This window comes from Zea mays, chromosome 6 (genome assembly GCF_902167145.1).
Source record: "Zea mays cultivar B73 chromosome 6, Zm-B73-REFERENCE-NAM-5.0, whole genome shotgun sequence".
Lineage (NCBI taxonomy): Eukaryota > Viridiplantae > Streptophyta > Magnoliopsida > Poales > Poaceae > Zea > Zea mays.
The window spans coordinates 28,794,543-28,866,252 of record NC_050101.1 but is presented as its reverse complement, the minus strand read 5'-3'; the positions used below and the strand labels follow the sequence as shown (position 1 = coordinate 28,866,252).

The following is a 71,710-nucleotide window of genomic DNA, read 5'->3' as shown; positions in this document are numbered from 1 at the left end:
ACTTTTATCCACGACCCAATATCTAAAAATACAAGCAAAAGGAAGAACTTCAATGAGACATTGATGTAGAACCAAGTGTTCGATTTCAATAAAGTAGGCACATATGAACACAAACAGCATGAACTAATACATGACTGCATTTGATATAATGGATAAAAAATTGACATGGACATCATTGTTCTACAATTTTGCAGTCAAAAGTGATGAAATCCCAAACAATTATGTGCCCGTGCAATCAGATTAATCACTAAAACAAATTCAGCCACTATACATTGTATCTAGTCCATCATATTTGTCGGCGTTTCGAGACCGGGGGGTCCCTAAGCCGACGAGTGAGTGTGCCGCGTGCCCCAGCCCAGATGGGTCGAGCGCGTGGGCGAGCGCGAAGGGGGGAAAGGCGAGGTGGCCGGAGACGGGCGTGAGAGAGGTGGAGATCCCGCGGCCTTCGTGTTCGTCCCGCGCCCAGGTCGGGTGCGCTTGCAGTAGGGGGGTTACAAGCGTCCACGCGGGTGAGGGAAGCGAGCGGCCCCAAGAGAGCGCCTGTCCCATCCTCGGTCCCGCGCGGCCAACCTTCTCTAAGAAGGCCCTGGTCCTTCCTTTTATAGTCGTAAGGAGAGGATCCAGGTGTACAATGGGGGGTGTAGCAGAGTGCTACGTGTCTAGCGGAGGGAGAGCTAGCGCCCTAAGTACATGCCAATGTGGCAGCCGGAGAGATCTTGGCACCCTGCTGGTGTGATGTCGTGGCTGTCGGAGGAGCAACGGAGCTTGGAGGAGGGACAGCTGTCGGAGCGGTCGAGTCTTTGCTGACGTCCCCCTGCTCCCGTAAGGGGGCTGAGAGCCGCCGTCGTCACAGGGCACGCGGGGCGCCATCATTGCCTATCTGGCGGAGCTGGCCAGATGGGACACCGGTCTTGTTCTCTGCGGCCCGAGTCGGCTCAGGGTAGGGTGATGATGGCGCTCCCTGTTGACGTGGTGGGCCCGCGCCCGAGGCCGGGCGACGTGGGGGCTCCTCTGAAGCTGGGGTCGAATCTGTCTTCCGTTGCCGAGGCCGAGCCCGAGCCCCTGGTCGAGCGAGGCGGAGGTCGTTCGGCAGAGGCCAGGGCGGAGTCCGAGCCCTGGGGTCGGGCGAAGCGGAGTTCGTCGTCTTCCGGGTCTTAGCCCGAGTCCGAGCCCTGGGGTCGGGCGGAGCGGAGTTCGCCGTCTTCCGGGTCTTGGCCCGAGTCCGAGCCCTGGGGTCGGGCGGAGCGGAGTTCGCCGTCTTCCGGGTCTTAGCCCGAGTCCGAGCCCTGGGGTCGGGCGGAGCAGAGTTCGCCGTCTTCCGGGTCTTAGCCCGAGTCCGAGCCCTGGGGTCGGGCGGAGCGGAGTTCGCCGTCTTCCGGGTCTTAGCCCGAGTTCGAGCCCTGGGGTCGGGCAGAGCGGAGTTCGTCGTCTTCCGGGTCTTTGCCTGAGTCCGAGCGCTGGGGTCGGGCGGAGCGGAGTTCGCCGTCTTCCGGGTCTTAGCCCGAGTCCGAGCCCTGGGGTCGGGCGGAGCGGAGCTTCCTATGGCGCCTTTGGCAAGGCCTGACTGCCTGTCAGACTCACTCTATCGAGTGGCACTGCAGTCGGAGTGGCGCAGGCGGCGCTGTCCTTCTGTCAGACCGGTCAGTGGAGCGGCGGAGTGACGGCGGTCACTTCGGCTCTGCCGGGGGGCACGCGTCAGGATAAAGGTGTCAGGCCACCTTTGCGTTAAATGCTCCTGCAACTCGGTCAGTCGGTGCGGCGATTTAGTCAGGGTTGCTTCTTAGCGAAGCTAAGGCCTCGGGCGAGCCGGAGATGTGTCCGCCGTTAAAGGGGGGCCTCGGGCGAGACGGAAGTCTCTCGAGGTCGGCTGCCCTTGTCCGAGGCTAGGCTCGGGCGAAGCGTGATCGAGTCACTCGTATGGACTGATTCCTGACTTAATCGCACCCATCAGGCCTTTGCAGCTTCATGCTGATGGGGGTTACCAGCTGAGAATTAGGCGTCTTGAGGGTACCCCTAATTATGGTCCCCGACAGTAGCCCCGGAGCCTCGAAGGGAGTGTTAGCACTCGCTTGGAGGCTTTCGTCGCACTTTTTTGCAAGGGGACCAGCCTTTCTCGGTTGCATTTTGTTCCGGTGGGTGCGCGCGAGCGCACCCGCCGGGTGTAGCCCCCGAGGCCTCGGAGGAGTGGTTTCACTCCTTCGAGGTCTTAATGCCTTGCGTAATGCTTCGGCTGGTCTGGTTGTTCCCTCATGCGAACTGGCCGTAGCCCGGGTGTACGGTCGGGGCCCAAGCTCTCGGGCTGGTATGTTGACGCTGTCAACGGTTTGGCCGGAGCCGGGTTTGCGAGAGCAGCCCCCGAGCCTCCGCACAGGGCGAGAGGACGATCAGGGACAGACTCGGCTTTTTTACATATGCCCCTACGTCGCCTTTCCGCAAGGAGGAGGGGGGAGAGCGCCATGTTACCCTCGATGGGCACCGAACATGGTGTCTCCGGTGAGCTGCAAGCGGGTAATCCGAGTGGACGTCCGTGCCCCGTTCGTTGGGGGTCGGCTAGGGGCCCAGAGGCACGCCCAAAAGTACCTGCGGGTGATCTTCCGGACCCGGTCCCCTAGCGACGGGGTCCGAGGGCTCGATGCCTCCCTCCGATGGGATTCTGTTACAAGATCGCTCCCGCTGGTCTCGGAAATGTCCTAGGGTACCTCGGGAGCGCAGCCCGAGCCTCGGTTATGTATCGAACGTACCCCTGGTCATCCCTCGCTCGGCGTCTGAGGCGACTGTGAACCCTTCGGGGGCCAGCCTTCGAACCCCTGATCAGTAATGGGCGCGGAGCCCGAGTAGCCTGAGGCGGCCATGGAGCCCTTCGGGGGGCTGGCCTTCGAACCCCTGACCAGTAGTGGGTGTCGGGCCCACACGATCTGAGGCGACTGTTGAACCCTTCGGAGGGCCAGCCTTCGAACCTCTGATCAGTAGGGGGGGCTCGGAGCCCGGTTCCTTCATAGAGAAGGATCCTTTTCAGGGTATCCCCCTTTCCCGGTCCCTGTTGCAAGGATAGAGAAAGAGGAAAAAGGAAAAGGATACGAAATCGAACGACGTGGCGTACCTTTTTTGGTGCGGTTATTACGGCGAAGGCGAAGCGTCGTCCGCTTCTCCTGCCAGAGGCGCCGCCTGTCCCGCCGCGGAGTTAATGCGAAGGGGTGAGCGGTTGGTGGGGCGGCCGCTGTGCGTGCGCGAGCCGTTCGAGGGACGGCTATTTCGTTTCACACTTTTTGAATCCCGCGTCCGGTCCGGGCGGGGCGCTGGAAACGGTCTCGCCCTGGTCTTTATATACCCGGGAGAGAGCCTGGTGACGGCTCTTCGCTCCGCTTCCTGCCTCTTTCTTTAGGTTTTCGCAACCCGAGAGGCTTTGACCAGAGAAGAGGAAACCGCCCTTCCTTCCCCTTGCGCCGCCATCCCTTCCGTCTTGGTGATGGCTGACCGGGTGACTATCATCTCCCCGCTCGATCCGTGGCCCTTTTCCACGGTGACGGCGAGCGATCTGGAGGAGCTGGTCGGCGAAGGTTTGCTTCGCCCCCTCACCGACGGGCAGCGACCTGAGTGGATTCCTCCCACGGGCGGAGTCGCTCCATCCCCACCGCTGGGGGTACGTCGTGAGCTTCGTCTCCTTGCACGAGCGGGGATTCGGCGTGCCGACTGGCCGCTTTATGCGGGCAATCCTATTCCACTATGGGGTGGAGTTGCACAACCTCACCCCCAATTCCATCTCGCAGGCCGCTATCTTCGTAGCGGTGTGCGAAGGGTATTTGGGGATCGCCCCCCATTGGGATTTGTGGACCCATCTCTTCCTCGCCGAGCCTTTCGCCTTGCCGACGGGGGAGAGGAGGGTCCGTGCAGTGGTGCGGGCCGGCGGCTGCACTCTCTTGCTGAGGCAGTCGCGGGCGTCGCAGTACATTCCTGCCATCCTCGCGTCCTCGAACAAGGGGTGGCAGCGCCGGTGGTTCTACCTCCGGAATGACGGCGAGTTGCTCCCACCGTTCTCCTAGCGAGTAGTCACCACCGCCACCGACGCCTGGCGTCACGGGACCCCGCACGAGAGACAGAAGAATCTCGAACCCCTTCTCGAGGCCCTGAAGGCGTTGCGGGAGGGGGGACTCACCGCTGCGGGAGTGGTTGCCGCCATCCACCGTCGGAGGGTGCTTCCCTTGGCGGAGCGGCGGCTGCCGCTTTGGGAGATGACCCCGGAGGCCGACTGGGAGGGCTCGCGAATGTCCCCTGATCCTCTTCCCTTTGACGCCCTTCAATGGCGGGTGTCGGCTGCGATGGGGAAGCCGGACTCCCACGCCTACTCCCAGCTTCGGATGCGCCCCGACCAGGGGTGCGTAACTCTGGTGAGTGTTCACTTCCTCCTTCTTCATACATCGGGTTGCTCCGGGTTCTTATGGTCGGGTTTCTTTCTCCCCTTTTTCAGGAGGTGGGGTGGCACAAGCCCTCCCTGCCACGGGTCCCGGAGGACGCGGTGGACCGAGCAGCGCGGCGGGTCGCCGCGGAGGAGAAGAAGAAAAAGAAAGACGCGGAGAAGGCCCGGGCCCGCGAGCGGAGGCGGGCTCGGGATGCCTTGGAGAAGCGCCGTCGCCAGCAGGAGAGGGAAGGACTCCCGAGGGAGCCGTCGCCGGAGACGCCCGACGACGACGATGACGACTATGATGAAGAGGAGGATGACATGGCCGCCCGTCTCGGTCTCAGCCCCGGCTTGGGGTGTGGCCAGGAGCCGTCGAGCTAGCCCCCGAGCGGGCCGACACCGTCAGCCCCTGGAGTCGGGGCGTCGGGGTCCCGGCCCGAGGCACGGGGGCGATCCGAGAGGTCACCTGACCCCTCAGCCGGAGGAGCTGAGGTGGCTCCGGAGGGCCAGGTCAGGGCGTCTGCTCCCCAGGGGCCGCCGCTTGTGCCGGCGGCGCATGGGGGTGACCCTCAAGTCATCGCGGCCGTGCCCGGGCAATCTGCTCCCCGGGCGCCCAAAGCAAGGGTGGCGCCGAAGGTGCCGGCGAAGCGGACCTCGGCGGCCGTTTCGGGAGCTGGGACCCAAGAAGGCTCCCCCCAGGCGCGGTGGATCATGGCCCGAAGTGGGTGAGTATCTCGGAATGTCTTCGTCTTGGCTTCCCATTCATATGTCTCGACTGTGATTTTCCCTTTCTCCTTTTTTTTATCCAGCAAGCGAAGCCATGGCCAGACCGACCTGGCACCCCGGAAGGCCCTTAAGACGGCGCCGGACTGCGCGGCCAGCGCCGCTCCGGGTCTTGTCGTTCAGCCGACCCTTTCGCAGGGCGTTCCACCGCAGGGGGCTCGGGCGTCGCCTGTCTCTGGGGAGCAGGCTCCCGAGGCCGGCTCTTCTGCCGAGGCGGCCATCGTGATAGGGGAGGCGGCTGACGCCGACGTGGCCCCGAGCCCGCCTGTCGTGTCGGCCACGCCGGCGCCCGCCGCTACCGAAGTCGCCGCCGTCCCAGTCGGAGAGCGACCGGTTGCTGCCAGCGTCGGGATGGCTGGTGTGACGGCGCCCAGCGTCTCGGAAGAGGCGGGAGTGGACGTGCGATCCATCCAGCCGGGGGGCAGCCTCATCGTTGTGAGGCAGAGCCCCGAGGCCCGGCGCCAGTTACTCCGATTCCGGACCCGCGGGGCCTCGGATCCCATCTTCGTTCTCGACGATGAACATGAGGACCAGTCCTGGGATGAGCTCCGCGAGCGTGCTGAAGCAACGGTGGGGTCGCTCCGGTCGTCGCTGGAGGTTTTCTGCAGGGATGTCCCCAAAATCCTCTAGGTAGCGGTTTCAGGCATACTTTTTTCTTTCCGTGAGCGAGACGTTCGTCGTGACGCCATGTTTCCTTCCTCCAGGATCTGACGGACCGGAGCGCCGCCAAATCGTCATTCATCCGCCGCGAGGTCGATGTCTGGGGCTCGCTGCGATCCCTGAGGACCTCGCTTGCCGAGGCTACTGCGCGCCTTTCTCGGCAGGATGCCAAGGTAGCGGACCTCCAGTTGCTCTGTGCTGACCTGAGAGCCGAGGCGGCAGCAGCGCGCGCGGAGGCGCAACGGCAGCGGTCGGAGTTCGCCCAGGTCGTCGAGGAGCGGGACCAATCTCGGGGCCGAGCTGCCGAGGCCGAAGGCCGGGCTGAGACCCTCGCGGCCGACCTAGCCGCAGCCCAGGTCGCGGCCTCGGAGCAGCGTGCCCGAGCCGGAGGTGCGTCTTGGCCGTCCCTGATTCCTGTTCTTGTCGGTTTCCTCTGCTTGTGCTTGAGGTCGTAACTCTGGTTGTTTGCAGAGCTCGAGTCCGCCCTTGACGAGTCCGCCAAGGCGCTCGTCGAGGCGCTTGCCGGAGCTACCGAGCAGAGGGAGGCTGACCTCGCGGCCATGTCCGAGGCCGTCTCGGATGTTTATCGGCTCCTTGGCTTCGGCGACGTCCCTTCAGGAAGCTCCCCCCAAAGCCGCCTTCAGGCCTTGGGTGATCACGCGCGCGGCAGAGTCCGCGAGGCGCTACACCACGGCGTCAGGCGGGCCTTCGCCGTGCTCGCTTCCCACTACGTTGTGGACCTGGAGCGGGTTAGTGAGGGGTATTGTCTTCCTGACGAGGACGAAGCTGCCTTGGTGGAAATTCAGCGGCTCGACGCGATCGCCGCGGGTCCGAGCGCGGCGCTGGCGACCACCTTCGAGGCAGAGATCCTTCCCCCTGCGCCGTCGCCGGAAGCCGAGATGGACCTTACCGACGGCGGGGACGGAACTGAGGACGCGGCTCCTTCCCAAGGCGGCGCCTAACTCTTGTTAGAACAGCTTCTGTTGAATGTGTGTCTTACCGCGGCCGCTGAGGCCTGAACACTTTGTTTTTCTTGCATGAAGTCGTACTCTTCTTTCTTTCAGTCTGCGTGTCGGGCCCAGCTTGTCAATAATGGGGGGGCTTCCCGAGCTGGGTCATTTTTCGTGGCAGGTGATGAGTGAGGCGTCCCTAGCCCGGAGGCATAGGAGTTCCTCGGCTCAGTCGGCCTTGCCACTTACATGTTCCCACGTTCGCTCCTCGGGACCCTGCTTCTGACATAGCCGGGAGAACGCAAAAGCCCCTTTTTGATTGAAAAATTTTGATGCGGAGGAGTACACCCGATCTCGACGCAGAGGGGTTCCCCCTTTTTAGCCCCTGAGGGAGGGTCGGGCTCCGCCGAGGCGAGGCCGACCCTTCCTTGACGGCCGAGGCGCAGAGGCTGCCTGACGGGTCGGACTCAGGCCCGAATATCCAGCGAGTGCTCGGCGACGTCCCTCGGTATGTCGGGCATGTCCGAGGGACTTCACGCAAAGACGTCGGCGTTTGCGTGGAGAAGGTCGACGAGCACCACTTCCTATTTGGGGTCGAGCCCGGAACCGATCCGGATCTGCTTGGAGGCGTCGCCACTGGGGTCGAGAGGGACGGCCTTAACCGTCTCCGCTGGCTCGAAGTTGCCGGCATGACGCTTCACGTCTGGCACCTCTTTGGAGAGGTTATCCAGGTCGGCGATGAGGGCCTCGGGCTCGGCGAGGGCCTCGGCGTACTCCACGCACTCCACGTCGCATTCAAACGCGTGTTTGTACGTGGGGCCGACGGTGATGACCCCGTTGGGGCCCGGCATCTTGAGCTTCAGGTAGGTGTAGTTGGGGACGGCCATGAACTTCGCGTAGCATGGCCTCCCCAGTACCGCGTGGTAGGTTCCTCGGAACCCGACCACCTCGAACGTCAAGGTCTCCCTTCGGAAGTTGGAGGGCGTTCCGAAGCAGACGAGGAGGTCGAGTCGTCCGAGGGGCTGGACGCGCTTCCCAGGGATGATCCTGTGGAAGGGCGCAGCGCCTGCTCGGACGGAGGACAGATCGACGTGCAGGAGCCTGAGGGTCTCGGCGTAGATGATGTTGAGGCAGCTGCCCCCATCCATCAGGACCTTGGTGAGCCTGACGTTGCCGACGATGGGGTCGACGACGAGCGGGTATTTCCCCGGGCTCGGCACGTGGTCGGGGTGGTCAGCCTGGTCGAAGGTGATGGGCTTGTCGGACCAGTCTAGGTAGACTGGCGCCGCCACCTTCACCGAGCAGACCTCCCGGCGCTCTTGCTTGCGATGCCGAGCCGAGGCATTCGCTGTATGCCCACCGTAGATCATGAAGCAGTCGCGGACCTCGGGGTACTCTCCTGCTCGGTGATCTTCCTTCTTGTCGTCGTCGTGGGCCCTGCCACCCTCTGCGGGTGGCCCGGCCCTGTGGAAGTGGCGCCGAAGCATGACGCACTCCTCGAGGGTGTGCTTGACAGGCCCCTGATGATAGGGGCACGGCTCCTTGAGCATCTTATCGAAGAGGTTAGCACCTCCGGGGGGCTTCCGAGGGTTCTTGTACTCGACGGCAGCGACAAGGTCCGCGTCAGCGGCGTCGCGTTTCAATTGCGACTTCTTCTTGCCCTTCTTCTTGGTGACGCGCGGAGTAGACGCCTCGGGAGCCTCTTCCGATGGGCGGCCCTAGGGCTGCTTGTCCTTTTGGAAGATAGCCTCAACCGCCTCCTGGCCAGAGGCGAACTTGGTGGCGATGTCCATCAGCTCGCTCGCCCTGGTGGGGGTCTTGCGACCCAACTTACTCACCAGGTCGCGGCAGGTGGTGCCGGCAAGGAACGCGCCGATGACATCCGAGTCGGTGATGTTGGGCAGCTCGGTGCGCTGCTTCGAGAATCGCCGGATGTAGTCCCGGAGAGACTCTCCCGGCTGTTGCCAGCAGCTTCGGAGGTCCCAGGAATTCCCGGGGCGCACGTACGTGCCCTGGAAATTGCCAGCGAGGGCTTGGACCAAGTCGTCCCAGTTGGAGATCTGCCCCGGAGGCAGGTGCTCCAACCAGGCGCGAGCGGTGTCGGAGAGGAACAGGGGGAGGTTACGGATGATGAGGTTGTCGTCGTCCGTTCCACCTAGTTGGCAGGCCAGGCGGTAGTCCGCGAGCCACAGTTCCGGTCTCGTTTCCCCCGAGTACTTCGTGATAGTAGTCGGGGGTCGGAACCGGGTCGGGAATGGCGCCCGTCGGATGGCCCGACTGAAGGCCTGCGGACCGGGTGGTTCGGGCGAGGGACTCCGATCCTCCCCGCTGTCATAGCGTCCCCCACGCCTGGGGTGGTAGCCTCGGCGCACCCTATCGTCGAGGTGAGCCCGACGGTCGCGACGATGGTGCTCGTTGCCGAGGTGGCCCGGGGCCGCAGGCGCGGTGTTGCGCGTGCGCCCGGTGTAGACCGAGGCTTCCCGCATGAATCGGGAAGTCGCGGCATGAGGTTTCGAGGGGTATCCCTGCCTTCGGGAGGCAGTGCTCTCGGCCCGTCGGGCCGCAGCGCCTTCCAGGAGATTCTTGAGCTCTCCCTGGATTCGCCGACCCTCGGTGGTTGATGGCTCCGGCATCGCGCGGAGGAGCACCGCTGCGGCTGCCAGGTTCTGACCAACCCCGCTGGATGCGGGCGGCGTCCTGACCCTGACATCGTTGGCGACGCGACGCTGGAGACCTTGGGGCAGGTGATGTATTTCTCCGGCCGGGGGTTGGCCCGCCCATACCTGCCCGACGTCCCGATGGATCGGCTCAAGCGCTCCTGCTCCCTCGTCGAGCCTGGCCTGCGCCCCGCGGACTTGCTCGAGCTGTGGGTCGTGACTCCCCGCCGGAACGGGGACCACAGCTAGCTCCCGCGGGATGTCGGCGCGAGGCACCGGCCTAGGAAGATCACCGTCCTCCGGCATGCCAAGATGGTTGCCTTCGGAGGGATCCCCTAGCTCGACGTGGAAACATTCGCGGCTTGGGCCGCAGTCCTCGTCGTCAAGGCTGCGGCTACCGTCGGAACAGTCGGAGGGGCAGTAGTCACATGCGGTCATGAAGTCCCGCATGGCACTGGGGTTGCCAAATCCGGAGAAATCCCAACAGATGCTGAGATCGTCATCTTCCTCGGACCCAGAGGGCCCGTAGGTTGAGGCGTCCGTCAATCGGTCCCAAGGCGACCGCATACGAAACCCCAGTGGGGTTGCACTCGCCTCAATGAGAGCGCCCGCCAAAGCAAGGTTGCTAGGCGGGTTGAGGCCGAGTCGAAATGACGTAAGATGGGAGTTAGTCAGTACCTTTTGGTCGACGAGGAGCGACGTAGTCACATCGGGGACTGGTCGCACCGTCGTCTCAGGTACGAGGGCGACGTCCTGCAGGCTTTCCGCGAGCGCGCTGGCGTCGTCTTCTTGCTCGGGATCAGCGTGTCGCGGGGGGACGACGCTCGCCTCCGTCTCGAACGCGAGGTCGACGCCCGGCGTGCCTTCCGTCGGGGCGCTAGGGATGTCGATTCGCTCGACAGCCGACGAAGCGCGGCCTCCCGCTTGGCCTTGGTTGCCCCGCCTCCTCCTCCGTTGGCGGGGGAGAGGACGGGGCGAGCTCGAATGTTGTTCTTCCACCGCGCGGGGAAGACGTCGTCGATTCCGCCGCCGGCGGGCGGGTTGTCGGCCGCCATTGTTGTTGTCGCGCGACGGTGGAAGGAGTATCATGTCGTAGCTGCCGTCGAAGGACATGAACTCAAGACTCCCGAAACGGAGCACCGTTCCGGGCCGGAGAGGTTGCTGGAGACTGCCCATCTGGAGCTTGACGGGAAGCTGTTCGTCAGCATGCAGCAGGCCCCTACCTGGCGCGCCAACTGTCGGCGTTTCGAGACCGGGGGGTCCCTAAGCCGACGAGTGAGTGTGCCGCGTGCCCCAGCCCAGATGGGTCGAGCGCGTGGGCGAGCGCGAAGGGGGGAAAGGCGAGGTGGCCGGAGACGGGCGTGAGAGAGGTGGAGATCCCGCGGCCTTTGTGTTCGTCCCGCGCCCAGGTCGGGTGCGCTTGCAGTAGGGGGGTTACAAGCGTCCACGCGGGTGAGGGAAGCGAGTGGCCCCAAGAGAGCGCCTGTCCCGTCCTCGGTCCCGCGCGACCAACCTTCTCTAAGAAGGCCCTGGTCCTTCCTTTTATAGTCGTAAGGAGAGGATCCAGGTGTACAATGGGGGGTGTAGCAGAGTGCTACGTGTCTAGCGGAGGGAGAGCTAGCGCCCTAAGTACATGCCAATGTGGCAGCCGGAGAGATCTTGGCACCCTGCTGGTGTGATGTCGTGGCTGTCGGAGGAGCAACGGAGCTTGGAGGAGGGACAGCTGTCGGAGCGGTCGAGTCTTTGCTGACGTCCCCCTGCTCCCGTAAGGGGGCTGAGAGCCGCCGTCGTCACAGGGCACGCGGGGCGCCATCATTGCCTATCTGGCGGAGCTGGCCAGATGGGACACCGGTCTTGTTCTCTGCGGCCCGAGTCGGCTCGGGGTAGGGTGATGATGGCGCTCCCTGTTGACGTGGCGGGCCCACGCCCGAGGCCGGGCGACGTGGGGGCTCCTTCGAAGCTGGGGTCGAATCTGTCTTCCGTTGCCGAGGCCGAGCCCGAGCCCCTGGTCGGACGAGGCGGAGGTCGTTCGGCAGAGGCCAGGGCGGAGTCCGAGCCCTGGGGTCGGGCGAAGCGGAGTTCGTCGTCTTCCGGGTCTTAGCCCGAGTCCGAGCCCTGGGGTCGGGCGGAGCGGAGTTCGCCGTCTTCCGGGTCTTGGCCCGAGTCCGAGCCCTGGGGTCGGGCGGAGCGGAGTTCGCCGTCTTCCGGGTCTTAGCCCGAGTCCGAGCCCTGGGGTCGGGCGGAGCGGAGTTCGCCGTCTTCCGGGTCTTAGCCCGAGTCCGAGCCCTGGGGTCGGGCGGAGCGGAGTTCGCCGTCTTCCGGGTCTTAGCCCGAGTCCAAGCCCTGGGGTCGGGCGGAGCGGAGTTCGTCGTCTTCCGGGTCTTTGCCCGAGTCCGAGCCCTGGGGTCGGGCGGAGCAGAGTTCGCCGTCTTCCGGGTCTTAGCTCGAGTCCGAGCCCTGGGGTCGGGCGGAGCGGAGCTTCCTATGGCGCCTTTGGCAAGGCCTGACTGCCTGTCAGACTCACTCTGTCGAGTGGCACTGCAGTCGGAGTGGCGCAGGCGGCGCTGTCCTTCTGTCAGACCGGTCAGTGGAGCGGCGGAGTGACGGCGGTCACTTCGGCTCTGCCGGGGGGCGCGCGTCAGGATAAAGGTGTCAGGCCACCTTTGCGTTAAATGCTCCTGCAACTCGGTCAGTCGGTGCGGCGATTTAGTCAGGGTTGCTTCTTAGCGAAGCTAAGGCCTCGGGCGAGCCGGAGATGTGTCCGCCGTTAAAGGGGGGCCTCGGGCGAGACGGAAGTCCCTCGAGGTCGGCTGCCCTTGTCCGAGGCTAGGCTCGGGCGAAGCGTGATCGAGTCACTCGTATGGACTGATTCCTGACTTAATCGCACCCATCAGGCCTTTGCAGCTTCATGCTGATGGGGGTTACCAGCTGAGAATTAGGCGTCTTGAGGGTACCCCTAATTATGGTCCCCGACAATATTAATCACTAAAACCTAAAACAATAGCAACCACTAAACATTGTATCCAGTCCATCAGATTATTCACTAAAACAATAGCAGCCACCAGTTCAGTTTGGATGATTCACTAAAAAATGCCCCCCAGTAAACAATGTATCCAGTTCACAGATTAATCACTAAAACAAATTCAGCCACTAAACATTGTATCTAGTCCACCAGATTAATCACTAAAACCTAAAATAATAGCAACCACTAAACATTGTATCCAGTCCATCGGATTATTCACTAAAACAATAGCAGCCACCAGTTCAGTTTGGATGATTTAAAAAAATGCCCCCCAGACAATTAATCACTAAAACACACATGGTTAATCACTAAAACAATGCCTCCAATTTTCTCATGCTTAAGGAATATGTACAAAACTAAAAACAAGGGTATATGATAACAATACCAGCCACTAAACACACATGGTTAATCAATAAAACAATTCTCTAACAACTCCTATAAAAAGATAGCAGCCACCAGAAATAAACCGCCCACGACATCTCCAATTGTAGTCACTAAAAACTGGCAGCAGTAATTGGTTCACTAAAAAATGACCATAATCAGGAAAACTATAGCAGCCACCAGAACTATACAAGTTTCATTACTAATTGCTTCACTAAAAAATGTCCCCATGTGTAAATTTTCAGGTGGTATGTACAGACCTAAAAACAAGGGTATAGGACTACTTGTTGTGCTAAAACAATAGCTAACACCAGCTTATGTATTCAGTTAATCATCCAAACAATTATGTGATTCATCACTAAAATAATACCCATGGAGCAAATTATATGAGAATAAGATCTCGTCGTTCCTATTGTGAAGAATATACTACTACCTCCAGTTTCAAATTACAATTTCAAATTACAAGTTGTTTAGAACAACCACAAGATAATTGCGAAGAATATACTAATTGCTCTAGTTTCAAATTACAAGTTGTTTAGAGAAAAGGTGTTCCTTAATAGTCTAGTTTTAGAAGATACATCGAACTGGTAAACAGAAATTGTAGAAACCTTTTATGTAAAGTAGTCATTTAAATCAATGAAAATAGTGGCATTGGCAAAAGTTTGCCTTATCATGGTACCAAAGATTAAGTGGTTTTAGCAACGAGTACATTGTGGTATGTTACAGATGACACCAGGCTTGTCAAATAGTAATCTTATGTCCATGCAATGAATATCTTTTTGCTGATACAGTTCAGATGCCAATAGTGATTCAAGGATTAAGATTTTTGTCTAAGAAAATACTCCTTTACAAACTCATATCCCTGTGTTGGTGGGGGATGATTTCTATCATGTGTACTGTGTATGTTTGTGTGATTGAATGTTTCTAATTACCAGTTTTGCTAGTATCACTCAGTACAACAGTGACCACATGATGTCTAAGCATTTTAAATTTCATATTTGCAAATAACCATATTGGTTGCTGCTGAGGGAGTACATAAGTTGCCGGTTATAAATAGCAGCAATGACTTAAAGACAACTCTACAAAAGATGAGCGCCATACCATCAAGCAAAATACTGGTATTTTTGCTCGTTTCTTTTTTTCTCTTGTAATATCAACCATAACCATGTCAATAGAAATGTCTTGTAGAATGTATCCGCTCACAAATAGATAGGAATACCAACCATAACCATGTCAATAGAAAAAATCAGACCATTTCCTCACAACGCATATGTGTAGATAATGGGCGTACCTGGCAGCAGTAGATGTATGGAGAGCACCGGGAATAATCTTGGGTTGTTGTGGCGTGCCGCGCTGAACATTTTATAGGCGCGGATCCAATTTGGGTGCAATCCATGTTCAGCGCGGATCTGATTTGGGCGCCGGCTTGCCTTACATGTTAAGCGCGAGAGCAGCGGAGTAGTGATTCCGCGAGCAGTGATTCCGCTCGATTTGTCGTTGTGGCTTCCATTGATGGCACGACAGGAGGAGGAGATTGCAGACGCAACGGTGCGAGGCAGGAGGAGAGCGCGGACGCAACAGCGCGGGTGAGTAGAATATTGTGGACGGTTGGGTGAGGTGGGAAGCGGCGTCTGTGATTCTTGGCACCAGAGAGGATGCGGCGGCGCGGCTCATGGTGTCTCCGTCCATGGAAGGCGCGCTCGTGGTGTGGACCTTCCAAAGATGGCGCAGGGGTGGACTTCACGGAACCAGAGAGCAGGGAAGGTGAGTCGGATCCGGGCGGATGGAGGAAGCGGCGTCCGTGATTCTTGGCACCAGAGAGGATGCGGCGACGCGGCTCGTGGTGTCTCCGTCCATGGAAGGCGCGCTCGTGGTGTGGACCTTCCAAAGAGTCGGATCCATGGAAGGACGCAACGAGAAAGATGCGGCGCGAGGGGCGGATCGGCGTGGGGAGGAGGGTGGGGATCTCGGGAACCTTCCAAGCTGAGATCGAGGCAGGGCATGGCTTGCGGCTGTGATTGGAGGTGAGGTGGGCGCGTCTGTGGATTGGCAGTACTGGCAGAACCGTGCACCAACAATGTTGTGGACGCCTACACTAAGGTCTTAAGGAGTAGTAGAGATATGTGTGCGATAATTAAACTGTTTAGGCCTACTTTGGAAGCAGGCGGAGCAAAACCCAGGGATAGAAAGCTCTCTGTAATTAACTAAAATGATATTCCCATGGATTACCAACTTTTATGCTTGTTTGGAAGCAAGAGAAATGGAGTGAATTGGATTGGATAAAATCCCTTTTAGAGCCTGTTCGATTGCAAGGGGCCCAACGGGTATACCCGACCTGTTTTCACCCCTACTGTCCAGGTAGGCAGGCACTCCTCCAGCTAGCCGCTGTTGGATCTTTTATGGGCTTGGCCCATTTATTGAATAAACTCTATGGTGTGTAATGGTGGAGAATACCAGTAGTACCACATTGGAAGTCCAAGGGTCTTTTGCCTTGACTTATATGGTGGGATTTATTCCACATAACTTGAGAAGTTAAGAAATGGACAAGGGCGTGCCACACGCGCGCGTGCGCCGCCGCCGCCGGCGGCCGGGCCGGGCGTGGCGTGGCGAGGCAGGCAGGCAGGCAGGCAGGCGAGCGGGCGTGGTGTGGTTGTGTTAATTTTTAGCACTCACTAACCGCGTACGTCAGCCGAGTGACCCTGTCTCTTCGTCTGCCGAGTGACCCTGTCTCTTCGTCAGCCAGCCGAGTGACCCTTCTCCTTCAGCTGGTCGACTCATGACATGACTCGGCGAGTGCTGGCCGACTCATGGCATGACTCGGCGAGAGCTGGCCGACTCATGGCGTGACTCGGCGACCTTTCTCCTTCAACTTCCCTCTGCGAGAGGTTAAATAGAGGAGCACCCATGTCACTCGGTACACACGAGAAACACTCTTTCAATCTCATAGTCCAGCCGCCGAGTGAGGGTATTTCCATCTCGTGACTCTGCGCGCACAGAGAAGCGAGAGGGCAGGTGCCTCCGAAGCCGGTGCCGTTCGAGACCTTGCACGGGGGATCGTCAATTAGGTTTTTGGGGAGCGTCTACGCGACTGCCCAAAACATCTTCAACATGACAAAGGAAGCTGGCCAAGGATCTGGATCATCAGAGCGCATAGGAGGGTATGATCAGTTTATTTACTTACTGTTTTGTGTTCTGGAGATTATATATGTTTCATATATTCATCTATGATGTTTCATATTTCCGATTGATTTTATCTTATTTGTTCTGTCTTATTATAATATGATAGATCTGTCTGTTTTAATTTTACAGTCATGCTATTTATGTTTCTATCTGTTTATTTTCATTTGTTCAGTCAGTATACATGTTTATCGTATTCATATGATTCATATAATTCACATGCTCTATGTTCTCTTGATTCATATTGGTATGGATCAATTTAAGATCACAATTTCTATGGTTAATTATTTATTATATGTCATCATCATAATGTTAATTTATGGAATTAAAATAATACGGAAAATGCCTACAATTCTAACAATCCAAAAACCTAATGTTAGGCATTTTTCTGTCAGAGGTTTTGCTGCTGTGCTAAAGCCTGATCCTTTTGATGGTAAAAACTTCTTGATATGGAAAGCTAAGATGGAATTGTGGCTAACTGCAATGTCTTGTTTTCATGCCGCTGAGGGCAAGCCTACCAACTTACCTCCTGAGGATGAGGCTAAGTTTAAGGCTGAAGACAACCTCTTTCGAGGAGCAGTAATTAGCGCACTGGATACTAAATTCCAGAAAAGCTATATCATCCTTCCTACAGGGAAAGAGCTGTGGGATGCACTTGTTGGAAAGTTTGGAGTAACTAACGCTGGTAGCGAGCTGTATCTCATGGAGCAGCTGTATGACTACAAGATGGTTGAGAACTAATCTGTAGTGGAACAGGCTCATGAGTTTCAGGCACTAGCTAAGGAACTCGAACTTTTTCCTTGTCCTTTGCCTGACAAGTTTGTGGCTGGCGGTATAATCGCCAAGTTGCCACCTTCTTGGAAGGACTTTGCTACCTCTCTTAAACATAAGAGACAAGAGTTCAATGTGGAAGAGCTCATTGGTACTCTTGATGTTGAGGAAAGGGCTAGAACTAAGGACAATGGAAAAGGTGTGGAGACCTCTACTGCTAATGTGGTGCAGAAGAGAAACTTCTGCAAGTTTAACAAGAAGAAAAACCAGAACAAACCAGAGAATGCGAATAAACCTGTTCAACCAACACAGTTTAAAAATAAGAACAACAATAACAAGGGAAAGGGAGGATGCTTTGTCTGTGGCAGTGATCAACATTGGGCAAGAGAGTGCCCTGATCGCAAGTTCACTCAAGACAAGAAATCAGCTAATGTTGTAACCACTGAAACTGAAGGTGGAACATCTGGGTATGGTAATTCTTTACCATTTGTTCTTTCAGTCTGTAATTCACCTGAGTGGTGGATGGATAGTGGTGCAAACATTCATGTGTGTGCTGATGCCTCTATGTTCAATTCCTACCAGGTCGGGAGGTCTGGCGCCTTGTTGATGGGAAATGGGTCGCGTGCTCATGTTCTTGGTGTTGGTACGGTCATTCTGAAGTTTAATTCGGGAAAGACGGTGTCATTGAAGAGCGTGCAACATGTGCCCTCTATCAAGAAGAATCTCGTTAGTTCTTCTATGCTATGTCGAGATGGATACAAAGTTGTTCTTGAATCTAATAAATGTGTTGTGTCGAAACATTGTACTTTTGTTGGTAAAGGATATGACTGCGGAGGCTTGTTCCGCTTATCACTGCATGATGTGTGTAATAAACTGGTGAATTCTGTTCATTTTTCTGATGAGTCAGATTTATGGCATTCACGTTTTTGTCATGCAAGCTTTGGCTGTCTTATGCGGTTAGCAAATATAAATTTAATTCCTAAATTTAACTTGGTCAAAAAGTCTAAGTGCCATGTGTGTGTTGAATCAAAACAACCCCGCAAGCCTCACAAGGCTGCTGAGGCGAGGAGTTTGGCACCTCTAGAACTTGTTCATTCTGATCTGTGCGAGATGAATGGAATTTTGACCAAAGGTGGTAAAAGATACTTTCTCACTTTTATAGATGACTCCACTAGATTTTGTTATGTGTATCTCTTAAAAACAAAAGATGAAGCGTTCAATTATTTTAAGGCCTATAAAGCTGAAGTTGAGAACCAACTTGAGAGGAAAATAAAACGGTTAAGGTCTGATCGAGGTGGAGAATATTTCTCTAATGTGTTCGATGAGTTCTGCGTGGAACATGGTATTATTCATGAGAGGACACCGCCATTCTCACCACCATCCAATGGGATTGCTGAAAGGAAAAACCGCACTCTAACAGATTTGGTGAATGCCATGTTGAGTACAGCGGGATTATCCAAGGCATGGTGGGGTGAGGCGATTTTGACAGCATGTCATGTCCTGAATAGAGTTCCAACAAAGAACAAAGAGATCACTCCATTTGAGGAATGAGAAAAGAGAAGATTAAATCTCTCATATTTGCGCACTTGGGGTTGCTTGGCTAAAGTGAATGTGCCAATCAACAAAAAGCGTAAACTTGGGCCTAAAACTGTTGATTGTGTATTCCTTGGGTACTCTTTTCATAGCACTGGGTATAGGTTCTTAATTATAAAATCTGATGTGCCTGATATGTATGTTGATACTATCATGGAATCAAGAGACGCAACATTTTTTGAGAATGAGTTTCCCATGAAGAATACACCTAGTGATATAAGTCATGAGACTATAATTCCCCATGAGCACGAACTGTCGATTCCTATAGATCATGCTGAGGATTCTCACGTGCACATCCCTGAGGAGGATGACACTATAGTTCACTCGAAAGAGCAAGAGACAGAGGGTTGCAAAATCCTTTGGTAATGACTTTATAGTGTACCTTGTGGAAGACACACCAACTACCATTAGTGAGGCATATTCCTCTCCTGATGCTGACTTATGGAAGGAAGCAATAAGGAGTGAGATGGAATCTATTATGTCTAATGGAACTTGGGAGGTCGTTGACCGTCCTTATGGTTGTCAACCTATAGGTTGCAAATGGATCTTCAAGAAAAAGCTTAGGCCTGATGGTACAATTGAGAGGTACAAGGCAAGGCTTGTGGCCAAAGGATATACCCAAAAGGAGGGTGAAGATTTCTTTGATACGTACTCACCAGTGGCTCGATTGACTACAATTCGCACATTAATAGTCGTGGCAGCCTCTTATGGTCTTATCATTCATCAGATGGATGTTAAGACAGCTTTCCTAAATGGAGAGTTGGATGAGGAGATCTATATGGATCAGCCAGAAGGGTTTATTGCGGATGGTCAAGAGAACAAGGTGTGCAGGTTGATAAAATCATTGTATGGCCTAAAACAAGCACCTAAGCAATGGCATGAAAAGTTTGATAATACTCTTACAGCAGCTGGATTTGTTGTAAATGAATCTGACACGTGTGTATACTATCGGTATGGTGGGGGTGAGTCTGTTATGCTGTGCCTTTATGTTGATGACATTTTGATCTTTGGATCAAATCTCAATGTGATTGAGGAAGTTAAAAATCTTCTATCGAGCAATTTCGAGATGAAAGATTTGGGAGAGGCTGATGCCATTCTAAACATCAAGCTTGTTAGAGAAGCTGATGGTGGGGTAACTTTGTTACAATCCCATTATGTGGAAAAGGTATTGAGTCGCTTTGGTTTTAGTGACTGTGATCCTGCTCCAACACCTTATGACCCTAGTGTGCTATTAAGAAAGAATCGGAGAATAGCAAGGGATCAACTGACATACTCCCAGATCATTGGCTCGCTCATGTACCTTGCAAGTGCAACAAGGCCAGACATCTCTTATGCTGTGAGTAAGTTAAGTCGGTTTGTGTCGAAACCAGGAGATGATCACTGGCGTGCTCTTGAGAGAGTGTTGCGGTATTTGAAAGGTACTATGACATACGGTATTCATTATACCGGAAACCCAAAAGTGCTGGAAGGCTATTGTGATGCCAACTGGATTTCTGATGCTGATGAGCTTTATGCCACAAGCGGATATGTGTTTCTGTTTGGAGGTGGCGCTGTTTCCTGGAAGTCTTGCAAGCAGACTATCTTAACGAAGTCTACAATGGAAGCAGAACTCGCAGCATTAGACACTGCTGGGGCTGAGGCCGAGTGGCTTCGTGATTTCCTATTGGACTTACCGGTAGTTGAAAAACCGATACCGGCTATTTCCATGAACTGTGACAACCAAACGGTGATTACAAAGGTTAACAGTTCTAGGAATAACATGAAGTCTACAAGGCATGTTAAGAGGAGATTGAAATCTGTCAGAAAGTTGAAAAACTCCGGAGTTATAACTGTGGATTATGTCCACACATCAAATAATCTGGCAGATCAATTCACTAAGGGTCTATCACGCAATGTGATAGAAAGTGCATCAAGGGAAATGGGTATGAGACCCATGTGAGATCTACTCTAGTGGTAACCTGCTCTATGTGATCGGAGATCCCGTGAAGTAGAGTGGAGAAACAAGCTAGGAGTAGATTGTGAGGAAAGATCCCTTCTTTAACTCATTTCTGATGCACATCTTTCTTATCTGTAAGGCAGGATGGTTTTTACCTTAATGTATTCCAAGAGTTTTATAAAGGTGAGATGTTGTCCTACAGAACATCTTCTGAGGAATACACCTATATGAGTCAGACTGCTAGTCACAGTCTATGGGACTTGGGTAATCCCTAAATACTCATGAAAGGCACTGAAGTGTGACTTATATGCTTCTAAACAGCGGGAATACCCTTTTGCGGCCTAGTATCAGCAAAGGATTTGAGTGAATCTTATTTCGCACAAAACTGTCAATTCAAGGCATAGTCCATTGTTCAGTTGTGAATGAGTGAAACTCTTATTCTAGATGAATGTTCAACTTAACAGTCTCCATCGAAACACTGGTATATCAAAGGATTGTGATTCTGATACTTCATCATTACAAACCCTAGAGTTTGGTGGGGATTGTTGGATCTTTTATGGGCTTGGCCCATTTATTGAATAAACTCTATGGTGTGTAATGGTGGAGAATACCAATAGTACCACATTGGAAGTCCAAGGGTCTTTTGCCTTGACTTATATGGTGGGATTTATTCCACTTAACTTGAAAAGTCAAGAAATGGACAAGGGCGTGCCACACGCGCGCGTGCGCCGCCGCCGCCGGCGGCCGGGCCGGGCCGGGCGTGGCGTGGCGTGGCGTGGCAGGCAGGCAGGCAGGCGAGCGGGCGTGGTGTGGTTGTGTTAATTTTTAGCACTCACTAACCGCGTACGTCAGCCGAGTGACCCTGTCTCTTCGTCTGCCGAGTGACCCTGTCTCTTCGTCAGCCAGCCGAGTGACCCTTCTCCTTCAGCTGGCCGACTCATGACATGACTCGGCGAGTGCTGGCCGACTCATGACATGACTCGGCGAGAGCTGGCCGACTCAAGGCGTGACTCGGCGACCTTTCTTCTTCAACTTCCCTCTGCGAGAGGTTAAATAGAGGAGCACTCATGTCACTCGGTACACACGAGAAACACTCTTTCAGTCTCACAGTCCAGCCGCCGAGTGAGGGTATTTCCATCTCGTGACTCTGCGCGCACAGAGAAGCGAGAGGGCATGTGCCTCCGAAGCCGGTGCCGTTCGAGACCTTGCACGGGGGATCGGCAATTAGGTTTTTGGGGAGCGTCTACGCGACTGCCCAAAACATCTTCAACATGACAAAGGAAGCTGACCAAGGATCTGAATCATCAGAGCGCATAGGATGGTATGATCAGTTTATTTATTTACTGTTTTGTGTTCTGGAGATTATATATGTTTCATATATTCATCTATGCTGTTTCATATTTACGAATGATTTTATCTTATTTGTTCTGTCTTATTATAATATGATATATAGATCTGTCTGTTTTAATTTTACAGTCATGCTATTTATGTTTCTATCTGTTTATTTTCATTTGTTCAGTCAGTATAAATGTTTATCGTATTCATATGATTCATATAATTCACATGCTCTATGTTCTCTTGATTCATATTGGTATGGATCAATTTAAGATCACAATTTCTATGATTAATTATTTATTATATATTATCATCATAATGTTAATTTATGGAATTAAAATAATACGAAAAATGCCTACAATTCTAACAGCCGCTGCCGGACAGCCCCCGTCGGCAGTCGGCACTCCTCCGGCCAGCTGTAGCGTACTTGGGCTGCTGCAAATTTTGTTCGGATAATCGGATGATGCACTGATGAGACATGTACATGCATGCTGGTGAGCTGGTAGGGGAGTTGCGATGTACCATTATTTTTTGCCAGACAAGGAACAAGATACTTGCTGTAGACAGGAGATGCATTTCTTATACATTGTCCGTGTGATGCATATACATGTCTGCTATTTTGTTTTCACCCGTGATGCATGCATATAAGAAATTGAACACTCTGCTGTCAGGTTGGTACGCCATAATAATAGCAGTATATCACTGGCATCCTGTAGCACATCTGTTTGTTTCATGCTGCCCTAGTTTAGTTAATTCGGGATTACTCGAATCCAAACCCGAAATTTTAGGTACACGGAATTTTGGATACAAGTTTTGGATAGGTACATTTCGGATCCTGATTTCTATTACTCGATTTTCTAATTATCCGAATTATCTGACCCGAAAAATTCGGATAACCTGAACGTCCAGGTCTAGCTAGTCGGACTTTATTTTGTACTAATTTGATCTGATACAAGAAAAAACAGTGAAAATGAATTATGATAATATGGTTAAAAAAATATGGATGATGAGTTATAGATGATGAAATTTAGAGGATATTGTTAGAGATGACGAAGATATAAAGGATAGTGTAAATTAGATTGTAAAGGACCGGAAATATTGATTTAGAGAATGAAGTTCAAGAGACCCGTTGCTAGAAACAGCTACTGATAGTCATTCCATTCAAATGACAAGAGTACAAAACTATTCGTCACGGCATCATGACTGCTTACAAATACACTAGCCCCTGTCTAACCTTGCTACACCTGACACATTCATGTCATCACGTGCTTGTTCCTTACGTGGACATGATGCATCTGTGTACTCGGTGTCTGGAACGTCACGACAACGCCGCCCGTGGCGACGGCGCAGCACCAGCACCGGCGTCGAAGAGTGCCTCCATCTCCTCGAGGCTCATCCCCTTGGTCTCAGGCAGGCACACGTAGACGAACACCCACGCCGCGGAAATCGCCGCGAAGATGTAGACCGGCGTAGAAGGTCTCGTACATCGGGATGAAGGCCATCCCCATGATGGCGCTCATCACCCGGTTGACCGCCGTCCTGACGCCAGTCCCCTGCGCGCGCAGCCGCAGCGGCAGGATCTCCGACCCGTACATCCAGATCACGGGCCCGAACCCCAGCGAGAAGGTCGCCATGAACGCCACGGCGGCGGCGACGCACGTCGCGGCCGACGTCGCGCGTATGGACAGGCCGAGGACCAGAAGCGACGCGGCCATGCCGCCCGCGCTGGTGAGCAGCATGGGTCGGCGCCCGAGGCTGTTGGCGAGGAACAGAGGGACGACTATCGCCACCGTCTTGGCGGCGCCGAGGAGGACGGTGGCGCCGAGCACGGCGCGCTCGGAGGTGATCCCGACGTGGCTGAACACGCGCGGGGCGTATGTTAGCAGCACACTACAGAGAGTAGGGTATTGGCACTCAGGAAGTTGCCCCCTCCAGCAGGAAGGAGGCGAGTACATGTTTAGATTACAATATTCAGTATTTTTTTGACACCCTCGCCAGCCGCTCAGCTCTCGTTCATATACCTTCCCTTACACAACCCACTCTAGGCCCATGTAACGCACGTTCGGACGCCTGGCTCGATGGCCCAACTGCTGCTGAGAACTCTCCTGTTTTGCCTTGTCGGTGTCTTCGTCTTGCATGGCATGTGTTGTGCTGACATTCCCCTCCCCTTGAGATGTCGCTTGCCCCCAAGCGGCTGCATGAGGAAACTGTTGTCGAAGAGCTTCATAGTATTCCCAAGTGTCGAGGGCCTCATCGAACCCGGACCAGCGGACGAGGACCTGGTCGACTGAACGTCCGCCGCGCGAGATAGTACGCCGGTCCAACACCTGAGCTGGTACCTGGTTGTCCACATCATCATCAGGTAAGGTAGCACTCACCGGCTGGGACAGAGAGATAGCACGTTTAAGCTGCGACACGTGGAACACCGGATGCACCATGGATCCCTGTGGAAGCTTGAGTTTGTAGGCCACTGATCCCACGCGCTGCAACACCGGAAAGGGACCAAAGAATTTGAACGACAACTTGTGATTTGCCCTGGGAGCAATGGAAGTCTGAATATATGGTTGCAGTTTGAGGTACACAAGGTCTCCAACAGCAAACTGCCTCTCACTCCTACCCTTGTCTGCTTGTTGCTTCATACGAACTTGGGCTCGCAGCAGGTGCTGTTTGACCACTCGGAGCATCACTTCTCTGTTGGACAGCCAGGTGGACAGGTCTGGATCAGTTATAGTGTCAGCAGGCGCAATACCAAAGTGTCGTGGTGGTCGACCATACAGCACCTCGAATGGGGAGCGGCCCAGAGCAGAATGAAATGTTGTGTTGTACCAGAATTCTGCCATTGGTAGCCAATGATGCCACTTGTGAGGACAAGAGTTAACAAAGCAGCGCAAAGAAGTCTCGAGGCATTGGTTGACCCTTTCAGTTTGGCCATCTGTTTGGGATGATACGAAGTGTTCATACGCAATTGCGTGCCTGATAATTTGAAAAGTTCTTGCCAAAAGGAGCTGGTGAATATACGATCACGATCAGAGACTATCGCTGCTGGCATACTGTGAAGCTTGTACACTGAGGACAAGAACACTTTGGCGACCTTGGATGCTGTGAATGGATGAAGAAGAGGTAGAAAGTGTGCAAACTTGGAATATTTGTCCACTACCACCAAAATGCAATTCGCACGAGCAGCACGGGGTAAACCTTCTATGAAGTCAAGAGTAATGACTTGCCAGGCTTGGTTTGGCACTGGTAACGGCTGTAGCAATCTAGGATACTTGGATCTGTCGGGCTTGGACTGTTGACATACAGTGCATTGCGCCACAAAATCCTGGACATGCTGCTTCATGTGTGGCCAGGCGAATAGCTGGTGGATACGTCGGTAAGTGACAAGGAATCCCGAGTGACCACCGATTTCACTGGAGTGAAAGGCCTGAAGTACCTTGAGCTGCAGAGAAGTATTGGTGCCCAACCAGATTCTCCCCTTGTATCTGATAACCCCATTTTGCAGTTGATAAGGAGTAGAAGACGACTGGTGTAATGCCAGCTCAGACAACAAGCGCTTAGCCTGGGAATCCTAATGATACCCTGCGACCACCTCTGTGAGCTATTGTGGGTTGCTGTACGAGATAAGGTTGCAATCCAAGGTGTCATGGGGACGGCGGGAAAGAGCATCTGCGGCTCCATTTTCAAGCCCTTTTTTGTAGACAACTTTGTACTGGAGCCCCAAAAGTCTAGTGAAGACCTTCTGCTGCCAAGGGGTGTGCAATTTCTGCTCGGACAGATGGGATAGGCTATGATGGTCTGTATAAATGAGGAACTCAGCATGCTGGAGGTATGACCGCCACTGGTCCACAACCATCAGGATAGCGAGGTATTCCTTTTCATATGTTGAAAGACCTTTGTTCTTGATGCCCAATGCTTTAATGATAAAGCCGAGTGGGTGACCTTGTTGGCTGAGTACCGCACCGATTCCTGAGCTGGATGCATCTGTCTCGATGGCAAAGGGCAATGAAAAGTTAGGTAGTTGCAAGACGGGCGATGAGGCCAATGCCTTCTTCAGGGTCTGAAAGGAATTCTCATGGTCTACTGTCCAAACAAAAAGTGTGTGTTTCTTTAAAAGATTAGTGAGTGGTTTGGCTATCACTGCAAAATGTTTCACGAACTTACGGTAATAACCTGCCAGCCCTAGAAATCCCCTTAGCTCTTTGCAATTAGTTGGTGTCGGCCAGGAAGACACTTCTGTAACTTTGTTGGGATCGGTTGCAACTCCTTGTGCTGAAATGACATGCCCTAGGTAGGCGATCTTCTGTTGTGCAAAAGAACATTTGCTCAGCTTAATTTGCCACTTGTCTGCGCGGAGGAGATCGAAAACCAATGTCAGATGGTGGATATGTTCCTCCCATGATGCACTGTAAACCAATATGTCATCAAAAAACACCAGGGCACATCGGCGAAGGAGAGGAGCAAGCGTGCGATTCATCGCTCCCTGGAAGGTGGCTGGCGCTCCGGACAACCCAAAAGCCATAACATTGAACTCGAAGGGCCGTGGTGGGTTTGAAAGGCTGTTTTGTGGCGATCTTTCGGTGCCATGCGGATCTGATGAAATCCAGCGCGAAGGTCCAATGAGGAAAACCATGCTGCTCCGTGAAGCTCATCCAGGAATTCATCGATAATTGGTACATGGAACTTGGTCGTCGCAGTGAGTGCATTAAGATGCCGGTAATCGACACAAAATCGATAGGTATTGTCCTTCTTCTTAACAAGAATAACTGATGATGAGAAAGCACTTTTGCTACGCTGGATAATGCCGGACTGAAGCATTTCTGCCACCTGGTTTTCAATTTTAGTTTTCAAAGCTGGCGCATACCGGTAAGGCCTCAGTTGCACCGGACGAGCTCCGTCGATGAGTGGAATGCGATGGTCACATTCTCGATGCGGTGGTAAACCTTGAGGGACCTCAAACAAATCAGCATAAGTGCCCAATAATTGCTGAAGTTCCTGAGGTAGCTGTTGCACCAGAGTTTGATCTTTGTCAGGAAGAGTCTCAATAGCACAGACTTCTATTGCTGCACATTGAACATCAGGAGCCCCCATGCCCCATAACTTGATTGACGAACCTTTATAGGGAATAATTAGCCACTTCGCAGACCAGTGAATAAACATTAGGCTGTAATGTGAGAGCCAATCCATACCAAGTATTACATCATAATGATTGAGGTCCAACACCTTCAGAGTAGAAGAAAACTCATATTCATTGAGGTAGCATGTAGTATTGAGCATCTCTCTATCACAAGATAACTGTCCACCATTTGCCACTTGCACGAGCAAAGGTTTGGACACTGGTGTACAATGGGGAAGGTGATCGGCCACTTGCTGACTGATGAAGGACACAGAACTCCCAGAGTCCAGCAGTATCAGAATTTCCATTCCCCCAATATGGCCTAGAAATCTGATGGTTTTAGGGGCGTGAGCACGCACTGTGGCAGCCTATGACAAGGAAATCATATTGGCCTCTTCAGCAGTGGGTGAATTAGGACTGTCCTCGTCATCAGATAATTGAAGGGATTGCCAAACTTCCTCAACGAGATGAAGTTGGACTGAATCAGCACATCGGTGGCCACAGGAATATTGCAACCCACACTTGTAACAGAGCCCTTTTGCCTTGCGGTAAGCATACAATGCAGTCAATTTATCTTCAACCGTGGAGGGTTTAGATGTCGATGTGTCCAGCTTGGCTGAGGATGGATTTTTGATGTCCAAGGTGGCGACCGAAGAAGCATATGGCCTCGGTACACCTCTGGCATACGTCTTGGTCTCGTGAGGCTTGTGCGCGTCGTGCACCTCCTCCTGCAACTGAGCAAGAACATAGACAGTATCGAGATCGCGAGGGCGTTGCACTAAAACAGTAGCACGAACATCATCACGCGACCCATCAATAAATTTGGTGGTATAGTAAAGAGGATCTGCATGTGGCTGATAAGCATTGAGGTGGTCTACAAGTTGTGCGAACTGCTCAATATAATCAGTGACACTAGTGACCTGGCGTATATGCAGCAACTATCTAAGTAAGTGTTCATGCTGATCCTTGCCGAAGCGTTCACGAATCATGGAACCAAATTCAGGCCACGAGACTTGGGCTAGACAGTGTTCGACCGACTGCAACCAACGGCTCGCAGGACCCTTGAAATTCATGGTGGCTACTTGAATCCAAACAGAAGGAACTACCATGTACACATTGAAGTAAAATTCACATCGAGACTGCCATAGTTTGGGTAGAGTGCCATCAAATTCGGGGAAATTAATTTTAGGCAATTGTCCCAAATAATTAGTGAATTGAGCCCCATGAGCGCGACCCCCAAACGCTAAATGTGGTGTTGGGTAATACCATCCCGTGTTGAACTCTTGAGAATTTGAAGTAGGGAAATTAGGAGCAAAGGGTGGCATAGGGTCCAGATGCGTACCCAATGTCGGAGGTGGGTGATGGGTGTATGGAACCCCAAAACCCAGCCCCCGTGGTTGCAGATCAGCGTGGTGCCCTATCGGGCCGTCGGCGGTCCACGCGGGAGCAGGTGGGCGCTCCGCCGTCGCCGACTGGTATGGACCCAAGACGCCGCTTGGAGCTTCGGCCTTCGCCATAACGCCACGCTCGAGGAAGCGCGAGACCTTGGTGAGATATGCGCGCATGCCGTCGACGGACGCATCCATCCGTGTGCGCCACGAGTCGAAAACGGATTGGACGTTCTCCAGCGCAGCGACTCTTGTGTTGGTGTGGGAGACGAACTCGACGCTGGTGTCCACGCCGGACCCCCGATCCGCGCGGTCCGCGAGTTGGGATTGAAGAATAGCGATGTCGTCGGAGTTGTGGGCGACCGATTTCTCCAGAGAACTCCAGCGAGCTTCTTGCGATTCGAAACGGTCGCACAATTGCTGGAGAATTTTGGATTGGGCGGCGATGTTGCGCGACTGGGCATCCAGTTGCTTCGACTGCGCCGCGAGAGCAGTCGCGATACTCGGATCGGATGCCCCCGCCATCTTCGCCCGGCGAGTGAAGTGGATAGCACCATCCAGTCCAGCAATCGGTAGTCCGATACCACTTGTTAGCAGCACACTACAGAGAGGAGGGTATTGGCACTCAGGAAGTTGCCCCCCAGCAGGAAGGAGGCGAGTACAGGTTTAGATTACAATATTCAGTATTTTTTTTGACACCCTCGCCAGCCACTCAGCTCTCGTACATATACCTTCCCTTACACAACCCACTTTGGGCCCATGTAACGCACGTTCGGACGCTGGCTCGGTGGCCCAACTGCTGCTGAGAACTCTCCGGTTTTGCCTTGTCGATGTCATGGTCTTGCATGGCATGTGTTGTGCTGACAGCGTACAGCACCATGGCTGCCACGCCGCACGCCTGCTGGAAGCCTGGAACACCTGCAGCCCCAGGATGGCCAGCATCACGCGGCGGACGGCGGGCGTCGGCCGGAGCAGGATCTCGCGCCGCACGCTCGCCGCCGGAGCCCGCCTGCTTCGTGGCCTCCTGCACGGACGTCACGATCTCCTGGAGCCGGCGGTCTGCGTCCCCCACCGTGCGCACCAGCACGCGGCGCGCCTCGTCGCGGTGGTCGTGGACGACGAGCGAGCGCGGGGTCTCCGGCATGGCAAGCGCGGCTGCGGCCGCTAGGAACAGAGGAGGGACGGCGCCGATGCCGATCATGAGGCGCCAGTTGAGTGGCGTCGGGAGGCCGGCAAGCGCGAAGTGGACGATGTAGCTCAGAAGGATGCCCGAGTTGCCGGCGATCTGACGTCACAAAGCATGATTATACGTCACAAGAAATAATAATAACCGTCCTCGATCGCATCTAGACCTTTTTCCTAAAAGCTGTCATCTGTTGTGGCCCCCAAAAGCTGGCGTCCAGTTTGCCACTGATCTAGACCTTTTTCCCTAAAACCATGCGCGCGCACGCAAAACCTCTCGTCCTTTCGTCAGTTCGTTTCATTTGGGATGTTGACGGAGAATTTCTAATATTTTAAAAGAATGCAAGCGGAAGATGTGAAAAAGCATCATGGTGAATAAAATTAAGCATGCAAGTTTTGATTGGATTTCATCTGTCAGGCCTCCGTTGACATTATTGTACCAGCTGTACTCTTTCGCAAAATAGTAGTCGTTTTAAAGAATAAGTGGTTTATACAATTGTCGGGGACCATAATTAGGGGTACCCTCAAGGCTCCTAATTCTCAGCTGGTAACCCCCATCAGCATGAAGCTGCAAAGGACTGATGGGCGCGATTAAGTCAGGGATCAGTCCGTTCGAGGGACTCGATCACGCCTCGCCCGAGCCTAGCCTCGGACAAGGGCAGCCAACCAGGTTTCCTTTTCGAGCCAACTCTGCCCCTGTTCATGCTGATATCGCTACCCCTGGCCTCGGCTCATCGAAGAGCGGCCAAGGGGTCCCTTTAACTAAGCTAGAGAAGTCTCGGGCAACAAGGCCGACCGAGCCGAGGGATTCCTACGCCTCCGGGATACGGATACCTCACTCGTCACCTTTACACGGGGCGACTCACGCTTGGTGAAGCGGTTCAGACAACCAACAGGCGAGTCTTAGTGCTCGAAAGTGAGGAAAAAACACGGCTCCATGCCAAAATTACATACATGTTCAGGCCTCGACAGCCACAATGAACAAAAACACTGGCATTCAAAGTTCCATTACAAACGGAACTCCGGTTCCACCTCCGCAGGTACGAACAACCCCACTCGATGCGGGGGGGGGGGGGGTCTGCGGAGCAACAGAAGACTGACGAGCGGCCCGCCGCCGCCCGCTCTAGCAGCAACAACAACGACTCCCGCTCCGGGTGGCCGAACTGCAGCAGCGCAGGCCTCAGGGCGGGTGCTGCTGCAATCTTGCCCTCGCCCATGCCGCCGACGCTCGAGGGGCGAGGACAAGTACAAAGAGCCGGAGGCCCGAAGCGCGGATGGTGGCGGTGATCCCGTCGGCGATGGGGACTTCTCGAGCCGCCTCCACCTCGGCACCGACGACAGGGGCCGTCAGCCCTCCGGCAGATCCCCACTCAGATCCTCCCGGACGAGTGGGGCACCGGCCTTCGCGCGGAGGCGCCATACCGGTGCAAAGGCAGGACCGCCCCAGAACACGAACGCCGCCCTAGCAGCGCGTGACATCTTGGGCGGTCCTCCCGTGCACACGGCGCGACAGCCGCCCTCCGGCAGGAGGGGACACCGGGAGCCAAGCCGACGAGCTCGACACGCTGGGGCTGACGACGCCCGCCGTCGACCAGCCCCGCGTTGTCGAAGTCCGACCCGCCCGCAGGGCCAGCGAGCGCCCTCTCCCTCGAACGCCGCAGGGGAGGGTGACCCACGAACCCGCGCGGGAGGTAGAGCTCCGGCTCAGCTCGGCCTCCACCCCAGCGAGGATGATGAACATCCTTGAAGCTGAGGGTGGGACCAAAATCGCAGCCCGGCTTGCTTTCCCCCACCATCAAACTGGAGGTCATCATCTTGGGTGACCGCCGGCGGAGGGATGCAGCCGGGCTGCATGATGAAAATCCTTGAAGCTGAACGATGGCTGAAAGGTACCAACTCCCACGGAGTTGCGTTCCTCCAACGATGAGACGGAAAGATGGCGGGTATCCCCCATCCGGGGGCTTGGAAGGTGGAAAGACACGATGCATAAGGGAGCGCGAAGACATGGTCGCCTTCCAAAGGGGGTCACCCTCCTTTTAAAGGTGACTCTCCCTACATGCGCCCCCAACCGTCACGGGCTGAGTCTTCTCCGACACACTCCAAGGTCCTCCCCTGCGGCGCGGGGGCTGGGTCCCACACATCATGCAAACCGGCTCAGAGCAGAAGAAGCCAAACCGCCGTGCGCGGTACGCACGACCGCCCAGCGGTTACAAGTGACCCTCCACTTTTGCCCAGACCAATGGACGAAAGGGGCGGGCAGCCATGCAGGCGGCATGCAACCGCGCCAAGTGGGCGCGCTTCTCCGACTCCCAACACGCCCAGCATGGAGGCCCAGGCCCACGCGTCATGCAACCGGCGCGCCGAATGCTTCGTGCATGCAACTGCACCGCCACTTGCGCCACCACCGCGCCTCCTCGACTGCGGAGCCAATACCGCGACTCGAGGCGACCCAGCGCATGACCCAGCGGCGCTAGCTTGGCGCGGCGGTCAGCGCGGCCAAAAATAGGCCGGCAGCAATGACGGTGGCAGGCGGGCAGGAGCAGCAGTCACGTCGTCAGCCAAGCTCACGTCCCATCCGAGGGCAGCGAGAGAACCCTCTCTCACGGCGTGAAGACAACGCGCCCGTGTTCCGTCCTCGAACGGCTCGCGCATGCGCAACGGCCGCCCCGCCAACCACTCGCCCCATCGCATTAACTTCGCGGCGGGACAGGCGGCGCCTCTGGCAGGAGAAGCGGGCGACGCTTCGCCTTCTCCATAATGACCGCGTTAGTAAAGGTACGCCACGTCGTTCGATTTCGTATCCTTTTCCTTTTTCCTCTTTCTCTCTCTTGCAACAGGGACCGGGAAAGGGGGATACCCCGAAAAGGATCCTTCCCCGTGAAGGAACCAGGCTCCGAGCCTCCCTACTGATCAGAGGTTCGAAGGCTGGCCCCCCAGAAGGGTTCAACAGCTGCCTCAGATCGCGTGGGCCCTACACCCACTACTGGTCAGAGGTTCGAAGGCCGGCCCCTCGGAAGGGTTCCACGGCCGCCTCAGGCTATTCGGGCTCCGCGCCCATTACTGATCAGGGGTTCGAAGGCTGGCCCCCGAAGGGTTCACAGCCGCCTCATACGCCGAGCGAGGGATGACCATGGGTACATTCGATACATAACCAAGGCTCGGGCTGCGCTCCCGAGGTACCCTAGGACATTTCCGAGACCAGCGGGAACGATCTTGTAACAGAATCCCATAAGAGGGAGGCATTGAGCCATCGGACCCCGTCGCCAGGGGACTGGGTCCGGCAGATCACCCACAGGTACTTTTGGGCGTGCCTCTGGGCCCCTAGCCGACCCCTAACGAACGGGGCACGGACGTCCACTCGGATTACCCGCTTGCAGCTCACCGGAGACACCATGTTCGGCGCCCATCGAGGGCAACATGGCGCTTTCCCCCCTCCTCCTTGCGGAAAGGCGACGCAGGGGCGTATGTAAAAAAGCCGAGTCTGTCCCTGATCACCCTCTCGCCCTGTGCAGAGGCTCGGGGGCTACTCTCGCAAACCCGGCTCCGGCCGAACCGTTGACAGCGTCAACATACCAGCCCGAGAACTTCGGACCCGACCATACACCCGGGCTACGGCCAGCTCACATGAGGGAACAACCAGACCAGCCGAAGCATTACGCAAGGCATTAAGGCCTCAAAGGAGTAAAACCACTCCTCCGAGGCCTCGGGGGCTACACCCGGCGGGTGCGCTCGCGCGCACCCACCGGAACAAAACGCAACCGAGAAAGGCTGGTCCCCTTGCAAAAAAGTGCGACGAAAGCCTCCAAGCGAGTGCTAACACTCCCTTCGAGGCTCGGGGGCTACTGTTGGGGACCATAATTAGGCGTACCCTCAAGGCTCCTAATTCTCAGCTGGTAACCCCCATCAGCATGAAGATGCAAAGGCCTGATGGGCGCGATTAAGTTAGGGATCAGTCCGTTCGAGGGACTCGATCACGCCTCGCCCGAGCCTAGCCTCGGACAAGGGCAGCCGACCCCGGAGGATTTTTGTCTCGCCCGAGGCCCCCCTCCAACGGCGAATGTATTTCCGGCTCGCCCGAGGCCCTACCTTCGCTAAGAAGCAACCCTGACCAAATCGCCGCACCAACCGACCAAATCGAGCATTTAATGCAAAGGTGGCCTGACACCTTTATCCTGACGCGCGCCCCCCAGCCGGCAGAGCCGAAGTGACCGCCGTCACTTCGCTGCTCCACTGACCGATCTGGCAGGAGGACAGCGCCGCCTGCGCCACTCCGACTGTGGTGCCACTTGACAGAGTGAGACTGACAGACAGTCAGGCCCTGCCGAAGGCATCATAGGAAGCTCCGCTCCGCCCGACCCAGGGCTCGGACTCGGGCTAAGTCCCGGAAGACGGCGAACTCCGCTCCGCCCGACCCAGGGCTCGGACTCGGGCTAAGTCCCGGAAGACGGCGAACTCCGCTCCGCCCGACCCAGGGCTCGGACTCGGGCTAAGTCCCAGAAGACGGCGAACTCCGCTCCGCCCGACCCAGGGCTCGGACTCGGGCTAAGTCCCGGAAGACGACGAACTCCGCTCCGCCCGACCCAGGGCTCGGACTCGGGCTAAGTCCCGGAAGACGGCGAACTCCGCTCCGCCCGACCCAGGGCTCGGACTTGGGCTCAGCCCCGGAAGACGATGAACTCCGCTCCGCCCGACCCAGGGCTCGGACTTGAGCTCAGCCCTAGAAGACGACGAACTCTGCCACGCCCGACCCAGGGGCTCGGACTCGACCTCGACCACGGAAGACAGACTCGACCTCGGCCTCGGAGGAGCTTCCACATCGCCCAACCTAGGGCGTAGACCAGCCACGTCAACAGGAGGCACCATCATCACCCTACCCTGAGCTGACTCGGGCCGCAGGGAACGAGACCGGCGTCCCATCTGGCTAGCTCCGCCGGATAGGCAATGATGGCGCCCCGCGTACCCCGTGACGGCGGCGGCTCTCAGCCCCCTTATGGAAGCAAGAGGACGTCAACAAGGACTCAACCGCTCCGACAGTTGTCCCTCCACCAGGCTCCATCGCTCCTCCGACGGCCACGACATCACACCAGCTGGGTGCCAAAATCTCTCCGGCTGCCACAACGGCATGTACTTAGGGCGCTAGCTCTCCTCCGCTAGACACGTAGCACTCTGCTACACCCCCCATTGTACACCTGGATCCTCTCCTTGCGCCTATAAAAGGAAGGACCAGGGCCCTCTTAGAGAGGGTTGGCCGCGTGGGGACGAGGACGAGTCAGGCGCTCGCTTGGGGTCGCTCGCTCCCTCTCCCGCGTGGACGCTTGTAACCCCCTACTGCAAGCGCACCCGACCTGGGCGCGGGACAAACACGAAGGCCGCGGGATTCCCACCTCTCTCACGCCGGTCTCCGGCCGCCTCGCTCTCCCCCCTTCGCGCTCGCCCTCGCGCTCGACCCATCTGGGCTGGGGCACGCGGCGACATTCACTCGTCGGCCCAGGGACCCCCCGGTCTCGAAACGCCGACAACAATTTAATTCAATTCAAGGTTGACTCACATAAATAAAGGTAAAGATCTATTTTTAATTAGAGATTAGCTTGCAGAACTCATACAAAGCAACTATCAAAGGGTCTAGCCGGATCCAAACAGCTTAACTTGTGGTCATAGTCTAACTATTCAAGCTGGTTCCCACTAGCTATTGAAGCTTATAAAAAAGTATATTTAGCTTTAATTAGCCTGTATAAACAGGGTTTAAGCGTTTGTGTGAATTTAGTCATGCAAATTTTGGTTTATTTCCTGCAGTTGCACCCCCAGCTAGCTGTACGTCGTTAGAGATGGCAATGGGTAAAAACCCGCTGGTTATTACTTGCCCAAACTCATACCCGCGAAGAAAAAATACGCCCGCTAAAAAACCGATACCCATGACGAGTATGAAATTTTGCTCAAACCCATACCCATGCGGGTTTCGGGTACCCAACGGGTTTCCCGTACCCACTAACATCAACATAAAAAATAATTCATCATGTAAATGACAATCAATACATTAATAAGCTAGCATAAAAGGAACAAGTGATAACTAATTTTAGCCTAAAATTTGTTACATGAAGTTTATTTCAATTAGAACATATTTAATTAATAATATTATGAGACATATTTATACGGAATGTTGATTTTAAGGCGGGTTTTAAAAACCCATGGGTTTGCGGGTATGGGTAGTGAAAGAACGAACCCGTACTCACGACGTACCCGTTGGGTTTCCATTTGAACCCATTAACAAACCCATGGGTAGAGAAATTGACCCAAACCCATACCCTAATAGAGCAAAACCCACCGGGTTTCGGGTAGCGGTTACCCATTGCCATCTATATACGTCGTTGTACCAGCTGTGTACTCACTACCGGAATCCGGGCCTTTGCCGAGTACCAGGCTCTTTGCCGAGTGCTTTTTATCGGGCACTCGGCAAAGAAGACTTTGCCGAGAGCCGCACTCGGCAAAGTCCTGCGCTCGGTAAAGAACATATTTACCGAGTGCGGGACACTCGGCACAGAGAAGCACTCGGCAAATACTATTTTGACGAGCGGCAGACACTCGGCAAACACGGCGCTCGGCAAAGGGCCGTTAGCGACCGTCTACAGCTGACGGCCGTCAGCCTTTGCCGAGGGCCGAAAGCCGGCACTCGGCAAAGCAGATTCTTTGTCGAGTGTCATCTCTGGACACTCGACAAAGTACATTTTTATTTTTTTATTTTGGCGACCACACCTTTTGTGGTAGGTTCCTACACTATGTAGACCTACATGTACCATTTTGGGACAATTATAACATTGTTTTCAATAGCTAGTAGATTTAGTTCGTTTATTTGAATTTCTTCGGAAAATTCAGATTTGAACTGTAAGTCACTCGAAACTTGGAAAACCGTGCATCCAAAAATGACACAAATGTTATTTACCACAAGTTACTACCGATTTCAGGAGCGGACCGGAAACTTAGAGCACCATGCTCACTCAACATGGTCGTGAACTTGCCATTCAGTTGTTTAAAAATTGTATAAAACACAAACAAAGTCAAAAAAATCATGAAACATGTCCACGTGTCATGATATCATATGTAGAGGCTGTGATAAAAATTTGAGAATGTTTCGAGAAAGTTGTGACGTACTATGTGTAGAAACCTATGAGGACGACCAGCAGCAGGATGACCAGCAGCAGGACGACGACGACGACCAGCAGCAGACTACATCAGGTTCTGGCACCTCAAGTTCAAGGAGCATCTACCTGTGAGGTCCCGCGAGTCTCCCTCAGCATCCCATACTTCAGGACAGGCGGCCGCTGATTCAGCCGGATGGGGAGAGACTGTCGGCGTTTCGACCCCGGGGGGTCCCTGGACCGACGAGTAAATTGTCGCTGCGTGTCCCAGCCTAAATGGGTCGGCGCGAGACAGAACACAAAGGGGGGAAAACAATAAGGGGAAACCGCGACCTTTGTGTTGTCCTGCGCCCAGGGCGGATGCGCTTGTAGTCGGGGGTTACAAGCGTTCGCGAGGGAGAGAGAGAGAGAGAGAGAGAGAGAGAGGGCGCGAGCCTTGCGCGCGTCGGCCTGTTCTCCCGCGCGGCCACCTTCTCATACGAGAGCCCTGAACCTTCCTTTTATAGACGTAAGGAGAGGGCCCAGGTGTACAATGGGGGGTGTAGCAATGTGCTAACGTGTCTAGCAGAGAGGAGCCAGAGCCCTAAGTACATGTCGTCGTGGCTGTCGGAGAGGTTTTGGCGCCCTGTTCATGTGATGTCGTGGCCGTCGGAGGAGCGCTTGAGCCCTGTGGAAGTACAGCTGTCGGGGCTGTCGGATCCTTGCTGACGTCTCCTTGCTTCCGTAAGGGGCTGAGAGCCACCGTCGTCATGGAGCACGCGGGGTGCCATCATTACTTGTTTACCGGGGCGAGGCAGATGGGACGCCGGTCTTGTTCCCCGTAGCCTGAGCTAGCTAGGGGTAGGGTAATGATGGCCCCTCCTGTGACGTGGTCGGTCCGAGCCCGAGGTCGGGCGAGGCGGAGGCTCCTCCGAGGTCGAGGCTGAGTCTGGGCCCAGGGGTCGGGCGAGGCGGAGACCGTCGTCCGAGGTCGAGGTTGAGTTCGAGCCCCGGGGGTCGAGCGAGGCGGAGACCGTCGTCCGAGGTCGAGGTTGGGTCCGAGCCCTGGGGTCGGGCAAGGCGGAGACCGCCTTCCGGAGTCGAGGCTGAGTCCGGGCCCTGGGGTCGGGCGAGGCAGAGTCCGTCTTCTGAGGTCGAGGCTGAGTCCGATCCCTGGGGTCGGGAGAGGCAGAGTCCGTCGGCCGGCGTCGAGGTTGAGTCCGAGCCCTGGGGTCGGGTGAGGCGGAGTCCATCGTCCGAGGTCGAGGTTGAGTCCGAGCCCTAGGGTCGGGCAAGGCGGAGCTTCCTATGGCGCCTGAGGTCGGTCTTGGCGGCTGTCAGCCTCACCCTGACGGGTGGCACAGCAGTCGGAGCAGCACATGCGGCACTGTTTTCCTGTCAGGTCGGTCAGTGGAGCAGCGAAGTGACTGCGGTCACTTCGGCTCTGTCGACTGAGGAGCGCGCATCAGGATAAGGTGTCAGGCGATCCTTGCATTAAATGCTCCTGCGACACGGTCGGTTGGCGTGGCGATCCGGCCAAGGTTGCTTCTCCGCGAAGCCTGTCCGAGCTGGGCCTCGAGCGAGTTGAAGGTGCGTCCGTTGCTTGAGGGGACCCTCGGGTGAGACGTGAATTCTCCTGGGTCGGCTGCCTTTGCCCGAGGCTGGGCTCGGGCGAGGCGAGATCGTGTCCCTTGAGTGGACGGAGCCTTGACCTGAATCGCGCCCATCAGGCCTTTGCAGCTTTGTCCTGATGGGGGTTACCAGCTGAGATTAGGAGTCTTGGGGGTACCCCTAATTATGGTCCCCGACAGTAGCCCCCGAGCCTCGAAGGGTGTGTTAGTACTCGCTTGGAGGCTTTTTTCGCACTTTTTTGCAAGGGGATCGGCCTTTCTCGGATGCATTTCGTTCCGGTGAGTGCGCGCGAGCGCACCCGCCGGGTGTAGCCCCCGAGGCCTCGGAGGAGTGGTTTGACTCCTTCGAGGTCTTAGCGCGTTTCGTGATGCCTCGACCGGTCTGGTTGTCCCCTCATGCGAACTGGCCGTAGCTAGGTGCATAGTCAGGTTCCAAGTTCTCGGGCTGGTATGTTGACGCTGTAAACGGTTTGGCCGGAGCCAGGTTTGCGAGAGCAGCCCCTGAGCCTCCGCGCAGAGCGAGAGGACGGTCAAGGACTGACTCGGCTTTTTTCATACGCCCCTACGTCGCCTTTCCACAAGGAGGAGAGGGGGGGGGGGAAGCGCCATGTTGCCCTCGGGGGGCGCCGAACATGGTGTCTCCAGTGAGTTGCTAACGGGTGATCCGAGTGAACGCCCATGCCCCGTTCGATAAGGGTCGGCTAGTGGCCCAGAGGCGCGCTCCAAAAGTACCTGCAGGTGATTTGCCGGACCCGGTCCCGTTTGATAGGGTCCGAGGGCTCGATGCCTCCCTCTGATGGGATTCCATTACAGAATCGCTCCTGCTGGTCTCGGAAATGTCCTAGGCTACCTCGGGAGCGTAGCCCAAGCCTCGGCCATGTATCAGACGTACCCAGAGTCATCCCTCGCTCTGCGTGCTCTGAGGTGGCTGTCAAACCCTTCGGGGGCCAGCCTACGAACCCCTGATCAGTAGTGGGCACGAAGCCCGAGTGGCCTGAGGCGGTTGTCGAACCCCTCCGAGGGGCCAGCCTTCGAACCTCTGACCAGTAGTGGGCGCGGAGCCCGAGTGCTCTGAGGCGGTTGTCGAACCCATCCGAGGGGCTAGCCTTCGAACCTCTGATCAGTAGTAGGCGCGTAGCCCGAGTGCTCTGAGGCGGATGTCGAACCCTTCCGAGGGGCCAGCCTTCGAACCTCTGATCAGTAGTAGGCGCGGGGCCCGAGTGCTCTAAGGCGGCTGTCGAACCCTTCCGAGGGGCCAGCCTTCGAACCTCTGATCAGTAGTAGGCGCGGGGCCCGAGTGCTCTGAGGCGGCTGTCGAACCCTTCCAAGGGGCCAGCCTTCGAACCTCTGATCAGTATGAGGGCTCGGGGCCCGCTTCCTTCGCGGAGAAGGATCCCTTTTGGAGTATCCCCTTTCCCGGTCCCTGTAGCAAGAGAGAGAAAGGGGAAGAGGAAAAGGATACAAAATCGAACGACGTGGCGCACCTTTTTTGACGCAGTCATTATGGCGGAGGTGAAGCGTCGCCCGCTTCGCCTGCCAAAGGTGCCGCCTGCCCTGCCGCAGAGTTAATGCGACGGGACGAGTGGTTCGCGGGGCGGTCGTTGTGCGTGCGCGAGCCGTTCGAGGAACGGAACACGGGCGCGTCGTCTTCACGCCGTGGGAGAGGGCTCTCTCGCTATCCCAGGAGGGGACGTGAGCCTGCAAACGACTTGACTGCTGCTTCCGCCCACCTGCCGCCACCATTACTGTCGGCCCACTTTTGGCCATATCGACCGTCGCGTCTTCTCCCGCGGCGGACCGACCCGTGACCGATGTGCTCGGTTGGCACTGTTGGGCCGTGCGCAAGGTTTCCTCGAGTCGCGACACCGGTTCCGCAGTCGAGAAGGCGCGGTACTGGCGCAAGTGGCGGTGCAGTTTCTCGCACGTAGTAACCGGCACACCGGTTACATGACGTGTGGGCCTGGGCCCCATGCTGGACGTGTCAAAGTCGAACGGGCGCGCCCCCTTGGTGCAGTTGCATGCCGCCTGCATGGCGGTCCACCCTTTCACCCGTTGGTTTGGGCGAAAGTGGAGGAGTGCTTGTAACCGCTGGGCAGTTACGCGCTCTGCGCGCGGTGGTTTGGCTTCTTTTGCCCTGGGCCAGCTTGCATGACGCGCGGGACCCAGCCCCCATGTCGTAGGGGGAGGACCTTGGAGCATGTTGGTGAAGACTCAGTCCGTGACAACTGAGGACGCAAGTGGGGAGAGTCGCCTTTAAAAGGAGGGCGACCCCCTTGGATGGCAACCATGTCTTCGCACTCTCCTCATGCATCGCGCCCTTCCACCTTCCGAGCCCCCGGATGGGGAGCGCCCGCGTTGCTTTCGTCTTGTCGTCGTTGGAGGAACACAACTTCGTGGAAGTTGGTACCTTTCGGCCATCGCTCGGCTTCAAGGATTTTCATCAGGCAGCCCGACTGCATCCCCTTGTCGATGGTCACCCAAGACGGTGACCACCAGTTCGATGGTGGGGAGAAGCAAGCCGGGCTGCGGCCTCTGCCCCGCCCTAAGCTTCAAGGATGTTCATCATCAGTGCTGGGGAGGGGAGTGCGCTGAGTTGGGGCCTGTCTTCGCGCGGGCAGCGGCCCACTCCTTCCCTCAGTGATCGGGGGGAAGGGCGTTCACCATTCGTGGCGCTGGCAGCTGCCGCGTGTCTGGCTCTCCGGCCTGAGCGGCTTCGGCGCTGCTTCCGGTGCCACCTCCCACCGAGGCAGCCGGAAGAGGTTTCTCTGTCGACGAGATAGTCGGTGCTACCCGCGGACTGACCTCCGGCTCTACGACCTTGGTAGCTTGTCCTCACCCCTCGAGTGGGGACGTGGGCGAGGGTCTTATCGCAGCAGCGTCTGCCCTGAGGTCATCGCTGCTGCTATTTGGCCGCCCGGAGTGGAGATCTTTGTCACTGCTGCCGGAGCGGGCGGCGGCGAGCCACCTGGAGTTTTGTCGCCCTGCAGGCCCTCCAATGTGGGGGTTGTTCGTACCTGCGGGGTGGAACCGGAGTTCCGTTTGTAATGGCACCTTGAGTGCCGGTGTCTGTTCATCATGGCTGTCGGGGCCTGAACATCTAGGTATTTTGGGTGTAATACCATGTTTCTTCCTTATTTCGAGCACCAGGACTCGCCTGTCGGCTAGCTGGACCACTTAACCAAGTGTGAGTTGCCTCGTGCGGAAGGTGACGAGTGAGGTATTCATATCCCGGAGGCATAGGAGTCCCTTGGCTCGGTCGGTCTTGCCACCCGAGGCTTCTCTTGCTCAGTTAAAGAAACCCTCGCCGCTCTGCGATGAGCTGGAGCCGGAGGCAGCGGTGTCAGCATGGACAGAGGCGGAGTTGGCTCGAAAAGAAGCTTCGTCGGTCGGAGCCTGGCCCGGTCGTCCACTGGAGGGACCAACGCCGGAGTCGGGTTGCCGAGGCCATGAGCCGGGCTGATGTCCTCGAGGGACAGCTGGCTGAGGCTACGGAGCGGCCGGTCGAGCTGTCTACTCGGGCCGGGTTCCTGGAGGAGACCCCGGCGACGATGGCCCAGGCGCGGTGCTGACAGGTTCCTTCGAGGCGGAGATCCTCCGACCGTGTCGTCGTCCGAGGCCGGGTCGGATTCCGCCGAAGGTAGAGTCGACGCCGAGGGTGCTGCCGCTCCCCCTGCTGATGTCCGATCCTGCAGGAACAGCTTATCTGTAGTGTGTGTATGTTTTTTTGTGGCCGCCGAGGCCCAAACATACCGTCGGCGTGTTGTAAAGCTTCGTTTCTTTTCCCCTTGTTTCGAGTATCAGGACTTATTTGCCGGTAACAGAATTGTTTGTCCGAGCGAGAGTTACTTTTCACGGAAGGTGATGAGTGAGGTATCCGTATCCTGGAGGTGTAGGAGTCCCTCGGCTCGGTCGACCTTGCCGCTTACGTGTACTCTTACTCGTGCGTAGGATTCTGTTATCGATATAGTCGAGAAGGCACGAAAAATCGTTTCGGTAGAAAAGTTTTTGAGCATTAAGACTTGTTCGGTCAGCAGAATCGCTTGTCCGAGCGTGAGTTACTTATCGCAGAAGGTGATGAGTGAGGTATCCGTATCTTGGAGGCGTAGGAGTCCCTCGGCTCGGTCGGCCTTGCTGCTTACGTGTACTCCGTCATTTTCAGGATTCCACTTTTGAAGTAGTCAAAAAGCACGAAAGATGTTATGGCAGAAAGACTTTTTTCGAGGAAAATTTTAACGCAGAGGGGGTTCACCCCTTCTAGCCCCCGAGGGAGGGTCGGGCTTTGCCGAGGCAAGGCTGACCCTTCCTTGATGGTTAGACTTTGTTTACGTATGTAAACGAGGTGTATGAACGACTTGAAAACATCTTAAGGGTAGAAGCGACATAGCTATCGGATGTTCCAAGCGTTGCTGTAGACCTCGCCTTGACTGTTGGCCAGCTTGTATGTTCCGGGCTTCAGAATCTTGACGATGATGAATGGCCCTTCCCAGGGAGGCGTGAGCTTGTGGCGCCCTCGGGCGTCTTGTCGTAGCCGAAGCACCAAGTCGCCCACCTGGAGGTCTCGGGACCGAACCCCTCGGGCGTGGTAGCGTCGCAGGGACTGCTGATACCGCGCCGAGTGTAGTAAGGCTACGTCTCGAGTCTCTTCCAGCTGGTCCAGCGAGTCTTCTCGGTTGGTCCGGTTGCTTCGGTCATCGTACGCCCTCGTCCTCGGGGATCCGTATTCCAAGTCTGTGGGCAAGATAGCTTCGGCCCCATAGACTAGAAAAAACGGCGTGAAGCCCGTGCCTCGGCTTGGCGTCGTTCTCAGACTCCAGACCACCGAGGGGAGTTCCTTCATCCATCGCCTGCCGAACTTGTTGAGGTCGTTGTAGATCCACGGCTTGAGTCCTTGCAGAATCATGCCGTTGGCACGCTCTACTTGCCCATTCGTCATGGGGTGAGCTACGGAGGCCCAGTCCACCCGGATGTGGTGATCCTCGCAGAAGTCCAGGAACTTTCTACCGGTGAACTGGGTGCCATTGTCAGTGATGATGGAGTTCCGGACCCCAAAGCGATGGATGATGTTGGTGAAGAACGCCACCGCCTATTCGCACCTGATGCTGTTTAGGGGTCGGACCTCGATCCACTTGGAGAATTTGTCGATAGCGACCAGTAGGTGCGTGTAGCCCCTGGGTGCCTTCTGCAAGGGACCGACGAGGTCTAGACCCCACACAGCAAACGGCCAGGTGATGGGTATCGTTTGCAGAGCTTGAGCGGGCAGGTGGGTCTGCTTTGCGTAGAATTGACACCCTTGGCAGGTGCGTACAATCCTAGTGGCGTCGGCCACCGCAGATGGTTAGTAGAAACCCTGTCGGAAGGCGTTTCCAACGAGGGCCGGAGGTGCTGCGTGGTGACCGCAAGCCCCCGAGTGTATTTCTTGTAATAATTCCTGACCTTCGGCGATGGATATGCATCGCTGGAGGATGCCTGAGGGGCTGCGGTGGTAGAGCTCCTTTTCGTCACCCAGCAAGACGAACGACTTGGCGCGCCGCGCCAGTCGCCGAGCTTCGGCTCTATCGAGGGATAGCTCCCCTTGGTGGAGATATTGCAGGTACGGGGTCTGCCAGTTTCGATTAGGCGTGACCCCATTCCGCTCTTCATTGACGCGCAGTGCCTCACCCTCGGGGGCCGAGGGTGCCTTGGGCTGAGCCGAGGGCGCCTCGGGCAGGGCCAAGACCTTCTCGGGCTCGGGCGTCTCGGGAGAAGACGTCCGGGGGAACCGATGTCTGCCCCGAGGCTATCTTGGCCAGCTCGTCCACAGTCTCGTTGTATCGTCAGGCGATGTGGTTGAGCTCGTGCCCGTAGAACTTGTCCTCCAAGCGCCGAACCTCATCGCAGTAGGCTTCCATCTTCGGGTCGCGGCAATGGGAGTTCTTCATGACTTGGTCGATGACGAGCTGCGAGTCGCCACGAGCGTCGAGGCGTCGAACCCCTAGCTCGATGGCGATGCGCAACCCGTTAACCAGAGCCTCGTACTCGACCACATTGTTGGACGCCGGGAAATGGAGGCGCAGCACGTAGCGGAGGTGCTTCCCGAGGGGCAAGATGAAGAGCAGGCCCGCGCCCGCTTCTGTTTTCATTAACGACCCATCGAAAAACATGGTCCAGAGTTCCGGTTGGATCGGAGCTGCTGGAAGCTGGGTATCGACCCATTCAGCCACAAAGTCCGCCAAGACTTGGGACTTGATGGCCTTCCGAGGGGCAAACGAGATTGTCTCGCCCATGATCTCCACCGCCCACTTTGCAATCCTACCCGAGGCCTCTCGGCACTGGATGATCTCCCCCAGGGGGAAGGATGACACCAGTCACCGAGTGAGACTCAAAGTAGTGTTGCAACTTTCGCCGCGTCAGAATTACCGCGTACAGTAGCTTCTGAATTTGCGGGTAGCGGATTTTGGTCTCGGACAGTACTTCACTGATGAAGTAGACCGGCCTCTGGACGGGCAATGCGTGCCCCTCTTCTTGTCTCTCGACCACGATCGCGGCGCTGACCACCTGAGTGGTAGCGGCGACGTAGATCAAGAGGGCTTCTCCGGCAGCGGGAGGCACCAGGATGGGCGCACTTGTAAGGAGCGCCTTTAGGTTCCCGAGGGCTTCCTCGACCTCGGGGGTCCAAGTGAAGCGCTCGGTCTTCCTTAAGATGCGGTACAGGGGTAGGCCTCTTTCGCCGAGGCGTGAGATGAAACGGCTCAGAGCCGCAAGGCATCCCATGACCGTCTGTACTCCTTTCAAGTCGTTGATGGGCCCCATGTTGGTGATGGCCACGATTTTCTCCGGGTTGGCCTTGATGCCCCGCTCGGAGACGATGAACCCCAGGAGCATGCCTCGGAGGACTCCGAAGACACACTTCTCGGGATTGAGTTTTACGCCTTTCGCCTTGAGACACTGGAATGTCGTTTCAAGGTCGGAGAGGAGGTCGGAGGCTTTCCTCGCATTGACTACGATGTCATCGACGTAAGCCTCGACCGTTCGACCAATGTGCTCTCCGAACACGTGGTTCATGCATCTTTGGTATGTCGCACCCGCATTCCTCAAACCGAATGGCATAGTAACATAGCAGTACATGCCAAAAGGTGTGATGAAAGAAATCGCGAGCTGGTCGGACTCTTTCATCCTGATTTGGTGATACCCTGAGTAGGCATCGAGGAAAGACAGGGTTTCGCACCCAGTAGTGGAATCCACGATTTGATCGATGCGAGGCAGAGGGTAGGGAACTTTCGGACATGCTTTGTTTAGACCAGTGTAGTCTACACACATCCGCCATTTCCCTCCTTTCTTTCTCACAAGCACAGGGTTGGCAAGCCATTCGGGATGGAATACCTCTTTGATGAACCCTGTAGCCATCAGCTTGTGGATCTCCTCGCCTATGGCTCTGTGCTTTTCTTCGTCGAATCGGCGCAGAGGCTGCTTCACGGGTCGGGCTCCAGCTCGGATATCCAGCGAGTGCTCGACGACATCCCTCGGTATGCCAGACATGTCCGAGGGCCTCCACGCAAAAACTTCGGCGTTCGCGTGGAGAAAGTCGACGAGCACTGCTTCCTATTTGGGGTTGAGCTCGGAGCCGATCCGGATCTGCTTGGAGGCGTCGTTGCTGGGGTCGAGAGGGACAGACTTGACCGTCTCAGCTGGCTCAAAGTTGCCGGCTTGGCGCTTCGCATCTGGCACCTCCTTGGAGAGGTTCTCCAGGTCGGCGATGAGGGCCTCGGATTCGGCGAGGGCCTCGGCGTACTCCACGCACTCCATGTCGCCTTCATACACGTGTCGGTACGTGGAGCCGACGGTGATGACCCCGTTGGGGCCCAGCATCTTGAGCTTGAGGTAGGTGTAGTTGGGGACGGCCATGAACTTAGCGTAGCATGGTCTCCCCAGCACTGCGTGGTAGGTTCCCCGGAACCCGACCACCTCGAACGTAAGGGTTTCCTTTCGGAAGTTGGAGGGAGTCCCGAAGCAGACGGGCAGATCGAGTTGCCCAAGGGATTGGACGCGTTTCCCGGGGATGATCCCGTGAAAGGGCGCCGCGCCGGCCCAGATCGAGGACAGATCGATCTGCAGGAGCCCGAGGGTCTCGGCGTAGATGATGTTGAGGCTGCTGCCTCCGTCCATGAGGACCTTGGTAAGCCTGATGTTGCCGATGACGGGATCGACAACGAGCGGGTACTTCCCCGGGCTCGGCATGTGGTCGGGGTGGTCACCCCTTGGTCGAAGGTGATGGGCTTGTCGGACCAGTCTAGGTAGACTGGCGCCGCCACCTTTACCGAGCAGACCTCCCGGCGCTTTTGCTTGCGGTGCCGAGCTGAGGCGTTTGCCACTCGCCCACCGTAGATCATGAAGCAGTCGTGGACCTCGAGGAACTCCTCTGCCTTGTGATCCTCCTTCTTATCGTTGTTGTGGGCTCTGCCACCTTCCGCCGGTGGCCCGACCCTGTGGAAGTAGCGCCGAAGCATGACGCACTCCTCAAGGGTGTGCTTGATGGGACCCTGATGATAGGGGCACGACTCCTTGTGCATCTTGTCGAACAGGTTGGCGCCTCCGGGAGGCTTCCGAGGGTTCCGGTGCTCGGCGGTGGCGACAAGGTCTGCGTCGACGGCGTCGCGTTTCGCTTGCGACTTCTTCTTGCCCTTCTTCCTTGCGCCGCACTGAGCGGACGCCTCAGGGACGTCTTCCGGCTGGCGCCCCTGAGGCTGCTTGTCCTTTCGGAAGATGGCCTCGACCGCCTCCTGACCAGAGGCGAACTTGGTGGCGATGTCCATCAACTCGCTCGCCCTGGTGGGAGTCTTGCGACCCAGCTTGCTCACCAGGTCGTGACAAGTGGTGCCGGTGAGGAACGCGCCGATGGCATCCGAGTCGGTGATGTTGGGCAGCTCGGTGCGCTGCTTCAAAAATCGCCGGATGTAGTCCCGCAGGGACTCTCCCAGCTGCTGGCGGCAGCTTCGGAGATCCTAGGAGTTCTCAGGGCGCACGTATGTGCCCTGGAAGTTGCCGGCGAAGGCTTTGACCAGGTCGTCCCAGTTGGAGATCTGCGCAGGAGGCAGATGCTCCAGCCAGGCTCGGGCGGCGTTGGAGAGGAACAGGGGAAGGTTGCGGATGATGAGGTTGTCATCGTCCGTCCCACCCACCTGGCAAGCCAACCGGTAGTCCGCGAGCCACAGTTCTGGCTTTGACTCCCCCGAGTACTTGGTGATGGTGGTCAGGGTTCGGAACCAGGTCGGGAACGGCGCCCGTCGTATGGCCCAGCTGAAAGCTCGCGGACCGGGTGGTTCGGACGAGGGGCTCCGATCCTCCCCGCTGTCGTAGTGTCCCCCACGCCTGGAGTGGTAGCCTCGGCGCACCTTCTCATCGAGGTGGGCTCGACGGTCGCGGCGGTGGTGCTCGTTGCTGAGGCGACCCGGGGCCGCAGGCTCTGTGTTCCGCGTGCGCCCGGTGTGGACCGAGGCTTCCCGCATGAATCGGGAAGTCGCGGCGCGATGCTCCGGGGGTACCCTTGCCTTCGGGAGGCAGAGCTTTCGGCACGTCGGACCGCGACATCTTCCAGGAGATTCTTGAGCTCTCCCTGGATACAGCGCCCCTCGGTGGTGGATGGTTCCGGCATCGCTCGGAGTAGTATTGCTGCTGCGGCCAGGTTCTGGCCGACCCCACTGGAAGCCGGGGGCAGCCTGCAATATCCAAATTGTAAGGGAGAATAAAAGGAGGAATGGTTTCCTTTGAATATATGTGTACCTCCATTTATCATCACATGTGGCAACTCATGTCTAAAAATGAGTAAATCATTCATTACTAAGAAACAAATAAATCATTACTTCATATTGGATTTTTGTTTGTGCATTTAAAACAATGATAATATGAATAAAAAAATAAATAAAATAAAATAATTATGAGAAGAAGATTAGAGGGAAGAAGGAAATAATATCCAATATAAAAAAATATTATAATTAAATAACATCATCATAATTGGGTATGACCAATGTGCATTATTAAAATGAGTTTAAGTTTGCACTTGAGATTTGCATTCAAAATTTGGAATCAAAAGAGTTGTAAATAAAAGAAAACATAAAATAAAAACAAAAGAAAAAGGAAAAAGAACATAACTGGGCCGAAAACAACCTAATCGGCCCACCTTTCCTTTTTGCCTCTGTACGGCCCAACCGTAGCCTCACCGCGCGCCTGTGTATTCTGCCCCTGCCCTGTGGACCCCGCATCGTCAGCTCTATCCTCCCCAATGGAACGGACCCGTTGAAGAACACACGCGTACAGAGCTCGGCTCCTGCTGTCCCGCATTCCCTCGCGCGTGCACTCGATGCGCTGGGCGGGTGGACCCTGGTATTCGGTGGGGTTTCGCCTCCACCTCGCATCAAGCCACATCAAATCTCGCCGCTTCCTTCGTGCATCCGTTGCAACAGCCTGGCCGTGCATGGCGGATCTCGCCCACCAGTGCCGGTCCGCTTTGATCGCGCGGGGATGGGAGAATAAAACTGGGCTACGACCGTTCCTCGCCTTGACTCGCCCGGAATTCACTCGTTTATCTAAGCCGCGCCCGCGTTGCCTACGAAAGTCGCTCGCGCCACCGTGCTTGCCCTGGACCACCGTGCCACCCGGGGTCAAATTGGAGTGCCGGGAGGATTCGCTCGGCGCCACTGAATTCGTTCATCGTGTCGCCTATCAGGGGGAACCACCAGTCTTCGGGCAATTCTTCACCGAAGTCTGGACATCGCTACCGTCTGCTACTCTTCGTGGACAGCACCCTCTACGCCTCCATCACTGGTACGAAGTCCTTCTCTGGATTCGCCATGCCCTCCAGTTCGTGTAGCGCTAGTCGGGCAGTGTTTGAAGGTCTCGGGGCGCGGGATGACTATCTCCGGCGACAACTCCGTCGTGGGGAGCTCCTGGCGCCGTCGCTCGGCTTTGACAGAGGTGGAAGATGACGCGCCTGCGCCGTTGATCTATTGTCGAATGGCTCGGATTAGATAGGAGTTACCCCCCTTCGCTCAGGTGAATGCTGACCGTTCGATCGCGATCGGGCGAGCCGTGGCGATTTCAGGTGTTTTTAAATCCAAGCCGTAGAATGCTAATCGGGTGATTCCTATTGATTACCGGTTCATACCCCTTCACCATTTAATCTCATCCGCTGTATTTCGATCGTGCGGCTAGGATTGATGGTCATAGCTTCAGCCGAGCGCTTTTACAAATAGAACCTCCAGATTAAAGAGTATCAACCCGCCGTCCACAGGGGCAGTGCGTTGAGTCTTGGGGATTCTTTCACGCTAGCCCCTGCACTTCTTTGTATTTGGCGCCCAGTTCCGAGAGAGCTGAAAATAGGAAATTAATATTAGAAATCGATTTTTAATATAAAAATAAATCTAGAACTTGTTTAATTTGTAGAAAATCCATATGAACTCCAAATTGGTTCATTTTAGTTCCTAAATTTTTGTAATAATATTATCTATCATTTAGTGTCTCTGTTTTGACATGAAAACAATAGGAGAATTAATTTATCATTTAATCCTATTTCAAGCACATTAAACCTTAGGAAATTCATAACTTAAAATCTATACGTCCAAATTTAATGATTCCAGTTCCTGTGATCTTATTTTAATGTCTAGTTTATTAGTGTATTCTATTTGCATGTTTGATGTGATGTTAATTTATGTTATGCTATGTATGTATTGTGTTGATGCGAGTAGACGAGCAAGCCACTGTGGAATCTGAGGTTCAGCAAGTAGAGATAGCTGAGCAGGAGCTCATTGAAGGCAAGTTGTGCCCTTGATCACTTCTTTTACCCATTCATGTTCTTATTATTCATAATGATCTGCATAGGATAATTTTGATGGGACCCAATAGGACACCCTAGATTTGACTATCTTTATACCTTGTTTCACCACTGGTTTTACTACTAAAGTTTTGGGTAGTACATGCTATTGCTTTATGTGGATTTGGGTATAAAGATATTTACTACTCATTGTTATACTTTTTATTATTTGTTTTATTCTTTACTGTTCATGTTAAGATCATTATGTTAATGGGAACATGGAGAACCACCCGGGAAAACAGTGCTACCACAAGGGTATAATGGGACGCCCTTGGCTGATTAACTAGAAAAGCTAGTGGAGGGCTGCCTTACCCGAAAGGGGCAAGGGCAATAGGGGAGTGGTCAGTGTAGGGAGGTCCTTGGGTTGATTTTGCTGCGATGGCGGTCAGGCAAGAACCCTGCACTGGAGCTTCCTATAAACTGTAGCGGGTAGTCCGAAGCTAGTGGAACTTTGTAAAGGCCTCGTAGTGGTACCCTGCCTCGCTTCCTTGGTAGAGGTGTATGGAGTCTGATCAACTCCGTGGCAAATGGGTAACACGACTTGTGGGTAAAGATGCGCAACCTCTTCAGAGTGTAAAACTGGTATACTAGCCGTGCTCACGGTCATGAGCGGCTCGGACACTCACATGATTAAATTATGGAACTTAAACTCAATCTGTCATTTCATTGCATCTGGGATTATTTCATTATTACTTTTATTTATTATTTCTAAGGGTTGGTATTTACTTGTACTTAGTAATTGCTAATAAAATTTTGACCAACTTAAAAGCAATGCTCAGCTTCAGCCTTTATTTCATTGATCAGCCTTACACTTCATGAACTCCCACCTTTGGTGAGTTCATGCCACATTATTCCCCACAACTTGTTGAGCGATGAACGTATGTGAGCTCACTCTTGCTGTCTCACACCCCCCCACAGGAGAAGAATAGGTGGTTCAGGAGGAGCCACAAGGCAAGGAGTATGATCTGATCTAGGTGGCGTTTCTCAGTTGACATTGGCGCCGACGATCCTTAGCTCGTTCTATATTTATTATTTTATTTTGTAATAAGTCTTCCGCTATGTAATAAATACTCTGATGTTTTATGACATTTATCTCTATACACTCTGTTATTGTATATGTTGTCTTCTTGGCGCATGTATGAGATGCACCTGGCTCTGTTCCTTAAAGCCGGGTGTGACAGAAGTGGTATCAGAGGAAATGTTGACTGTAGGACGAAACCTAGATAGAAATGGACAAAAGCCTTCCCTACTTACCTTCTTCTGATTCATTCTATACTTACCTTACTCTGATTCTCTCTATACTTATCTTGATCCTGTCTCACCTTCTACCGTTCTACTCTGATCATTCTTATCTTTTCTACTCTAAGACAAGATGGATTTCACACATTGGAATCCTACACTTATGATCTACCTAAGACAAAAATTAAAATTATTTTCTCTATTAAAAATGTTGGTTGATTGTTCTGATGATCAATGCCTGATTTGCTTCTTTGATTGATTGAAATAGTATAGACGGGCATCTTATCATGTACCACCATAAGGTAATGAATTAACTTTAGTAGGTGACACACTTAGCTAATAAATCCCCCAAAGTAACATGCTTCGTAATCACTGCTTTGTCTACAATCCTTTCTTTCGTCCCCTGTGTTTCTAACTCAGATGGGCTACCCCTATAGTGTTAGAAGAGAGCACTATAGACGTGATACTTGGTATGTCATGGTTAAGAAAGGCAAAGGCAGTATATACACTATGCTAAGGGAACCGTAGAACTCACCAGTTCCAAAGGAGAGATATGAAGTTGCAATTGCAGTAACTACCACCATCAGACTAGCGACATTCTTAGTAGATGAGAAGTTTGTTGGTGGCAACATATGTGCGGTTAGAAATTTTTTTTGGATGTCTTTCCAGAGGAGTTGCCAGGGATGCCACCAGATAGGGAAGTTGAGTTTGTCATCGATCTTATACCTGGAACTGCTCCTATTTGTAAATAGACATCTAGGATGTCTATAGAAGAGTTAAAAGAACTCAAGAAGCACTTAACGGAGTTGCAAGAGGCTGGATACATTCGTTCGAGTCTTCACCTTGGAGAGCACCGGTTTTGTTTGTACAGAAGAAAGATGAATTGCAAGAGATGTGCGTGGATTAAAGGTCCCTTAATGGTGTCACTATGAAGAACAAGTATCCATTACCCTGCATTGAAGATTTATTTGATCAGATAGGAGGTGCAAGGGTATTCTCGAAGATTGATCTCCGATCGGGTTATCACCAAATGAAGATTAGACCATCGGATATTCCCAAGACAACTTTCTCAACTCGATATGGATTATATGAGTTCACTGTTATGTCATTTGGATTAACCAATGCACCAGCTTATTTTATGAATTTGATGAATAAGGTGTTTATGGAGTATTTGGACAGATTCGTCGTGGTGTTCATCGACGATATTCTTATCTATTCTAAGAGTGAAAGTGATCATGAAGAACATCTAAGGTTGGTGCTACAGAAGCTACGAGATAATCAACTCTATGCTAAGTTTAGCAAATGCGAGTTCTGGATTGACAAGGTGTCATTCCTGGGACATATTATTTCTAATGGAGGAATAGCAGTGGATCTTGCTAAAGTGAAGGAGATAATGGAATGGAGAGTACCCACTACAGTTACTGAGATTCGTAGTTTCTTGGGACTTGTAGGATATTATCGGAGATTTATTGAAGGATTCTCTAAGATTGTCAAGCCTATGACCTCGCTTCTGGAGAAGGGCAGTGAATTTAAGTGGGATGAGAAGTGCCAAGAAAGCTTTGATCAATTGAAGGAGAGACTAATGTCGCCACCAGTATTGATTATGCCAGATCTGCAGAAGGGATTTGACATTTATTGTGATGCATGTGGCCAAGGACTTGGATGTGTGCTTATGCAAGAAGGTCATGTGATTGCCTATGCATCTCGTCAGTTGCGGAAGCATGAATTGAACTACCCCACTCATGATTTAGAGCTGGCAGCAGTTGTGCATGCACTGAAGATTTGGAGACACTACAATATGGGAACTAAGTGTCAAGTGTACACGGATCATAAGAGTTTGAAGTACATATTCACTCAGAAGGATCTCAACCTTAGGCAACGCCATTGGTTGGAGCTCATTAAGGATTATGATTTTGAGATTCATTATCACCCAGGCAAGGCGAATTTGGTTACAGATGCCTTGAGTCGAAAGAAGCATGTTCATTCAGCTGTTGTTGCCCAGCTACCCGATGAGATTGTTGAGGATTTCAGGAGACTTAACCTAAGGATAGTTGCTCACACTGAAGGAGTTATTATTGATGTGGAACCTACCTTGGAGCAAGAAATCCACAAAAGGACAGACTGGAGATGCTAAAATTCAAGAGATTAAGGATCTGATTACTGAAGGTAGAGGTCCGGAATTCACGGAGGATGAGCAATGTACTATATGGTTCAAGGATCAAATATGTGTTCCGGAGATTGATAGCATTCGTGAGACTATATTGAAAGAAGTTCATGATTCTGATTACTCTATCCACCCTGGTAGCACTAAGATGTATTAGGATTTGAAGCAAAAGTACTGGTGGTATGGATTAAAGAGAGATGTTGCTGCACACGTGGCTAAGTGTGATGTGTGTCAAAGAGTTAAGGCCGAACATCAAAGACCAGCTGGACTATTGCACCCATTGAAGATACCCGAGTGGAAATGGGAAGAAATTGGTATGGACTTTATTGTTGGACTACCCCGCACCCCAGCTGGGTATGACTCTATTTGGGTAATTGTGGACAGATTGACCAAAGTGACTCATTTTATACCTGTGAGGACTAATTACACGGGAGCCAAGCTAGCGGAATTGTATATGACTCGGATAGTTTGTCTACATGGAGTACCTAAGAAGATCATGTCTGATCGAGGATCACAGTTTACTTCTCGATTTTGGAAGAAGTTGCATGAAAGCTTGGATACAAAGTTGAATTTTAGTTCAGCCTACCATCCCCAGACTGATGGACAGACAGAGAGGACAAATCAAGTACTGGAGGACATGTTAAGAGCTTGTGCTCTCAAGCATGGTGGAAGTTGGGAGAAGAGCTTACCCTATGCTGAGTTTTCTTATAATAATAGCTATCAGGCCAGTTTGAAGATGTCACCATTCGAGGCTTTGTATGGCAGAAAATGCAGGACTCCCCTATATTGGGATCAAACTGGAGAAAGACAGTTCTTTGGGCCTGAACTTATACAAGAGGCAGAAGAACAAGTTCGAATGATAAGAGAAAATTTGAGAATCGCACAATCAAGGCAGAAGAGCTATGCTGATAATAGGAGAAGACTACTGGAGTTTAGGGAGGGTGATCATGTCTATTTGAAGGTGTCACCACTCCGGGGTATGAGAAGATTTAAAGTCAGAGGAAAGTTGTCCCCTCGCTTTATTGGATCCTTCTTAATCTTAAAGCGAGTGGGAGAAGTTGCATATCACCTGGAGTTACCCAATCATCTGTCAGATGTACATGATGTGTTCCATGTGTCCCAGCTAAAGAAGTGCCTCAGGGTACCTGAGGAGCAACTACCAATGGGGGACCTTAGTGTTCAAGATGATCTGACTTATGTTGAGTACCCTATCAAAATTTTGGACACTTTGACTCGAGTTACGAGAAATAAGGTGATAAAGATGTGCAAGGTACAATGGAGTCACCATGGTGAGGATGAAGCTACATGGGAGCGAGAAGAAGAGCTTCGCATAGACTTTCCCCATCTTTTCCCTAGATCATCTTAAATCTCGAGGACGAGATTATTTTTAAGGGGGGTAGGATTTGTAATCCAAATTGTAAGGGAGAATAAAAGAAGGAATTGTTTCCTTTGAATATATGTGTACCTCCATTTATCATCACATGTGGCAACTCATGTCTAAAAATGAGTAAATCATTCATTACTAAGACACAAATAAATCATTACTTCATATTGGATTTTTGTTTGTGCATTTAAAACAATGATAATATGAATAAAAAAATAAATAAAATAAAATAATTATGAGAAGAAGATTAGAGGGAAGAAGGAAATAATATCCAATATAAAATAATATTATAATTAAATAACATCATCATAATTGGGTATGACCAATGTGCATTATTAAAATGAGTTTAAGTTTGCACTTGAGATTTGCATTCAAAATTTGGAATCAAAAGAGTTGTAAATAAAAGAAAACATAAAATAAAAACAAAAGAAAAAGGAAAAAGAACATAACTGGGCCGAAAACAACCTAATCGGCCCACCTTTCCTTTTTGCCTCTGTACGGCCCAACCGTAGCCTCACCACGCGCCTGTGTATTCTGCCCCTGCCCTGTGGACCCCGCATCGTCAGCTCTATCCTCCCCAATGGAACGGACCCGTTGAAGAACACACGCGTACAGAGCTCGGCTCCTGCTGTCCCGCATTCCCTCGCGCGTGCACTCGATGCGCTGGGCGGGTGGACCCTGGTATTCGGTGGGGTTTCGCCTCCACCTCGCATCAAGCCACATCAAATCTCGCCGCTTCCTTCGTGCATCCGTTGCAACAGCCTGGCCGTGCATGGCGGATCTCGCCCACCAGTGCCGGTCCGCTTTGATCGCGCGGGGATGGGAGAATAAAACTGGGCTACGACCGTTCCTCGCCTTGACTCGCCCGGAATTCACTCGTTTATCTAAGCCGCGCCCGCGTTGCCTACGAAAGTCGCTCGCGCCGCCGTGCTTGCCCTGGACCACCGTGCCACCCGGGGTCAAATTGGAGTGCTGGGAGGATTCGCTCGGCGCCACTGAATTCGTTCATCGTGTCGCCTATCAGGGGGAACCACCAGTCTTCGGGCAATTCTTCACCGAAGTCTGGACATCGCTACCGTCCGCTACTCTTCGTGGACAGCACCCTCTACGCCTCCATCACTGGTACGAAGTCCTTCTCTGGATTCGCCATGCCCTCCAGTTCGTGTAGCGCTAGTCGGGCAGTGTTTGAAGGTCTCGGGGCGCGGGATGACTATCTCCGGCGACAACTCCGTCGTGGGGAGCTCCTGGCGCCGTCGCTCGGCTTTGACAGAGGTGGAAGATGACGCGCCTGCGCCGTTGATCTATTGTCGAATGGCTCGGATTAGATAGGAGTTACCCCCCTTCGCTCAGGTGAATGCTGACCGTTCGATCGCGATCGGGCGAGCCGTGGCGATTTCAGGTGTTTTTAAATCCAAGCCGTAGAATGCTAATCGGGTGATTCCTATTGATTACCGGTTCATACCCCTTCACCATCTAATCTCATCCGCTGTATTTCGATCGTGCGGCTAGGATTGATGGTCATAGCTTCAGCCGAGCGCTTTTACAAATAGAACCTCCAGATTAAAGAGTATCAACCCGCCGTCCACAGGGGCAGTGCGTTGAGTCTTGGGGATTCTTTCACGCTAGCCCCTGCACTTCTTTGTATTTGGCGCCCAGTTCCGAGAGAGCTGAAAATAGGAAATTAATATTAGAAATCGATTTTTAATACAAAAATAAATCTAGAACTTGTTTAATTTGTAGAAAATCCATATGAACTCCAAATTAGTTCATTTTAGTTCCTAAATTTTTGTAATAATATTATCTATCATTTAGTGTCTCTGTTTTGACATGAAAACAATAGGAGAATTAATTTATCATTTAATCCTATTTCAAGCACATTAAACCTTAGGAAATTCATAACTTAAAATCTATACGTCCAAATTTATTGATTCCAGTTCCTGTGATCTTATTTTAATGTCTAGTTTATTAGTGTATTCTATTTGCATGTTTGATGTGATGTTAATTTATGTTATGCTATGTATGTATTGTGTTGATGCGAGTAGACGAGCAAGCCACTGTGGAATCTGAGGTTCAGCAAGTAGAGATAGCTGAGCAGGAGCTCATTGAAGGCAAGTTGTGCCCTTGATCACTTCTTTTACCCATTCATGTTCTTATTATTCATAATGATCTGCATAGGATAATTTTGATGGGACCCAATAGGACACCCTAGATTTGACTATCTTTATACCTTGTTTCACCACTGGTTTTACTACTAAAGTTTTGGGTAGTACATGCTATTGCTTTATGTGGATTTGGGTATAAAGATATTTACTACTCATTGTTATACTTTTTATTATTTGTTTTATTCTTTACCGTTCATGTTAAGATCATTATGTTAATGGGAACATGGAGAACCACCCGGGAAAACAGTGCTACCACAAGGGTATAATGGGACGCCCTTGGCTGATTAACTAGAAAAGCTAGTGGAGGGCTGCCTTACCCGAAAGGGGCAAGGGCAGTAGGGGAGTGGTCAGTGTAGGGAGGTCCTTGGGTTGATTTTGCTGCGATGGCGGTCAGGCAAGAACCCTGCACTGGAGCTTCCTATAAACTGTAGCGGGTAGTCCGAAGCTAGTGGAACTATGTAAAGGCCTCGTAGTGGTACCCTGCCTCGCTTCCTTGGTAGAGGTGTATGGAGTCTGATCAACTCCGTGGCAAATGGGTAACACGACTTGTGGGTAAAGATGCGCAACCTCTGCAGAGTGTAAAACGGGTATACTAGCCGTGCTCACGGTCATGAGCGGCTCGGACACTCACATGATTAAATTATGGAACTTAAACTCAATCTGTCATTTCATTGCATCTGGGATTATTTCATTATTACTTTTATTTATTATTTCTAAGGGTTGGTATTTACTTGTACTTAGTAATTGCTAATAAAATTTTGACCAACTTAAAAGCAATGCTCAGCTTCAGCCTTTATTTCATTGATCAGCCTTACACTTCATGAACTCCCACCTTTGGTGAGTTCATGCCACATTATTCCCCACAACTTGTTGAGCGATGAACGTATGTGAGCTCACTCTTGCTGTCTCACACCCCCCACAGGAGAAGAACAGGTGGTTCAGGAGGAGCCACAAGGCGAGGAGTATGATCTGATCTAGGTGGCGTTTCTCAGTTGACATTGACGCCGACGATCCTTAGCTCGTTCTATATTTATTATTTTATTTTGTAATAAGTCTTCCGCTATGTAATAAATACTCTGATGTTTTATGACATTTATCTCTATACACTCTGTTATTGTATATGTTGTCTTCTTGGCGCATGTATGAGATGCACCTGGCTCTGTTCCTTAAAGCCGGGTGTGACACAGCCTCACCCTGGCATCGTCGGTAATGCGGTGCTGGACGTCCTGGGCTAGATGACGCGCTTCTCCGGGTGGTGCTCGGCCTGCCCCCTCCTGCCCGATAGTCTGCCGGAGCTGCACAAGTTGTCCTGCTTCCTCGTCGAGCCTGGCCTGTGTTGGGGGCCTTCGGCTTCCGAAGGTCCTCAAAAACATGATTTAACAATGCCTCTAGAGTATAATGTGTGGACAGGGATCTTCGAACAAGAGCCCACGGTATGAAGAAGCACGGAAACAATACGAAGGATGGAGCCGAAGCTGTGCGCAAGGGAGCTTCAGCATGATGGCAGAAAAGAGGAAACCGACTTAAAGAGGAAAAGACTATCTAGACCTAGATAGATTAATATAGAGTTATTGTCAAAGGCAAAGGGCCTGGATGTAATTTTGCATGGGCTGCGACCCGTGCCTATAAATAGGTGAACAGTATTCCCGTACTGTTCACGCTGACTTGGCATTTGCTTTCGCGTCACGCTTGTACCCCTACTTTCCTTCGAGCCGAAGGTACATTTATAATTTGTTATTATTGATACAGTAATGCAAATAAAAATAAGTTGGTAATAATGTTTAAAGCGTTTACATTATTTTTTATATATTTTATGTATGAATCCTTCTTCATCATTTATTGTGCTTATGAAGGTTTGTCCTTCATAACCTTTGTCTGGGATTCATTATATCCGAAGGGAGATAATGCTTCGAAGGACGAAGGACTTTAACATTTAACACTTTTTATGTTGCCTTGTTCTTAACTCTTAGCATTTGAGAACAAGTCCCCAACATTGGCGCCCACCTCCGGTGAACTCACTTCCACTTTTTGAGTTTCGAACACCTTCGGCAAGCATAGACCTTCGTCATGCCGCCCAAGAAAGCTTCAGCAACAGGGGCTGCCGCTCTGCAGCCGCTGGACCCCAACCAGGAGACCCTCTCTCTTCGGGAGGCCCGAAGCCAGAAGAGGAAGGCCACCAGTCCAACACCTCAGGAGGACGACTTGGACCAAGAGATCAGAAATATGGAGATGCTCCATCAGCAGGTGCAAAGGAAGAAGGAAAAGATGGCTAGGCTCGCTGACCTGCAAAGGCAGATAGACGAAGCCTCTAAAGAAGTTCGCCATCTTACTCAAGATGAGCAGAACCGAAGGCCTCAACACAGAGAGCTTCATTAAGAGGGCTTCTTCAACGAGGATGACTGGTATGAGGATTTTCATCATGGAAATTTTGCTTTTGATGATGCTTCTCCTCTGTCAGCAGAACTACAGGCTACACCTTGGCCTCTGTCCTACAAGCCACCTCAACTCCCCATGTACGATGGACACTCAGATCCGAAGCAGTTTCTGATGAGTTACGAAGCAACGATATCTTCCTATGGTGGCAATACTGCAGTCATGGCAAAGTCTTTCGTCATGGCCGTCAAGAATGTTGCACAAACCTGGTACTCCTCCCTTTGGCACGGAACAATCACATCATGGCAGAAGCTGAAGGATATGCTGATCACCAGTTTCCAAGGGTTTCAAACGAAGCCGGTCACCGCTCAAGCCTTATTCTAGTGCACCCAATATCACGAAGAATATCTTCAGGCGTATGTACAAAGGTTCTTACGCCTGAGGGCACAAGCGCCAACAGTGCCCAATGAAATTGTCATTGAAGCCATGATTAAGGGGCTTCGGCCGGGACCTTCAGCCCAATATTTTGCTAGGAAGCCCCCTCAGACTCTGGAGAAATTGCTTCAGAAGATGGATGAATACATCCGCGCTGACAATGATTTTCGACAGAGAAGGGAGGAAGCTTACAGGTTCTCCGAAATAGCCAGGGGCTTCGGAGGGAGAATTCATCCCAGACATGTCAGATTGATTCATTCCACTCAGAATGATGACAAGGGAAGCCAGCAGCAGAGGCCGCAATATTCCTCCCAGGCTTCGGGGCAGCAGCAAAGCTATCCTCGGCCTCCAGCTCCAAGGGGCAGAGGTGCCAGGGGCTTCAGAGGAAGATTTGGGGATCAGCCCAGGAAAATTTATTGCTTATTCTGTGGTGAGGACAAGGGCCACACCACCAGGATGTGCCATGTCACCATCCAGAAACAAAAGGAAATAGCAGAAGCTGCAGCCCAATAGACCCAGCCGAAGCAAGTTATGCATACTGCTTCGTACCACTCGCCTTATATCCCAGAGTATGTGGGCAACCACCCTACAGCTTCTGTTGCTTCGGCAAGTCAATCTCAAGCATCTTGGCAACAACCTCCACCTCCACCACCAATGCAACGAGGCCAGCAGCCAGAAGGGTGTCAGTATACTCAACACCAACGAGACTTCAGAGAAGAGTCCAAAGCTTGCACAGTCAATAGTACTATGCCAGAATCGAAGCACATTTACTAACAAATATCCTACCTCGGCAGCAGTTTTTGTATTCAGTATCATTTTCATTCTTAATAAAGAACAATTATTAAAAGCCTAAGTGTTCTTTGTCGTTTTCAATTTCATGTAATAGCTTCGCCTTTGCCATAGTACAAATATACTTTCTCTACAGAACAACGGAGTCCAAAAAGTTGCCGAAGCATAAGAATTTATGGTTACAGGGAGAACCTCCGAAATAACAAAAAGTCGTTCCTAAAGGAGCGCAGCGTAAGTTTTTTGCTCAAAAGTCGTTCCGAAGGGAATGCAGAGCTTACAGCGGAAAATAAACGCCGATACCGCTGAAAGTAAAAGGCGAAGAAGCTCCTAAGGGAGGCTTACAGTGAAAAATAAACGCTGATTCCGCTGAAAGTAAAAGGCGAAGAAGCTCCTAAGGGAGGCTTACAGCGAAAAATAAACGCTGATTCCGCTGAAGTAAAAGGCGAAGAAGCTCCTAAGGGAGGCTTGCAGTAAAAAATAAACGTCGATCTTCGGCAAATATCATTTTGCATAACATCACATCATCACATCATTTGCATAGCATAACATCATACATCATATTGCATCAATGACGCAAGAAGGGGGTTTCAATGTTGATATTCAGAGATTGTTTCGAAGAAACAGTGCCAAGGCACAAAAATTAATTATTGAAGAAGCATGCCTTCGTCAAACTCTGAAATGAAAAGATCTATTGGTTACTGATTTTACGAAGATTGGATGTTTTTATGAAAATACGGATATTATTTACGAAGCATGAAAAGAAGGGAAGGTGTTTTTTCGCCGAAGGCTCAAAAAGGGTATGTATGTAAAGTTTCATGCATCGTAAACAATTGAACCATAAATACCTTATATATTACATTCAAAGTTACAAAATATTACACATATTGTTCAACAAATATTACATTCCAAATGTTTTTACAATAACATCTAATCTTCCCGTAGAACTACTTCTGCAGCTTCGTTCAGTAGTTGATCAACAACTTTGTCAATGATAGCTTCAGCCATTTTTCTAATCTCGTCATCCCCCTTCACGTTGGGGTCCGTTAATGGCTCGACGGGCTCTAAGGGAGGAGAAGGTGCGGCTATGTTACAAAGTGTAAACAAGTTCGAAATCAAAAAGTAACAACAAAAAGCCAAAAACTAGTAGTTAATACCTATTCGCCCTTCGAGATCCGCACTTTTCTCAGCGGCCTCTGCTACTTTTCTAGCGTCATGAATACCTTTTTCGCTTCTTCGTATAATTTCTTGAGCCATCTCCCAGCCGCCATTCTCCCAGATGTCGGTGAAAAATTTATCACCAACCAAACTTGCCTCGGCCGAAGGGTCTTTTATGTCTTTAGAAGATAAATCGGTTTCGGTCTGTGCCAAGGATTTCACGTGATCGCAGCCTTTTTTCTCCAAAACAGTGGCAATCCCCCTAGCACCCGAGAAGGCACATATGTCTCCGTGGCTATTCAAAACCTCTTCAAAAGCTTCAGCTTCGTGGCTGATCCATCCAATGGGGCCTTCGGGGTCGCCCCTCATGAAATTTTCTTCACTTGAGAACGCGCCAACGCTGGCGAAGCTGGTTCTTATTTTCTTAACACATTCTATAGATTTTTCATAACACCTTTTCTTGGATGCACGAAGCTCTTCAATGTTTTTTTCTAAATGATTTGCCCATTGTTCATTAATTTCTCGTTTTGTTTCTTCAACTGTGCATTCTTCTTTAGCTCTGGCTAGCTGTTTCCGAAGATTCTCAATTTCGCGCTTCTGGGCCTCAGCTTGAGCTTTGAAAGCAGCTTCGTCTTCTTTTATCTTATTCACCAACGAATGTAATATTTTATCTTTTTCGAGACCTTTGTTCCTTAGTTCAATTACTTCAGAACGAAGGTTGCTCAAGGCTATGGTACACGCTTCGTCTTCGGCATCTTTTTGTGCCCTGAGGGCATTGCTAAGTATATGACCTGCAAAAAAATGTGTGTTAATAAGTTTAAGCAAATGAAAAATTTTGGTTTCAAGAAATAATACAAAGATCTCATTTTTTCACCTTTAAACTATTATACGCTAAGTTGTCGGCCAGCTCGTTCTTTGACAACACCGAGAGCCCGTCTTCTAATGTTGGGAATCCGAAGCTCTTGCTCATCTCCCGACAGACAGAAATCTCCTTGCTGTCAGGGAGACAATACAAGAAGTCTTCTTCTCTGCTGCCGTTGAATATCAGCGCCCCTTTCGGATATTTCAATTTTTGCGCATAGAATTGAGCTTCTCTTTTTTCTTTTTCGCTCAGACTTTTACCCGAAGCATGACGTAATATATAGTCAGAAGCTTCAGAAGATGCTTCGGGAATAGGTGTGGCGATCTTCTCAGATAAAGTTTCTTCTGCAGATTCTTTTTCCGTTTCTTTTTCAATTTCCAAGAATTCTCTCTTGGTAGGCTCTGAAAACCCAGTTTCAGTTTCCGCTTGACTTTTGGCAGCTTCGGCCTCAGTTTGTGTCTTTGGAACTTCGGCAGCTATCTTCGAAGTAGAGCTTGAAGATTTTATCGTTTCCAGTACATCTAGCACGTTAACCATTCTTTTCCTCTTGGGGGTTGTCGTAAGGTCATTTTTTGCCTTCGACACTGGCATTGGCACCTCAATTCTTGCTGAAGGACTTAGAATTTCCGATGTCTTTGTCTCTTCAGCCCTCGGTTCTTCTATTTTTTCCATCACCGGCATTTTGGCCGGCTCTTCAATATTTGACAGGAGAGTCGGCTCCTTGGCTTCGGTGGCCGAAGAGGTCTCACCGACAAACTCAGGCACTGTGGCCGGTTCAATATAGCGTGGCCGGTGAGTAAGAACCTTCATCTTTTTCCTCTTCGGTGCTAGTTCACAAGGAGCGGCTGAAGCAACTTCCTGCACAGAAGTTGTATCTTTCCTTTTTTGACCCTGTGTTGGGTAACGGTAGTCAGGATAGACGAATCCAATAGCATCAAATACTCGATTCAGTCTTTTCTTCTTCCGGCCTCCGAAGGCCGCGGACAGTGCAGTATCTTCTGCCTTCGAGTATGCTCCAAGCAGTTCATCGCTTGTGGCCTCAATACGTTTCAGCCAGTCATCATCTGGCTCGACAAACTTATCTCCATATCTGAAGGTATATTTTAATCTAACTAGTCCACCTTCGTCAGGTTTGCTGATGGTTTCCTTTGACGTCTCCCATTTTTCCACAAGTGGCCATACTCTGAAGGCAATATGCTCCTGGATCAAATCCCTCGTCTCGATGAAAGAACAAACTACGCCGAAGGCTCTCTGGCATTCTTCGGCTGCTTCATCCATTTCCACCTTCGGCTTCCGGAGGCTGAAGCGTTGCCAAATAGGACGCATGATGATATCTTTAATATCTTCTCGTACCTTCAAATCGTTTTTTACATAGAACCATTCCTTCATCCAGTCCCCAGGCCATCTCTTTCGAAAAGTCGGCATGGGACAGCTTGACCCAGAGCGGGCGCCGAAGCTATAACAGCCAAAATTGTTATGATATTGCTCTTTACCGTAGGGTTTCGTCTCATATACTAGCTCATGTAAATTACAAAAGCTTTTTGCATTTGGCTCCAGGCCCTGGCTCCTCACAGCCCAGACAAAGATTCCCATTCTTATGATTGCTTCGGGCGTAATTTGATGTAGGTAGACTTGATAAATCTTCAAAACCTCAACCACAAATTTGCATAATGGAAACCGAAGCCCAGCCTTAAAAAAGCTTTAGAAGATCACAACTTCATTCTCTTTGGGAGTAGGCACGGTCCTCTCTCCGTCATCAGCCCTTACAATAGACATGTCCTGAAAATATCTTCCCCTCATATTATCAAGATGACTCTGTTTAATAGTTGATTTTCCAAAAACTGTATGGCTTGGTCGCCAAGGTCGATCTTCGGAGTCTTCTCCACCACTTTCCACATCATAACTGTCGCTATCACCAGTATCTTCAGACAAGCCTTCTAAAATCTCCCTGGTAATCTTCTCTGTATTTGACTTTGCCATTAATTCAAGAAAACCAAGATTCTTCTCTTCAGAAAGGCTCAGCTTCGACTCAGTGACAGTTTTCTTGTCTTCAGACATCTTCGAAAGTGCTAAGAAACTTCTTTCAGAACCGAAGCTTAAAAGTTTAAAAAAGCCAATCAAGTGTTGGTGCGCAAAAGCTAAAAATTGAGTAAGCAACAGCAGATGGCAAGAAAGCGTGCCAAATGAACTCGTGGTGAGCTCCTATTTATACGCCTAGTACGTTGAAAACTGGAGGGTCCCGCTTGTCAATGACTGTTGCTATTCTAGCAAAGGGCAGGTGTTTTTTCGGACCTTCGGCTTAAGGCCTTCGTCCATGTCGCAATCTAAATTTATCATTCTAATAAATTAATATTGCGAGGGGCTACTGTTGGGGGCCTTCGGCTTCCGAAGGTCCTCAAAAACATGATTTAACAATGCCTCTGGAGTATAATGTGTGGATAGGGATCTTCGAACAAGAGCCCACAGTATGAAGAAGCATGGAAACAATACGAAGGATGGAGCCGAAGCTGTGCGCAAGGGAGCTTCGGCATGATGGCAGAAAAGAGGAAACCGACTTAAAGAGGAAAAGACTATCTAGACCCAGATAGATTAATATAGAGTTATTGTCAAAGGCAAAGGGCCTGGATGTAATTTTGCATGGGCTGCGACCCGTGCCTATAAATAGGTGAACAGTATTCCTGTACTGTTCACGCTGACTTGGCATTTGCTTTCGCGCCACGCTTGTACCCCTACTTTCCTTTGAGCCGAAGGTACATTTATAATTTGTTATTGTTGATACAGTAATGCAAATAAAAATAAGTTGATAATAATGTTTAAAGCGTTTACATTATTTTTTATATATTTTATGTATGAATCCTTCTTCATCATTTATTGTGCTTATGAAGGTTTGTCCTTCATAACCTTCATCCGAGATTCATTATATCCGAAGGGAGATAATGCTTCGAAGGACGAAGGACTTTAACATTTAACACTTTTTATGTTGCCTTGTTCTTAACTCTTAGCATTTGAGAACAAGTCCCCAACAGCCTGCATCTCGCGAATTTGCTCGAGCTGTGCGTCCTGACCCTCCGCAGGGACTGGGACCACAGCTAGCTCCCGAAGGATGTCAACGCGAGGCGCAGGCCTAGGGGGATCACCGTCCTTCAGCATACCAAGATGGTTGCCTTCGTCAAGACCCCCTAGATCGACGTGGAAGCATTCGCGACTTGGGCCACAGTCCTCGTCGCCGAGGCTGTGGCTACTATCGGAGCAATCGGAGAGGCAGTAGTCACATGCGGTCATGAAGTCCCGCATGGCACTGGGGTCACCGAGCCCGGAGAAATCCCAACCAGAGTCGGGCTCGTCATCTTCCTTGGAACCCAAGGGCCCGCAGGTCGAGATGGCCGTCAGTCGGTTCCAGGTTGACCGCATATGATACCCCGGAGGGTTTGGACATGCCTTTATGAAAGCGTCCACCGTGGGTCGCAGCTGAATCTAAAAGGCATGGAATGGGAAACGGACGGAACCTCTTGATCGACGGGTGGTGATGAAGTCGCGTCGGGGACGGACTGCACCGTTGTCTGAGGTACGAGGCTAACGCCCAGCAAGTCCTTCGTGAGCGTGCTGGCGTCGTCTGTCTGCTTGGGGTTGGCGTGTTGCGGGGAAACGACGCTCGTCTTCGTCTCAGACGCGAGGTCAACGCCCAACGTGTCCCCCGTTGGGGCGCCGGCGTCGTCGACTCGCTCGACAGCCGACAATGTGCCGCCTCCTGCTTGGCCATGCCTGCCCCGCCTCCTCCTCCGTCGGTGGGGAAGGTGACGGGACAAACCCGGATGTTGCTCTTCAGCCACGTGGGGAAGACGTCGTCGATTCCGCCGCCGGCGGGCGGGCTGACGGCCGCCATTGTCGTTGTCGCGCGGCGGAGGAAGGAGTATCATGCCTTAGCTTCCGTCGAGGGACATGAACTCAAGACTCCCAAAACGGAGCATCGTTCTGAGATGGAGAGGTTGCTGGAGACTACCCATCTGGAGCTTGACGGGAAGCTGTTCGTCAACACGCAGCAGGCCCCTACCTGGCGCGCCAACTGTCGGCGTTTCGACCCCGGGGGGTCCCTGGACCGACGAGTAAATTGTCGCTGCGTGTCCCAGTCCAGATGGGTCGGCGCGAGACGGAACACAAAGGGGGGAAACAGTAAGGGGAAACCGCGGCCTTCGTGTTGTCCTGCGCCCAGGGCGGATGCGCTTGCAGTAGGGGGTTACAAGCGTTCGCGAGGGAGAGAGAGAGAGAGAGGGCGCGAGCCTTGCGCGCGTCGGCCCGTTCTCCCGCGTGGCCACCTTCTCATACGAGAGCCCTGGACCTTCCTTTTATAGACGTAAGGAGAGGGCCCAGGTGTACAATGGGGGGTGTAGCAATGTCCTAACGTGTCTAGCAGAGAGGAGCCAGAGCCCTAAGTACATGCCGTCGTGGCTGTCGGAGAGGTTTTGGCGCCCTGTTCATGTGATGTCGTGGCCGTCGGAGGAGCGCTTGAGCCCCGTGGAAGTACAGCTGTCGGGGTTGTCGGATCCTTGCTGACGTCTCCTTGCTTCCGTAAGGGGCTGAGAGCCGTTGTCGTCATGGAGCACGCGGGGTGCCATCATTACTTGTTTACCGGGGCGAGCCAGATGGAATGCCGGTCTTGTTCCCCGTAGCCTGAGCTAGCTAGGGGTAGGGTAATGATGGCCCCTCCTGTGACGTGGTCGGTCCGAGCCCGAGGTCGGGCGAGGCGAAGGCTCCTCCGAGGTCGAGGCTGAGTCTGGGCCCGGGGGTCGGGCGAGGCGGAGACCGTCGTCCGAGGTCGAGGTTGAGTCCGAGCCCCGGGGGTCGGGCGAGGCAGAGACCGTCGTCCAAGGTCGAGGTTGGGTCCGAGCCCTGGGGTCGGGCGAGGCGGAGACCGCCTTCCGGAGTCGAGGCTGAGTCCGGGCCCTGGGGTCGGGCGAGGCGGAGTCCGTCTTCCAAGGTCGAGGCTGAGTCCGATCCCTGGGGTCGGGCAAGGCGGAGTCCGTCGGTCGGCGTCGAGGTTGAGTCCGAGCCCTGGGGTCGGGCGAGGCGGAGTCCGTCGTCCGAGGTCGAGGTTGAGTCCGAGCCCTAGGGTCGGGCGAGGCAGAGCTTCCTATGGCGCCTGAGGCCGGTCTTGGCGGCTGTCAGCCTCACCCTGACGGGTGGCACAACAGTCGTAGCAGCACAGGTGGCGCTGTTTTCCTGTCAGGTCAGTCAGTGGAGCGGTGAAGTGACTGTGGTCACTTCGGCTCTGTCGATTGAGGAGCGCGCGTCAGGATAAGGTGTCAGGCGATCCTTGCATTAAATGCTCCTGCGACACGGTCGGTTGGCGTAGCGATCCGGCCAAGGTTGCTTCTCCGCGAAGCCTGTCCGAGCTGGGCCTCAGGCGAGTCGAAGGTGCGTCCGTTGCTTGAGGGGACCCTCGGGCGAGACGTGAATTCTCCTGGGTCGGCTGCCTTTGCCCGAGGCTGGGCTCGGGCGAGGCGAGATCGTGTCCATTGAGCAGACGGAGCCTTGACCTGAATCGCGCCCATCAGGCCTTTGCAGCTTTGTGCTGATGGGGGTTACCAGCTGAGATTAGGAGTCTTATGGGTACCCCTAATTATGGTCCCCGACAGGCATGTAACTTTATGTTCTTCATTCTTGTTCATATTATGTGTTCAAAATCATAATATAAACTAATACTTTTTATTTATCACTTGGACAAGTCTTGGACGGTTGTGGATTATGCTGGGGGTCATTGTTGCCTCCCCAATGGCATCCTCGGCCTGTTGTGAAGGGAACACTTCCCTGGACTGGTTGAGTACGCCGGAGTGACGGGCCCAACCTACACATTCGACCACTACGCCGACGCCCCCGATGCAGTAGACCGGGACGACCGAGAATTCAATAACAAGGCAGAGCGAGTGAAGCAAGAGCTGTGTGTAAGTCTTAGTATAATGTAAAATATATCGCATTCGTTGCAAATTCTTGAAATAATGTATGGATACATCGTTTTTGTATGCAAGATTTCTTCAGATGCGAGGCTGGATACGAGGCTAGGGCGGATGTGGTGGCAACCACGAGCTGTAAAAAGTTCGTCGTGGACATGCACTATGAGGCCCGAATCCAGGCCATCGTCAGCTACCTGGCTCCGTCCTTGGGGAGAGGGTGTCCAAGCAGCAAGCCCGAACCATGTCGTTGACCAGGGACCAGTATCTGCAGGTAAAGTCATGCATGTTTGGTACCAGTACTCCATGCATGAATTTTATTTTATCTTCTGATATGCACTTTACGTGTTTACTTTGTAGATGATTCCACATTGGTGCGTCGTACATCCTCTGTGCTGGGATCATATGGTGGATAGGTGGTGTTCGGCTGAGTGGGACGAGGCGCACAACGCTAGCCGGGAACGACGTATGAAGATGCAAGGTCCCTCCCACCACCAAGGCAGCCGGAGCCTGGGCCAATATGCAGAAGCATGGGTATGCCCTCTTTTTTATTTAGGTATATAGCACTAGATTAGATATTATTTCTAACTATCTCGTTGGTTTTCTTGCAGTCGGCGTCACATGGTGGCCGGCCTTGCTCCACCTTCTCGCCCTATGCTATGGCCCATAAGGGCAAGGCGACGTCCGACGTCACCTACAACCTGGATGACGGGCCCGAGGCCTACACCAACCCCGCCGTCTACAACCGCCTTCATGACTACACCGCCATGGCGCAGGAGGTCCATGGCCCAGAATATGATCCGAGCACCGAGCCGATCGACCCCGATGTGCTCATGAGGGTCGGAGGAGGCAAGAGACATGGGCAGTACTGGATTGCCGACGGGGCAATCGACTCGTCCTCCACTCCCACTCTGTCTCAGGTGAGAGCAAGGAGCACGGGCTCGAGTCCAGCCATACGACCGCGACACGATAGCTCATAGCATCGCATACAACAACTCGAGGTTAGTGCTTCTGTAACTCGTCCTCCCTTGAGTTATATACCTTCTCTTTGAGTTACTATAACGTTGTCTTGTAATATTATAGACCCAACTAGAAGAAGAGAGGAGCGAACGTCACGAGATGGAGGCGAGGATGATGGCGGAGCGGGTGGCTCGCCTGGCAGATCATCAGAGGATGGCGGAGATGTTCCAGTACATGCAGAGCCTTGGCGCCACATAGGGCTTCGCTCCGCCACCTCCATTGTTCCCTGCAGTTGACCCTGCTCTCTTCCATACTCCTGTGAGTATCAAAATTGTAGTTAGATGTTGGTAATGCATCTGGTATAACACATGCAATCTCTTCTCTGTGCAGGGCCAATCTGGGGTGGCATCCAACAACCCTCAGGAAGGATTCAGCCCAACACAGCACCAGTAGCACCACCCACCTCCATGAGAGTTATGTTTTCAGTGTTTAGACTTCAGAACTTGTGTTGAATACTTATGTTTATGTTGGATACTTATGTCAGAGCTTGAGACTTATGTTCTTGATACTTATGTTTGCGTTGAGAACTTAGATATTTATGTTTGTGTTGGATATTTATGTTTGTGATGATATCTATGATGTATATATGTGATATATGTGATGTGTATGTGGTATCTTTTGTTTGTTTGAATGGAATATAAAAAACAAATAAAAAAGGTGTATACTGGTCACTTTGCCGAGTGTGACACTCGGCAAAGAGGTGCTTTGCCGAGTGTCAGGGCCATAACACTCGGCAAAGAACCAAGACCTGGACACCGGTATAGGTTCTTTGCCGAGTGTAATGTCTCCGGCACTTGGCAAAGAAGCATGCTTTGCCGAGTGCCATACCAAGCACTCGGCAAAGTACCTGACATGGGGACCCCCTCTGGCGGATTCTTTGCTGAGTGTTGTTAGGCCGACACACGACAAAGGTAACTTCTTTGCCGAGTGTCACCTAGGACACTCGGCAAAGACACCGTCTCCGTCACCCGGCGCCGTAACAGCTGCTTTTCTTTGCCGAGTGCCCCCTGGTACTCGGCAAACCTTTTTGCCGAGTGCGCGAGAAAAAGTACTCGGCAAAGAAGGCTTTGTCGATGCACTGTGTGCCGAGCCTTTGAAAGTTGCCTAAAGGGGGGTGGATAGGCGAAACCTGAAAATTAAAACTTTATCCCCCAACTAGATCCCTTGATTAGTGGTTAGAACAAGATATACAATTATCGGAGTATAAAAACTAAGTCCTTGCTTGTAAAGAGTATTGCTTTCAAATAATGCGGAATTGATAAATCAATACTACTAATAAGTCTATAAGAATAAATCATGAGGGCTTAGATAAGAAGAGCAATAACACAAGTTCTTTCTTGCAAAGTGTTGCTTCACCAAATGAGAACTTAACTCAAAGCAACACCAAATAATATTAGCAAAGAGTAGTGCAAGAAAAACTTAGAAAGGGAAAGAACAAACAAATCACAAGTAATAAGCACACGAGACACGGGTGATTTGTTTTACCGAGGTTCAGCCCTCGAAGGCCTAGTCCCCGTTGAGGAGTCCACTAAGGACGGGTCTTTTTCAACCCTTTCCCTCTCTCCACCGATCACTCAAGACCGGCGAGCTCTTCTTCTTCTCAAGGATCACTTAAGACCCCACAAGGACCACCACACTCTTTGGTGTCTCTTGCTAGCTTTTAGAAGCCTCCAAAACTTTGGAGGAAGTTCAATGGGAGTCAAAACTCCATGCGCAAATGAACACAAAGATGTAGCACACACTATCTCTCAAAGAATCTCACAAGGCACTAGTGCTTAAACTCAAATGAGTAGCTCTCTCTTTCTTTCTTTCTCTTTTGTGGCACTTGTGTTGGTTGTGGTGGTCTAACTCTTGTGTATAGAATGGATCAATGAATATATGTGGTTGGGAGGGCTTGAGTATGTCAACTAGATGACTTGGAATGTTGCTGGGGCTCCCACACCTTGAAGTGGCCGGATGGGGTGGTATTTATAGCCACCAACCAAAAACTAGCCGTTGGTGAAGTCTGCTGGCGATGGGCGCACCGGACAGTCCGGTGCGCCACCGGACAGTCCGGTGCGCCACCGGACAGTGTCCAGTGCGCCGCCACGCCATCTTCTCGTTAGGCCCTGAAGCTGGTCGACCGTTGGAGGCTTTGTCCTCATGTGGCACCGGACAGTCTGGTGTCACACGGGACAGTCCGGTGCCCCTCTGACTCGCTGCTCTGACATCTGAATTCCACTATTCACTTTGCAGAGTCGACCATTACGCGCA

The 71,710-nt window shown here is 52.7% G+C and overlaps 1 pseudogene; it reads right to left on the bottom strand.

Annotated features, from left to right (window-relative positions):
* Positions 1–22,757: 22,757 nt before the first annotated feature.
* Positions 22,758–48,536, bottom strand: LOC103629137 (polyol transporter 5-like; annotated as a pseudogene).
* Between the last annotated feature and the right edge of the window lie 23,174 nt (positions 48,537–71,710).